Source organism: Misgurnus anguillicaudatus, chromosome 20, assembly GCF_027580225.2.
Source record: "Misgurnus anguillicaudatus chromosome 20, ASM2758022v2, whole genome shotgun sequence".
NCBI lineage: Eukaryota > Metazoa > Chordata > Actinopteri > Cypriniformes > Cobitidae > Misgurnus > Misgurnus anguillicaudatus.
Genome location: NC_073356.2, coordinates 5,715,869 through 5,766,845, shown reverse-complemented (window position 1 = coordinate 5,766,845; position 50,977 = coordinate 5,715,869). Strand labels below are relative to the sequence as shown.

The window sequence follows — 50,977 nt, the reverse complement described above, 5'->3', positions numbered from 1 at the left end:
AACCTGGGACTTGACTTGCTAAATCAAACAATTGTTTCGAAATTATATTATCTTTACACAAGGGTTTCCTGAATGTCCTGACTATGGAGGCCACTGAGAACCTGCTTACTGCACTGCAGATTGAACATGTAGTCCTGCTTCCCTTATATTCATTTTATAAACCAGAACATTGTTGCTCTAATTTCATTTGAAATTATCGTTCTTCTTTCTTTTTTTCTGCTTCGTATTGTGGAAATCACACAATGCCATTTGTATTTGACCTGGCTTTATATCCTGATTACTGATTAGGTTCAACACATTACTGATTGGACACATGTCTGCTAACTTTTGAATGGTTGTGTGTTAGTTGTGTTTAACTTTTGGGGCCTGTGTTGTGCCATTCTGGGTTGAAGTGCACGACACTGCTAAATGTGTTTTGGGAATGAGAATGTGTTTACAGTTTTACAAAAATAGGTATTTCAGATTTGTACATTGTGTCTTAAACACGCGAGGAGTGTATAAAATTTAGCAAACTGTAATTCAATCAATAAAGCCGTTTTTACATTTTTGTTTAGAAATTGGGGTTTAGTGTAATCAATTCAGAAAAACTCTCAGTTGTCAAAAGCATAAATAATTGCAACAGTAATTTCGCTCTTTGTTAACTTGATGGATTACTCCTTTAACATTTAAAAAGCATTATTTCTAATTAAAAAATATAAGTTCAGAAAACGCTAGTCAGGAAACGGCAACCTTTTTTTTCAAATAACCTTTTACAGTGTTTTATAATTCTGTCATGCTCTTAGGTGTGCAATCTGCTTGTTAATGAATTTACGGACCCGAAGGGTTCAAATAGTGATAATTTAAGAACATTTTATGGCATAACCCTGATTGTGTCATTTCTGAACATGTGTTTGTACATTTCTCTTTTGCTTCTGTCTTGTACAATAACAGTACTTTTTTCATGTAACTAACTTTACCAACAAACCTTTTGGCAAAACAATTACAAACGTATTTATTTTAAAATAAAGATGTGTGAAGGTATTTGGACATTTAATTTTTTTAATATCTTGTCTATTTCATGTATATAAATCGCTGTATTAACCCTTTATAAGACCCCATATTCCTGTATACGTTAAAGTTCTGCAGGGGTAAAAATGACCCCAGAGATTAAAAGAGTGATTATAAACAATATATACATTTTTAATGATACAAATAATATAATCTATACATTAATGCTGTGTTTTGGGAGATATGAAGTACTTTTGTACCTGTTTACCACTAAATTCCTCAACTACACCATTAGCTTGCCTGTAAAATATTAAATTTTTGTGAACAATTCACATAAATTATGATCTAAATCTGATTTAAATTGTTTTTAGATATTGATCTAGATGTTGTGTTGAATTCAGCTATCAGGGGTCTCATTTATAAAACTGTGCATAGGATCCTTACTAAAAGTAAGAAAAAGAATTATGTATGTTTTGACAAATAGGTTATTTGTTATCTTTGATTTATATTGATCAGTGTTTGCTTGTCTTCATCTGCCTGCTGCTTGTTTGTCATAATAAGCAGTTGGCCTGTATATTTGTGTTATTATTTATTAGGCCCACTTTGTGAAGCGACCTTGGGTTCTTGAAAGGCGCTATAAAAAATAAACATATTATTATTATTGAAAGTCTACGTACCCACAAAAGTGACAAAAATGGCATACACCAAAAATATTAATACTTGTAAAACAAAGCAATGTTCCCTTTATAAGTCCCAGATCACCTGCAAGTGTGCGTACATGAATCATCCTCAGATCCCACCCTGCAAGTCCATTTTGCCATTAAGTATGTTTTTTATAGATCACAACCTTTGCGTGGAAACTGGCGTATGCACGTTTCGAGCCCCATTTTGTGCGTACGCACACTTTATAAATGAGACCCCAGGGGTCTCATTTATAAAACTGTGCATGGGATCCTTACTAAAAGTCTATGTAAGCACAAAAGCAAAAAATGGCATACGGAAAAAAATATTAATACTTATAAAACAAAGCATTGTTCCCTTTATAAATCACAGATCACCGGCAAGTGTGCGTACATGAATCATCTTCAGATCCCACCCTGCAAGCCCATTCTCCCATTAAGTTTGTTTTTTTATAAATCACAACCTTTGCATAGGAACTGGCACGCTTTATAAATGAGACTCTAGGTCAAGGATGGGCAACTTCGGTCCTGGAGGTCCATTGTCCTGCAGAGTTTAGCTCCAACCATAATTAAACACACCTGAAGCAGCCAATTAAGGTCTTACTAGGCATACTAGAAACTTTTTTGGCAGGTGTGCTGAGGCAAGTTGGAGCTAAACTCTGCAGGACACCGGCCCTCCAGGACCAAAGTTGCCCATCCCTGCTCTACGTGTTTAGAAAAAAACAAAAGAATTACAGGTCAGGAAATAAATCATTTCGACCAGCAGATGCCCATAGACACCTATTCATTTCACTGGATGTGGCCAAATGCTCATATCACTACTTTAGTGATACTTTTTGTGAATTTCTGTATATATAACCATTAGAAATGACATTAAAAATAAATATTATTTCTAATAGTAGAATTTTTTATGCATTTTGAAATGTCTGTTTTTACAAAATGGCACAGAAATTTGACTGAATGTAAGTGTGTGTCTGCGCGCGTGCATGTGTGTGTACGTTTTATTGTGACTTTGTGTGTGTGGTGGCCTGTGTGTGTGCATGCGTGTATGTGTGCACGCACCTGTTTGAGCCCATCAATTTACATCTTTGTTTTGCATCTGTTGCTGTTTTTTGACAAATTCTGTAAAAATGCTCTCTGTGGCAGTAATACCTTTGTGTGTTTGTGTATGTCTGTTTGTGTGATTGAGCATGTCTTTTCTATATTGCATTTGTGCTCTAGTACCAGGCCTACTTTTCTGTGTTGAAATTTTTTGATTTATTCTGGATGCATTGAGTTTTTTGACAAATAAAAAGAATTTTTTTTTTTTTTGCATTTCCCATTCATTTTTAATTGGGGTCATTTTTACCCCAAATGGACTATTTAAGTAAAATTTTTGCGCCTCTTTAGAATTACCGAATTTTAACAGATAATCTGGAAAAGTCACAAAATCGTATTCCACTGAGATGAAGGGAACCATGTTTTTAAACTAAAGAAAAGTGGCTTGGGGTAAGATTGACCCCAAAGGTCTTATTAAGGTAACCACAAATAAAATCTGAAATGTTACATTTTTGTAACAAATCATTTTTTATATCCATTACTCAAAACTTAAATATTTCAGATTTAATAAATAAGCACCATTTTCTACTACTAAACGTATTCTGACAGATTAAAAAATTGGATGTGGTATTTCTGGGAACAAAGTTCCCTCTAGCAAAGTAATTTTGAAGAACAGCATTTCTCTTCACAGTTCTTTTGCTCATCAAATGAAACCTAGGCTATACAGGGCCATGCTGTGGTTTAAATATAACCTTACCTAGACATGGTAAGCAAGTGATTTTTCTACCACACTAGTCTAAAGTTGCTAAACAAATGTTTCAGAGACCACAAGTAATTTACATTTCATGTTTATTTCCAAGTCGTCTCAAAAAGGTAAATCACCTCTAGTTTAAGATCATTAAAAGGTGCTGAAGCACAGTGGCCTAAACATCTAAAAGCTGCTCAAGACAGATACATTTCAATGATAAAAAAACTGTAAATGTATCATAACAATAATACCAACAATAATAATAACAATAAGAAAAAGAGTAAAACAGCTACACAGTAGAAAGAATTGAACATCACAATAAAAAAAATAATAATAAAATGGAGAGGAAATGTACAAAAGTTCTGCTGGGCAGAGGACAGGTAACTTCAACAAGCATGTTTCTGGGGCCTTATTTATAAAATGCTGCGTAGAAACAGTCTTAAATTACGATCATTTCTCAAAAGCGTGTACGTGTGATTCATAGAACGAACGCACCGAAGACGCGTGTACGCCTCACTTTCAGATGTAAAACTTTTAATCGCAAATGATCTTGAAATTGTGCGCAGCTTGCCGAATTAATGTCATTGACATATAAAAGAGCACCCGTCAATGTTTAAATCCTTTTCCAGGAGCAATAATATCTTGTATTTTCAAAAACCTGCAGCAATCAGACAAACAATCAGGCCTTGACGTTGCGCTAAGCACTTTTCCACGCCAAAGACCGTTTTACAAATCGTTGCTGTGGGTTTTTGCTCTACGATTAAATCTGTCCGTACGCAGGCTTTATAAATGAGGCCCCTGGACTGAGTGTGCGAAGGTGTTTTCTAGTCAAACATGTCATCGTCTTCGTCATTATCAGATTCATCAAAGTATTTAACCTCCTTCTTAGCTCGACCAGACCGATCTCTGCTCGAGTCTAATCGGGAGAAGCTGTTCGTGCCTGCATCGACATCTTCATCGTCAGATGCTTTCTTCATTTTCTAGAAGACAGTAACAAACAACATAAGCGTAACTATTACGTAACATAAACAAGGTCTGATGATTCATTATTAGAGGATGTACCACTTACCCTGCTTGTGGTAGGTTTTCCTGTCTTCTTCACTGGATTAAAAGTATCCTCTTCTGAGCTGGACTGTTTCCTCTTCCTGCCACGTCCTTTGCTGGCTGCCTTTGGGGTTGCTGGTGCTTTTTTAGCAGTTGCTTCTGAGTCTGAGTCCCAGGTGGCTGGATTGGGCCTTTTGGCTTTTGCTGAAGTTTTCTTTTGTTTAGGTGCTGCATCTGTAGGTTTCTTAGCTGATGGTACGAAAAATACGTATTAATGAGCAAATTGAACATGGCAGACTTTATATAGATACCAAGAGCATCCGTTCAAGTTAAACTTGATTCACTGATTGTAAGTTGTGTGAGTCGAATGCCCCAAGTGGACGTGCAGGGATGTACCTTTCTTAGGTGATGGTTTCTCAAATGCAGAACTGCTGGAATATGATGAGAAGACTGGAGCCCGGTCATCGTCGCTGTCTGACTTCACTTCTGATCAACAAATGAACTCATTATAAACAACATATACTAACCATACCTGAATAGCATGTTCTTAGAAATGTTGTAAACCAGGTGTTTCCAACCCTGCTCCTAGTGAGCTACCGTCCTGCAGACGTCAGCTCCAACACACCTGTCTGTAATTATCAAGCAACCCTGAACACCTTGATTAGCTGCTTCAGCTGTGTTTGATTGGGGCTGTAACTAAAATATGCAGGACGGTAGCTCATGAGGAGCAGGGTTGGAGACCCCTGTTGTAAACATACACACACGCACCGTCACCGCTGCTCTTGTCAGCATAGGCAGTTTTAGATGAGAACACACTCTTTGTTGGTTTCTTCACTGGTGAAGCAGTCCTAAAAAGCAGATTATTCGAGATTATTATTTGCAGTGGTGTTTCTTAATACTTAATAAATGCATTAAAGAGAATTTGAAGGTAATGTGTTTAAAGCAGTACTCCAGCGAATAATGAAAATTACCCCATGATTGACTTACCTTCAAGCCATCCGAGATACATATGAGCATCCTCTTTCAAATGAACACAATCAAAGTCATAATAAAACATGTCCTTGCTCTTCCAAGCCCTACAACGCTAATAAACAGGAATCAGGGAACAACATCAGACTCCAAAGCCCAAACAGTGCATCCAATCTTCATAAACGTAATCTGCATGGCTCCAGGGGGTTAATAAAGAACTTCTGAGGGTGATCAGTGCCATTTTGTTAGAAAAATATCCATATTTAAAACTTTACAAATGGAAATAACTAGCTTCCAGTAACGACACCATCTCCTCTGCATTCATGAGAGATTTTTAGCGTAGTGAGCCATACACTGCAAAGTCTTTTTTAGTACAAATTCTTAAAGGGGCAGATGAAACCAAAATTGAGTTGTTTGGAAAGAACACACAACGCTATGTGTGGAGAACAAAAGGCACAACACACCAACATCAAAACCTCTTCCCAACTGTGAAATATGGTGGAGGGGCCATCATGGTTTGGGGCTGCTTTGCTGCCTCAGGCCCTTGACGGATTACTGTCATCGATGGAAAAATGAATTCCAAAGTTTATCAAGACATTTTGCAGGAAAACTTAAGACCATCTGTCCCCCAACTGAAGCTTAACAGAGGATGGACGATGCAACAGTACAACAACCCAAAGCATAGAAGTAAATCAACAACAGAATGGCTTCAACAGAAGAAAATACGCCTTCTGGAGTGACCCAGTCAGAGTCCTGACCTCAACCCGATTGAGATGCTGTGACATGACCTCAAGAGAGCGATTCACACCAGACATCCCAAGAATATTGCTGAACTGAAACACTTTTGTGAAGAGGAATGGTCCAAAATTTCTCCTGACTGTTGTGCAGGTCTGATCTGCAACTATAGGAAACGTTTGGTTGAGGTTATTGCTGCCAAAGGAGGGTCAACCAGTTATTAAACCCAAAGGTTCACATACTTTTTCCACCCTGCACTATGAATGTTTACATTTTGTGTTCAATAAAAACATGAAAACGTATAATGTTTGTGCGGTATTAGTTTAAGCAGACTGTGTTTCTCTATTGTTGTGACTTAGATGAAGATCAGAACACATTTTATGACCAATTTATGAAGAAATCCAAGAAAGCCCAAAGGGTTTACATACTTTTTCTTTCAACTGTATGTGCAAAAATGTGCTGTTTTGGGGTGTGTCCTTTAAAATGCAAATGAGCTGATAAAATTCAAACACTGATCACAATAATGGTGGTTTGTTGCAATTAAAACTCAATAGTGCTTTTCTCTGCACTAAATGGCAGTGCTGTGATTGGATAGTGCAGATTAAGGGGCAGTATTATTATAATAAGAGCTTCTTATGACATCATAAGAAGAGCCAAATTTCAACTACCTATTTTTTCATGTGCTTGAAGAGAATGGTTTACCAAAACTAAGTTACTGGGTTGATCTTTTTTTTACATTTTCTAGGTTGATAGAAGCACTGGGGACCCAATCATAGCACTCAAACATGGAAAAAGTCAAATTTTCATGCCATGGCCCCTTTAAATCAAGATGTATTTTCTTGATGAGCAAAATTACCTAAGAAAATAAGTCAAGTTTTTAGAATTTGTGCTTAAAACAAGCCAAAAATCTGCCAATAGGGTAACGAGGTAATTTTGTATTTCATTTTTCGTGAATTAAGTATTTTTCAATGGGGTTTTGCTTGTTTTATGCATAAATTCACTTAAATTTGATTTTTTTGTCTCTACAAACTAGACACCTATTTCTTAGGTAATTATGCTCATCAAGAAAATGCATCTTGATTTAAGAATCTTTAGATATTTGTACTAAAAACAAGAAAAAAATACCCAGTAAGAAAGTCATTTTTGCTGTGTACAGTCTTGTTTTCTGTAAAAATATCTAAAAATTCCTAAATTAAGATGCTTTTTCTTGATGAGCAAAATGACCCAAGAAAATAAGTCTAGTTTTTAGACCAAAAATATCAAATCTTGAACATTTTTCTTAAACACTAAATTCAAGAAAAATTCAAAACAAATTTGCTTACCTCATTGGCAGATTTTTTTGCTTGTTTTATGCACAAAATCACTTAAATGTGACATTTATTAATCTGTTTCATGCAAAAATTCACTTAAATTAGATTTTTTTTTGTGTGTGTCTACAAACTAGACACCTATTTCTTAGGTAATTTTGCTTATCAAGAAAATGCATCCCGATTTAAGAATCTTTAGATATTTGTAGTAAAAACAAGACAAAAATACTCAGTAAGAAAGTCATTTTTGCAGTGTAGGTACGCTGTGTAGTGATGTAGTGGTGTAGTGACAAACGCAAAGGGCACAAAGCAAAACAATGCAAGTCACAAGTTAAAACAGGATTTCGATATGACACAAGAGGATATTGAGTTATCTCTATCTGTACCTCAAACGACTCACAATGCATGGTTCTTGTGAGAGTCTGCTCTTACCGCATTGTACACTATGCTACATTCTGGTGAATGCGTATTGGATGCTAGTTATTATAGTTTATGTAGCCGTGTTGATTACGTCTACGAAGGATGAATGCACTTTTTTGGGCTTTATAGTCAACTTGTTCCCTGGTTTCTGTTTACCACCGTTATAAAACGTGGACATAAGGACTTTTTTAATATAACTTTGTTTGTTTTTTATCTGAAAGAAGATGGGCATATATATCTCGGTTGGCTTGATGTTGAGTAAATCATGGGGGAATAGTCTTTAAATATTTGATATATGCATATATACGTCAAAAAAACAAATAAAGATGCACATACGGAGTTAATGTTGTTTTTGGAGGGAATATATCATCATCATCATCATCATCACCATCATCTTCATCAACATTATTGTTTTGCTCTGTGGGAGTTGGTCTGTATGATTGAACCGGAGAGCTTGGAGCATCATTTTCTTGTTCCTCATCATCATCTGCATCTTCCTCCTCAGAGAAGTCAAATGTGTACTTGGCCTTCACCGCTGAAAGATTTCAACACAACACACACGATTTCAGGATATTTCATGATTACATAATTTTTAGGACATATTTATAGATAAACTCCCACACACCTGATGCTCTCCTGGATGTGGTATCTCTGGGAATGACAGGTTCATTTACATCCAGCTCAATGTCAGATTTTTCTTCATCACTTTCATTATCGTCTGACCATGGGTTCCTCTTTTTCACTTTCTTAGCTGGACCTTTAACACCAGCAGGCTTTCTTTGTCTTGGAGCACCTGAAAAGACCAACAGAACACCTATAGCTGCTTTTGGACTGCTTAATCCCAGTACTTATTTATAGGAACGAGTACTTGAGCGGTTACCCAAGAACGGGCTGAACAGAAATCATACAGACAATAATGTGCCCCCAATATCTTTATAATACACAATTACCTGCACACTGTTGTCACGACAGAAAGACAATATACACAGTACTGGATTATAGCTGAAAGAGGAGAAATTGATGCAAAATAAAGACTAAACTTACCAGCTGTTTGTAAAATGTGAATGAGTGTCTGTTCTGATTTTGACGCAATGCTCATGCATCTGTGTACGCGTACAAGTCAAATAAACTATGCTTTGCAAAGCTGTGCATTAGACCGTGAACATACGTTTGCATACACATGCGGTCCCGATACTAAAATCGTTCACCAAAAAGTGGGTAGCTTCATAAATAAGTACTATGAAAAGGTTCCCGCTGTGCGAATGGGGCTTCTGTCACGGACAGGTTGACATTTGTGTGATATATAATAATGTAATGTTAATGCTAAAGAGTTTCACAGTAAACTGATGTTTTTGATGTGACTGTTCCTACCAGGTTCCTTGTTCTCTCTCTTCACACGCGGGGCTTTGGGTTTTGCTACTGGGTTGGGCAGGCCAGATGGTGAAATTAGGGAATTTTCTGTGGTTCCTCCGTTTGAGCCAAGCGCGCTGTCCTCATCAAACTCCAACTTCACAGCTGGATCCACTTCAGCCTGACACAAACACACAAACATTAACAGATATAAAGACATTACATTCACCGTCTCTAAAAGTCCTCGAATAATTCACACAAGGATGAAGTTAAACCCACAAACAAACACACTAACACTTACCCCCTTCTTTTTCTTGGTGAGTTTCTTGGAAGCGTCAGCTTTCATGGCCTGTGTGACCTGTGGCTCTATCCTGCGGCCGTACGGAGAGGGTTGAGTTTCCTCCAAATGCATTTTCTTTACTTTGGGTTTGCCCACCTTCCCCTTCACTAGCTTCACAGCATTTCCAGAGTTCGCGCTCTCCCTCTCCTGCTCCTCCAGACGCTGAAAAACAAAGATGGATATCTCTCACATGTGTCATTATCTTAAAACCCTCTCTTCCGTGTTTTTTAGGAAACTCACGTCCAGCTCCTCTATGAAGACGGCAAGATCTTCTCTCCAAAGATCCTCTGAATTCTTTCTCTGAAGTTCATTCAATTCTCCTTTCTGTATGACACATTAAAAAGCACACACTCACAGTTAATACTGTATCCTGCTGTAATCGTCAATCGTCTTTAGTGGCTTGGACTATAACTATATATTTATTGAAAATGAATGTGAATAACGCAAAAAGTGACAACTATATTGATGTACCTTAAGGTCTCTCTGTCTGAGAAGCTCATCCACCTTCTCCTTGGTCAAACACCACAGTGGCATGTTCAAAATGTAGTTAAAATTAGGCCCGGAGGATGATCCAGAGTCCACTGAGCTGTCACTGTCATTACCGCCACCATCCTCATCCTCCAATGACTGAGATCATTTGCCCGACCAATCAGAAAGAGATGAACAGTAAGCGAGTGGTACAACTTTGAACAACCAAAATCTTTTTTACCATTAAAAGTCTACAAATGGTTAATTAATAGTCTGCTACCCAACCTTTTTTCAAGTGTAACGTGTGTGTTTGTAATAAATGAAAAAGATTAAGTATGTAAGTACAGCCCTGATCTAAAATATGAGGTAAATATGAACAAAGAAGGCTGTCAACAAATTTGTGTTGCTCCTCCAGGGATGCATTACGACTAATCGCAATTTATCTATAGTTCAAGTTCAAGTTCAGTTTATTTGTTAAGCGCTTTAAAAAAGATTGAGACCTACCAAAGTCCTTATAGGCATACAGTAAAGACATAATAGTAAGACATAGAACTTAAAACTAGGGATGCACCGATAGGATTTTTTGGGACCGATACCGATTTAAACAGACAACTTCTGGGCGATACCAATATACACTTGTATACAATACTATACAGTTGGTCTATTAGCTAGTTTATTTCTGTATCAAATTATTTTTACTGAACATGGATTGGATCTAATTAACATTCAACTGACCAACATAATAAGAGAGGCACAAATTAAGCTAAAACAAATATAATGTATAGGGCACGCCAGAACCTAAAATCATTTTAATTGAACAACAGACATGTGAATCATTGCCTTTATGCGGTAAATTAAAGCAACACTAAAGAGTTTTTGCTTTTTGCTCCCCCTACAGGTTAGAAGCGTTATTGTCCTTTACCACTGTTGTAAATACTGCAGCATAGCTGGCTCTGATTGGATTGTAGGTCTGCCGTAAAGAAAGTTTTTGTAGTTTTCAATCGAACTACAGGACCGCGACCTGACGGTTGGAAACTTCTTTAGTGCGGTTTTGGCCAATAGAGGGCTGCAAAGCGAATGTGAAAGTGACGTTCACCCTGTTTCGAGTGGATGAACGACTGAAACTTTTTGGGAAACGTTATTTTATGGTAAAAAAAAACTCTTTAGTGTTGCTTTAATAAACAATCGGTATAGGCCTTTCTCGTGCCATTGCCGATGGTTTCAAATTCATAAAAAATCGGCCGATAAATATCGGTGGCCGATACATCGGTGAATCACTACTTAAAACACATGACAACTCAAATTAAAAGGCAAGATATCCATGCCTAGTAAAATAATACAATAATAAAACATAGAAATATAAAAAACAGAATAATATAGCAGAATAAAAGTTTTTGTTTACATCATATATGTGTGTGAACTGTGTATAATAATTATGCATATATAAATATGCACACATGCATGTATAATTTAAAGATTTTTTTATATATATTAAGTATTTATATATAATATAAATTATGCATAAATATACAAATGTATATACACATGTAAACATTTCTTAAATATATACATGCATGCATGTGTGTGCATTTATCTATACAAAGTTATTATACACAGTTCACACACACATATATGATGTAAACACAAACTTTAATTCTGCATTCCTACCTCCTATTGATCTTTCGTTCAAAAATCTAATGTAAACAAATGAAAATCCCAAGTTGCAGGGAGTCTTTTACCACAATTACCTTCTCCTGGGCTTTATTCCATGCCGCGACAGGGTCCGATTCATATCCCTTCTGCACAAGCATTCGGATCAAATCTCTCTTTGACTTGTTCTCTGTAAAAATAATGTAAACCATTAAAACATACAGAAAGACAAACATTGTAATGTTTGAAAATGGCTTCACTAGTTTAAGTCAGGGTTCCCACACCTTAGATAACTTCGAATTTAAGGACCTTTTAAGGACTTTCCAGGTCCAATACCCTCAAATTCAAGGACCAAATGTGGGGACACATTTCAAGTGAGAGCAAGGTTACATCGTGTTACTTTATAAGATACATTGTTACAGTTCCCTTTCGAGGGAACTCGCGCTGCGTCACTGCAGTAACACTTTGGGGACGCCTCCAAGGGTAAGTGCGTCTGAATGTGTATATCAAATTCAACCAATGGTGAGGCTTAACGACAAAGACAGGGTGACACAGGAGCTAGGAAGTATATCGCTATTTGAAATATTACCAAAGACGGCGTTACAGGGACGCAGGAAGTCTGGCAAGGGAGACCCAGCGTCTCGTTCCCTTCTCAGGGAACAATAGTTACATACGTAACTAGAGATCGACCGATATATCTGTTTTCCGATATTTTCCCCAATATTTGAGCATTTTCCGATGATCGGATATCGGGTTTGTGATATCGGATTGACCGATAAACGAGAGAATTGAGAATTGCGCGCTGGACGCATCTGAGGAGAAGAGCTCACAGCAGCAGCAGCGTGCACAGCAGATATGACGGCGGAGTGACGCGACTTCATTAAAAGGACTTTGAGTATACTTACTTTGCATCTGAGGCATTTAAAACACATCTTCTTTGTGCATTAATGTATGTTATGTTAAATAAGTTGATATATTAAAAGCAATGTGTGCAGTTTGTCCAAGAATAGAGACGAACTCACAAAAAACACGTGCTGTTCACTTACCGGGGTTGAAGGCTGAAGCTTTTAACAAGATTTACCCTAAGTTATATTAAAATTTACCAGATAAACATTATTTTGCTAAAATATCTATATAAATGTCTGTGGATATTAATTAATTATTTATTACCTCCGCAAGCGGTCACAGTTTGATACAGTTAATGCGTGATACAGTAAATGCATAGATAACAGCGCTGTCAACAGCCATTTCATAAGCTATAACAACAAAATATTAATTATTCTGACATCAAATAACATTACCAGTTAAGAAATTCAGTGATATATAAGCCGTTTTGTTTGTTACTTTCCTGAATGTAGTATTTCAGTCAGTGATATTATTTGTAAAACCTCTTTGCCAACTACTTGTTGGACTGCTGAAGGCTACATGTTGCTGGTCAAAACAACCATATTATTCCAAAAAAGGCACTTAATCCACCTGTTTTACTCTATAAACTATGTATAACAAGCAGCCAACTCCGCTATAGTTTTCTCTCTTTCCCGCTGCCAACCGCTGCCGAACTTTGGATCAGTCCATTTCTGACGAAATGATAGGGGTGTTTGGAATGGTCCATGTATTGGGAATATAGTTTCTACATTATTCATTAAATTAATATTATTCTTCACTCTTTCAGACCCCTCTATTTATTACTTTGTATGCAAAGAGGGAGTAATTGTGATGATGATTATTATTATAAAGGTTTGTTCAGTTCAGTAGTGTAGTAGTAATTATTATGTCAAAAACAGAAGTATAACAGTAAATAAAAATCGGTTTAGCATATCGGTTATCGGGCACATAAGCATCCAAATATTTGTTATTGGCATCGGTTTAAAAAAATGAGTATCGGTCGATCTCTATACGTAACCCGAGACGTTTTCATGTGTCAAACACAACTATGCAAAAAAGCATTTTTGTATAAATCAACATCCGCATACAGAATATATAAGCATTTAAAGCAAACAGTTTAGCACGTGTGCTTAAAAAGTCTAGAATTTTTTAGGGATGCATTGGTTGACCGGCCAGAGATCAGAACCGGCCATTTTTTGCGCAATCGGCAACCGGCCGGTTTTTGTATTTTTTCGGCCGATTTTTCCAAAAGTGCACCCGCGTGAAAAGACTACATTTTTATCATTCGCAAACATGTCTTTTGTATAAAAGCATTTCGAAAATCTGTGCGCAGGACATTAAGATTGCAAGCTGCAATGTCTGTAAACAGGGTTCTTGCAGGTTTCAGCAAGTTAAATTTAAGACCTTTTTAAGACCTTTTAAGACAATTATGAGTAAAATTTAAGACCTACACGACACATTACTAGAAGCATTCAAATTATCTCAGAAATTCTTAAAACGTTCTATTTTTATTGATTCAGTTATAGAAAAATATAAAATGAACGCAGTTTTAAAACAGATAATCAAAATACATGGAAATACATTATGCTTAACTCTATTAGACCGCGATTGTTGGCGCCGACAAATTTTACCCATAGCCCTTTAGGAAGAGACTTCTGACAATGGAAGCCCAAAAATGGCTCATAGTGAGCCATTGAAATACATTGAGTTAGAGGCAAAGAGCTGTGATTTTTCTTAATTAATAGTCAAGAAATGCATTGATTTACAATATTTATACATCACACTAATATGTGTAAGTAGTATTTTTATAAAATTCTATCAACAATGTTTTTTGACAAATAAAATTCACTTATATTAGATCAGTTAGTATGGTCAGCTGCTGGTTTGTGCCTAGTTTTACACTGCCTCATACAACTAAGCTTTAAAATGCATCACACTCTGTAGTACGTAAGCTTATAGGGGAGGTTTCCCAGACATGGATAAGAGCTTTCCAAACTTGAAAACAATTGCACTGACATATCTTAAAATACATCAAAATGCACACAAGTAATGGTTTTAGTAAGGCATGTTTATTAAAACTAGTTATATGTCATAATTAAACTAAGGCCTAGTCCTGTTTTAAGCTAATCCCTGCCCGGGAAACCACCCCATAATGTTTAATGTACAGCTGGCTGTGTGATGTGTATATATCTTGTGCCTGTTTATAAATATACAAAGAACAAAAGATCACTTTCAATTATTATTAATCCCTAAAAGCATTAATATATGCATTTTATTAATACAAGTTATTAATAAATTAATGTATTGCATTTAATTGAATACAGAATCACAGAGCCAAAAAAACACTTCACCCATACGTTTTATGCATAAATATGCACTATATACTGCCATCAGGTTTAATAGCCTCTCTAATTACACAATAACGGATGAATCTGCATTAAGAAAATGAAATTTACCATTAAAAGGCTGTTTGATGTGTTGCTAACGTTATCCACTAAGACCGTTTCTCAATCCGAAGGCTGTAGCCTCCGAAGGGTCGCATTTCTTATTTCAGAAACGGTCTTATTTCAGAATATAACTTTGAAATTAACTTTAAAATATTGATTATTATTCTTAGTTTATCGTTAATTGTTGTAATATGCTTATGACTTGCGAATGTAATGCTCAGTTAACTTAAATAAACCAGGCGATGCCGTATGCAGCAGCCTGCCTATGCGAAAGCGCTCTGATCTACCGCTGTTCATTTAACCGTAACTCCTGAAGCATTTGCGCAATAAAAAAGTTTGAATTGTTCCTAAAAGAAAACAATTGCACTTTTTTGAAATATATGGTTTATTACGGTACTTTCTTGCTTTCCGTCTGTCAATCGCTGATGTTTGTGGAGAGCTGAAGGGAAAGCGTGTTAGGTTCAAGTGCATCGCAGCAAAGAGCAATATTAAGGTCTAAAATATAAAACTGTGTAACACTAAAGTTGACACGCTGTTGGTGACTCGTGACTCGACGGCCCGACTGTTTAAGTTGATTTTCAATAAAGCAGCATTGATTTTTGTTCGCTTCTGTGTCCTCTATGTTTCAGAACCTGGCAAATGCTCAGGTAAGCCACGGGCTTATAAATTACCCCGAAAAAGATTTTTGACTATACAGAACTAAGTTTAAGGATTGTTTCTCGCCAAACCCACAGTAAACAGTCAGATCACAACACCTGAAATATAGCTTATGGCACGATTTGCGTGGATTATGACAAAGGGCGGAACGTTTCTTTTTAGAGACCCACCATCATACACTTTCTGCCTCCGCCACTGAATTAAGTTAGTTCTTCAGCGTTTTAAATTACTATTTTATTTTCTGCGGACAACGCTTTTTGGGAATGAAAATAGGTAAGAAATTTAAGACTTGGGTAAATTAAATTTAAGACCTGGGATAAAAATCTGGGTGTTTTTAAGACTTTTTAAGGCCTTAAATTTAACATTCTGAATTTTAGACTTTTTAAGACTTTTTAAGACCCCGCGGGAACCCTGTGTAAAGGACAAGTTAATCGCGGAGATTAACAACAGTACATTCGCAGGGCTCTCAAGTCTCACGCATTCACTGTGTGATACACGCATTTCAGTCAGTTTACACACTCACACCTTGTATTTCTAAGAGACTGATAACTTTTCCTGCTATATACAATTAATGGACGAGGCGCAGGGAAGTTATCTGTCGAGTTTAGCTGTCTCGAGTTTTTCTCACGCTCCTCTGATGTCAATCACGTGGATGTGCGGCGCGTGCACGCACAGAGTGAAAGCTAGAAGAGCAAGATCCGATAAATGCTGTAAATAACGCAGGTTTCTTGAATATAGCGAAATACGTGTTAAATTATGCTTGATTTATTAAAAAACTCTCCAACTGCTTTGCGATCAGAAGCTTTAGCTTACCTGAAACTAACGTAGAGGCTTACTGAAATTAATGAAAGGAGCAGAGATGTATTTCATTATTATTGCCATGTAGTACTGAGCATTTAACCTTATCTCTCTCTTAAACACAGCTAAAAATACACGCTGATGGCAAGTGCTCCAATCCTACTGTAAATAATACAGATTTCATTTTAATTTTGATACATTTGTATTTTTTAATATGTAGAGCAATTTATTTAATTTGGATACATTTGTTTGTCTTTTATCAGACTTACCAATTGTTATAATTTATATTTGTGCTGGTCAGTTATGAATAAAGGTTACATTGAACTGCTAGCAAAAACTTGAGAATTTGGTGGGGCAGAGGGGCTCCACCCCTAACAGATGTTATCTCACTCCAAACTTTTAAATAAAACCTGAGAGCCCTGTATTCACCACAACAAACTTGGTAAGACATTTAAGTTCATCACCTGATAGAACACAATAAGTATCAAAAGTCTGTTGATAATGCAAAACAAGCAAGACCTTCAACCATCCATGTCATGGTCTCATTTAACCACTTATGTCTGTATTGAATGTAGCCTACTGCAGTTTCTGCTGTTAATTTTAGATGGTTACAGTTATTGTTTTCAATATCCAAACCAAGTTTAGCCTGTTAAATACCAAATAAGCATATTGTTTATGTATACTTTCATTCTTTCTTGTTTGTTGCTTGATAAGAAAAATAATTGGAAATCGGATCGCAATTGGCCAATTTGCTTGTTAAGAAAATCGGTATAAAAACCGGCCATGAAAAATCAAGATCGTGCATCCCTAGAATTTTTATAATATTATCCTACACTACACAGGAAATAATATGGATTTTTTTTTTCAGAAAACTTCTTGCATAAAATAGATTTAAGCACTTTCAATGACCTGTATCTATGTATGTATATTTTCAAAAACTTCCCAGGGCCTTCCCCATTTTCACAAACTTTCAAGGATTTTAAGGACCCGTGGGAACCCTGTTAAGTGCATAAATACTATTTTAATACTTATAAATACTTATCAACAACCAGAAACACAAGAAAGGGACACAGATTATTTCAGGAAGAGCCTTTAAAAAAAGCATCTTAAAAAAAAAAAAATCTTACCGATTGAAATTTTCCCTTCAATCTTTTCCAGCACAAATCGAGCCTGGTTAGAGAGTTTGGCTGATTCAGCACCCAGACTTCCTATCAGCCAGTCTTTCCTTAGCTTATAATAGTGCAGGCGTAGTTCAAAAAACTCCTTCAAGATGTCCTGCACGGAGTCATAGCGCTTCAGACAGCCCATGTGATCAAACAGCACCTGCAGACACACAGACAAAAATTGGACTTAAATCTATGCTATAAAAGTACTTAAATGTCTTAAATTCGGATTTTAAAATGTGGAACACAAATCTGTAATTTATATCACAGATTGCAGGACTAAGCAGTGCCTTATTTAATGACAGGCTATCTCTTTCAGACCAACTATGATGGAGAGTGTCAATAAAAATTTATTAAACGAGAACACAACACATACCATGGAGTTGCATGTGAGAGAAGACTGCAGTTTGAAGACCTTGTGAAGACCGGCTGCCTCGGCCTGTGCCAACTTCTCCTCTGTCATACGCACCACAAACTTTACTGTGCTGTCGGTGTGATACTCTTTATAGTCAGAGATCAAAGGAGGTGTTTTGTCTGTTCCTTGAAGCATGGGCTCTAGAACAGACTCCTTATATGCCTGACAGAGACGAAAAAACATCATCAGTACAACAATAGAGCAGTAACAAAACCTTATAGTGAAGAAAGGTCCTGACTATAGAATCTCCATAGATTACCTGAGTCCAGGTACGAACAGGAAGTTCGGTAATCTCAATTGTGTTTTTGTCCAGGACGGACACTTCCCCACTGACCAAATACTGGTTTTGTCCCAGTTCATGAATAATGCCTTTAAAGTTCTTGTAGCTAGGCAGCTGAGGAAAAGACAGAGATGCACAGAATAAGTAAGGCCGTAACGAATTGTTAGACACATTACATTTCATAATAAGTTTTAATGTATGTAATTAATGTATGTAATTCTCTTTACAGACATACAATATTAGGCTTGTTCAAAAAAGTATAAATGTGTCAAAGACTTTACAATGGGCAGGGGTTCCTGGTGGTTAAGCATACGGTTGATGTTGTTGACAATCTCTCGTGGGTCATAGTTGGGGATCTTGCAGGCCCAGCCAGTCCCGATGCCCTCGGCTCCGTTCACCAGCACCATAGGTATTATGGGAATGTACCACTCTGGCTCCACCTTTTGGTTGTCATCATACAAGAACTTCAGCAGACTGGAGTCCACAGCGGGAAACAGCAGTTTGGCCAGTGGACTAAGAGAAGATTAAAACAAATAAAGATGTTGTGAAGCCCTTAGAACTATAATATATCTTTAGAAAAGGATGCACTAGTATACTTGCTTTCATCACTAATGACAACAAAGCAACCAAGTCTTACCTGAGCATAGTGAAAATGTAACGTGGGCTGGCAGCATCTTTACCACCATTGATACGGGTACCAAACTGACCAAGCGGCTGAAGAATATTGATGTTGTTGCTGCCCACAAAGTTCTGGGCTAGATTCACGATGGTCATCATCAGAGCTTGCTGCAGATAACATAACATCTCTTTAAAAACAATTCTGTAATTTTCCCAATTTTAGTAACAATATCATGTGTTTTTCCGAAAGAAACATATATTTTGCTTGAAAACATCAAAGCTCAAAATAAAATTTTTTTGCTCTGTGTAAACTTTTTACTGCCACCAAACCAAAAGATAAATACTTTACTATTACATCACTGCAAACTAAAAGTTTATAAGGCTTAATAAGAGCTATAATACTTACGCCCTCCTGCTATTTAAACAAAAACGTCACAAAAGCCACATCTGGAGGTCATAAATGCTTAAAAATGACTTGTGCTTTTCACTGTGTTAAAATTCCATAAGTTTATAGTGTTTATCATTGTGTCTTTGGCTAAATTCAATGTATCCCAGTGTATTGTCTAAATCTGTAAAGCTTTATGAAAAATATCAGGAGATTGCAAAAAGTATTAACAGGGGTGCTGCAGGGTTTTATCCTGGGTCCTTTCGTCTTCATCATCTAAACAACATATTTCTTTACCTTCTGCCATGTTTGAATTTCTACTCAGACTAATTAATCTGTCATGTTGCATCATGTTTTTATCAGTTATGGACCCAATACGATATCTCCGCACAATTACATTTTTTGCACTATTGTAATATTGTAAACAAATGTAATGAAATGGTTGCTACAAACTTCGCCATGATGGTATGCAGACATCTCAGCCACGGATCCGGCCAGCTGGGCCACCTTAACTTCCCTCTTGTCATTTCTCTTCATACAAGTGAACAAGACCTTCCTCTGACCTGGCTTCAGACCTGCACAAGATCAAGAATAAAAGACACTTTACATAAACTACACACATTAGGGATGTGCATCGATGCATTGCGTTCCCATTAAAAAGACCTGTCTAAAATCGATTCTAAATCGTAAGGCTCTGATTCAGTGTTTCATGCACAGCTTGTGCGTGTACTACGGCTCCGTGTTCAGTAGGAAGTCCTTATCAATCTAAAATCACTTCGAGTTTGAGTTTAACGTGCATTTGAAAAAGTAACACTCGTCAAACACAATCATTCAAAATATTCTCTATTATCATGAAAATACCAGAACAGTGATATAAATATGCCTCTAGATATTTCCTGGAATAGTGTTTGTAATGATACTTCTTCTGTGGCACTAATATAGTTTCTGCACGAAAGCGGCCTCTGGCTTTTGAATGTGGCGACATTTCACTGTAATTCATTCAAATTCATTCATTGAGAAAACGCGCATTTCCCTGATTAATTGTCACAACCCGTTAACTTACTATCCTTTGAGTTTAAGGCTAATTCACACTGATCCGACAAACACCAGAATTCTAGTTTAGTTTGTCAGTGTTCTTCTGTGTTTGCTGGGGTTTGCTTTGTCGGATGAGTGTGAATTAGCCGTTAAACATTATCAGGACTGCATTAGCTTTAGCTTTGGTTTTCGAGTAGTTTTGTTCATGTTCGTTTTTAGAGAAGTTTGTTGCTGCAACTTCAGAGCAAAAGGATGTAGATGCAGAACTGAAGATACACACCATCAACAAGTGAAGGAATGGATCTCTCGTTGTCTGAGTTTGAGAAAAGAATCAGTTCTTTGTTGATGAAGTCATTGTAGGAAAGGTGTTGTGTCATGGTGCCATACAGGTATTGCTGTGAAAAAAATGACCAATGTGAATAAAAGATTTAAAATACCCATAAAAGAAGTTAGTACATTTGTAAATTACAAATCTACCCAAGTATATTGTTCACAATGTATACAGAGAATTATTGTTTGGGAAGTTAATGTCAAAATTCTGATTAACATTTTCTATTATGCATTGAAAAGGACCTTTCATCCAAAGCAACATATAGTAAATTCAACGTGCATTTTATCAGTGTGTCCAGAATACATTTTCTTTGTGTTTGTGTACCTCTGGCAGTCCGTGCATTCTCCTCTGCCGTCTGTCCTCCATGAAATTAGTCAGCCACTCTTTCCTGTCATCTGTCTTCTTCTTGCTGAACGCCTGAGCACAGGCCACACATTAGTTTAACCAGCTGTCTAATCATTTCAATAAAAGCTTTAGCTTTGATTAAGTCTTTTATTTGTAATGTAAAGAACATTCTGTGAAAATATAAGCTTGATATCTTTATTATTGACTGTGTAAGGTCATGCCACAGACTAAAAATCAATCTCCCATCTACATAATATGATTATAAGACTTTAGACTGAATTGCATAGACAAAGTCATCTTAATAAATTAAATGTTGTATATAAAAACAAAATACAATGTGTGTCAATTTAAGCCTACTGCTGTACGGAAACAGAGAGGAAGCTTAAAACTAACCAGCGTAATGGCAGCATCATCTTCAGTGCCATTGTACTTGAACATAATTCGATGCCTCTCCATGTCGGCAAAATACTCCTTTGCTTCTTTGCTTGTGCTGGTACCCAAACCTTAAATATATTATACAAACATACAGTTGTAGATGCCAGTTATAAGACACAGTATCTTTCAAATCAGGAAGCCAAACAACACAAACCTTTGTAGTACTTTATGTGCCACGTTTTATAATTTTCAGTATGTTTCTTCCATTCTTCGAACTCTGGGATGCTGTAAAACGCCACCTGTTGCTTGTTCTTATTGGCCTGCAAAGGGAGTGATATGTAAATAACATTGTAACAAATGTGACTGATGACATGTAGCTTACCAGATGTGACAAAATATAATGTATCTGGACTCAAATACCTTTGTTATTATTGGTTAACTGCATTGGTTTATATTAGCTTTCGCATTAAGCAATGTTGAACATTACTGTAATATGTTATCTAGTGATTGTTGTGATTTTTTTTAAGTTTTAATAATTCACATTCCCTTCCACCTTAGCAGACAGCAAACCGTAAGAAAGTCTAGGCTGTATCTTAGGCTGATGCCTCTGTGGTGACATGTAATGTTTGCTTAAATAAAGGGCAAAAATGCTGAAAAAGCAGAACGGCAATACGTTTGCCAAACGAGTATTCTTCGCCTGTAAACAAAACATCTGGATGGCTTGTGTGTTAAATGTGTTAATTAAGAGTGTTGTACCTTAACAATGGGTGTGATGAACTCCTCCAGGAAGGTGTGCTTGAGCAAAGACGGCCAGTTGTGATGGAAGAAGTTAATGAGTAGACCCTTGATGTGAGAGCCATCTTGATCCTGAGTACGAATAATGAAATTATGTTCAATAAAATAAACAACATCTCTGCATCCTGACTAAATAAATAACATATAATAAATAGATGAATCAGATTATGGTACCTGATCGGTCATGATCATAATTTTTCCGTAGCGTAAACTCTTCAGAGACTCTGGATCTTCATAGCTCTTCTTGTACTGAAGACCTACAATCTTAATGATGTTGTTGATTTCTGCATTCTCCATGATCTAGGATCAAAACATGGATCAAAATATCTTCTTTAAACAGCAATATAAGTGAATCTCATTTTCGTTTTTTCTAAGAATAAATGTATTCTGAAGTCTTCATTATTCTTCATAATGTGAACAAACAATTATTGCAGTGCAATAATTTTTACATTTACCCACACAATATTTAAAGGCATTACAACAAATATTATCATGATGTATAAAAATATAATTTTATTCATTACAGTAAGGAAAATAGACATTTATGCATTACAATTATGATAATTTGGGCATTATGTCATGAAAACGTCACACCAGAAGATTTTTAATGGTCTTACAATAATTTCTTTCGATTTTGATCTCACCTGTTTGTGTGTGGCCTCCCTCACATTGAGAATCTTTCCCCTGAGAGGAAACACTCCATATCGATCTCGCCCAATCACTCCTAAACCAGATACAGCCAGAGACTTGGCCGAATCTCCTTCAGTCAGGATTAGGGTACAATCAGAAGAGTGCTTACCACCTACATAACACAGAGCAAGAGTTATGGCACTGCTAAATCGAGCATTTGAAAAAGTACAAGTCAAACATGAGCCATTTTCAACAAGGCATGTGGGAACATTAAAAACCCCAAAATACTGCTATAAAGATCTCATGATAACATGTAAGACGTGGAACAGCTGATGAGAGCAGAAGTGTCATGGACTTACCAGCATCATTGGCGTCATCCAGTTTAGGGATTCCTTTAATCTTGCTGTGTTTGACAGAGGAACATTTCTTGTTTAGCTGTGTCTGAGCCTTAAACTTTACCCAGTTCAGTATGCTCTCCACAATCCCACAGTTTGTGGCCTGTAAAATTTACCAAAACCAGTGTTTTTATTTTAAAAACCAAAAGCATTTGATAGCCATGATGGATTGGGATACTTTTCTGTTTTATTTAATAACTGCGAAATAGCGGTTACATTAGAGTATGTATGAGAGATTTCAACATGCTTACAGCTCTGACGAATTTCTCAGAGAGAACACATTTGGAGCCAAAGCTTTTGGTCTGAAGGGTCATGTTTTCCTTGGTCTGGGAATCAAAAGTTGGGTTTTCGATCAGGGCGTTCACAAATACCCACACATGGTTTTTAACCTGAAAATGAAAAAGACAAGTTGCAAGTTTAAATACAAACCGTATTTAAAAAAGTATTATATACACCTTAGATCTCTAAATTCGAGGGATGAGAATAAGGATTTTTTTCAACAAATATTGACTTGATGTGTAAACAGATATTATATTAGAGAGGCAATTGCAGGGGATTCCTGAGTTGATGAAAAACAATTAATTATAAATAACTGTAAAAAAAAAATGTACCAGTAAAAGAAATTTACTAGATGAAGGTCTAATAAATAAGGAATAATTGACAACGGGCCATTGAAATATAAGAAAATAATGCACACCCAAGGTGGTAATGCGACACGACGCGAAGAGAATGTGCATTATTTTCAAATAATTCAAAGGACTGGAGTCAATTATTCCTTTTATACCATGGTTACCACAAACATCACTCTGGTGCCTACTTTTAAGACAAAGTTAGGTGTGTGGTTATCGAAAATTATTACACGGCTCTCTGGAATGCTTGATTCTGATTGGTCAGTTGAGACATTTGCAGGTTCGTTCTTTTCAAATAATAACCGCTCCAAAGTAATAACGCATAGCCGGTACTACTTGTATGTTTGAAATCCCTCCGCGCCAACAAAGATTACTGTTTGGCGCCATCTTGTGACAAACACTGGACAACCGCAATTAAGAATGGACAATTTTGACATTAATTTTTAACATGTAAGGAAAAAACAAAACAGTTAATAGAAGAACGAACAACGACAAGACACAGAGAGCTTACTGAGACTGAACTTGACAAAATAGAGCATGACAGCTACGAAGCCAACACACAAAAAAAATACAGAATGGGCATTAAAACTTCTCAAAGACTGGCTAAAAGAGAAAAAAATGGACACAGACAAATATGAAGTAGTGGATCTTAATAAGGTATTACGATCATTTTATGCATCTGTGCAAAGTTTCGCGGAAGGATAAAAATGTTAATTTAAAACAAATATGCCAATAAAATGGCAAAATTCATATTCATGTCCAGTTTTTTTTCTTATGTGGCAAGTAGCCGTGTAATAAGCGGGATAATGTAGAGGCAGCCTGTAGTTATCGCGAAATAAGCCCCTTCAGTGTGATACAAGACCCTCCGCTTCGCGTCGTGTCCTGATCACACTGTCGGGGCTTATTTCACGATAACTACCGGCTGCCTCTACATTATCCCTTACATAATGCATACCCATGGAACATTTCTCAACCAATCAACAGACCCGTGGTATAAGTAAGGAATAATTGACGACGGGCCATTGAATTATAAGAAAACAATAACAATAACCATGTAAAATACTATTGACAAAAAACTTTCCAAACAAAAAGTTAAACTTGCAAATGTGCAATTAAATTATTAAAATATTTACTTAAAATCTAAGAGGGTAGTAAAGGGGTCAAGGGTTCGCTGACAAAAACGTTTGTATTAGAGGAATGTGGTGATAAGTCAAAGCTCACCTGGAATGGTTTCACTGAGACTCCAGCTTTGTTCTTCTTCTTGACGACTTCAATCAGTTTTGCCACTATTTGGTCCACAACATAGTCAACATGTCTTCCACCCTGAGATAGCAACAAAAATAATATAAATATTTGAATGACAGATAATGCAACACTTAGTATGAACACTAAGTTCCGCCTTCCAAAAAATCATCAATTGAAACTTACAAAAACTTACAATTGACTGGAGAAGGGGCTCTATACTAAGATTTAATCTAAGATATAGTGACGTTTCAGAGCCCCTAAGTGTCATGTTTTTAAAACTGCGTGGTGACAAATCTAGTGACGTTTTGGAAAAACTTTAGCTACTGTCAGCAGTACTGCCCCGCAAATGCAAGGTCTTAATGTCCTACTGTAGGAAAACCTATCAATGCATCGACTCAAAAAGAATTTTGCATAAATGAGTACAAAACAGCATTTTTAAATAGCAGCCAATTATCTGTATATTGTTTGCTTCTTTCGGTCAAAATTACATTTGACTGTTTTATCATATGAACATCAACATAACTTGTCAGTAAATATACTAGTTATTATTAATATAACGTTCGTGAATGAATCGTTCTTTTTGAACAAATCTTTTAGGTGAACGAATTGTTCTCTTTCACGCAATCCATTGACTCATACTTCTCGTTCACTGAAATCTCCCTCCCTTTTTGTACAATGAGACGCAGGCTTCTTTCTGCCTTTAAACGGTGACAAAAGCACAAGCCAATGGCGTTTAAATAGACCATTTTGCCAAATGTAAACAACACTGGTCCAGAAGCACTTCCTGTTTCAGTTTTTAGCGCTACGTAAACGTTGGGCTAAAAACAACCAACAGAACATATATAGCTGAATCAAAAGGTTAAACAAACATCTTTAAGATAAAGGTGAAATACAGAAAACAGTTACAAACTGAAACAGGAAGTGTTTCTAGACCAGTGTTGTTTACACCTTGCAAATGGTCTATATGAGCTGTGACATGTGCTGAAATGTGGGCTCAATGTGCAGCCTTCACTGAACAAGTCGCTGTTTTGAGTCTAAATGAGAGATCACATTTTGAATCACAATGAGAGATCACAATTTAATAACTGGTATCTAGTTAGTAAATGAAATAAGTGAATTTCTCATTTCGTCTACTGAATGAGATGAATGAAAGGAAGTCACGTACAGAAAGCAGGTGCAATGCAAACAATCTAATAAAAATGAATAATTTGGTTTAATTTTAGTTTGTTTAAATTAAAGTTTTAGTTTTAATTCAAGTTGATTTGTATTAACCTTAATAAAAATTATTTCAATATCAAGGTAATTACTATGGTTTTACTACAGATATATTGGCACCAATGTTTACTGCATAAATATTATGAATCTGACTTTAAAAAAACTACAAACCAATAAAATAATCACTTTTTGTAAAGTAGCACCCAAAAACTGGACAAAAATAAAACAATACTAAATATTCTTCATTTATTTCTATGCAACAATCAATGTTAACAACTTTTTTTATCAGTAGCAGCCGATGACTTATTTTTCTTTTTGCCGTTTAGCGCGATCTTGTGATTTTGTTTCATATACATTACACTCTGTCTCTGGACAGGGTTCCCACACCTAGGTTAACTTCAAATTCAAGAACTTTTCAAGGACTTTCCAGGTCCAATACACTCAAATTCAAGGACTTGATGTGGGGACACACTTCAAGTGAGAGCAAGGTTACATTATGTTACCTTTCAAGATACATTGTTACAGTTCCCTTTCGAGGGAACTCACGCTGCGTCACTGCGGTGACACTTTGGGGACGCCTCCAGGGGTAAGTGAGTCTGAATGTGCATATCAAATTTAACCAATGGTGAAGCTTAACGACAAAGAAAGTACAGGAGCCAGGAAGTACATTGCTATTTAAAATATTGCCAAAGACGTTGCTGTAAAATATTGCTGTTACAGAAACACAGAAAGTATGGCAAGAGAGAGGCAGTGTCTCGTTCCCTTCTCAGGGAACAACAATTACATACGTAACCCAAGACGTTTTTATGTGTCAAACACAACTATGGAAAAAGGCATTTGGGTATGAATCAATAATGCTTAAAAGGCTAGAAATTTTATTATATTATCCTACACTACACAGGGAATAATATGGATTTTTTCCCCTAGAAAACTTATTGCATAAAATAGATTCAAGCTCTTTCAATGATTTGTATCTATTGTTTCAATAACTTCCCAGGGCCTTGAATTTTTCCCCCGTTTCAAAAACTTGCAAGGATTTCAAGGACACGTGGGAACCCTGTCTGGAGAGTATGAGGCCTTTTGTGGCTTATTGAAACAGAATAAATAAAAGTGCATTTCAGAAACCTTGGTGGTGGCAATGCTGTTGACAAAGCTGATCTGCTGAAATCCCTTCTCGCTCATGGTGAGACAAACTTCCCAGCGCTCATTCACAGTTTCATTCACCACCTTCAGAGCGACCCCTGTCTCGTCCAGTTTATCCTTCACATACAGGTCCACGTAACTCCGGAACCCATTTACCTGCAGTGACAAACAAACAGATGATCTGTGTTTACAAGTCAATATAAAAACACAACATTAGAAGTCGATAAAAAAATTTTGGTGACTTGAACAGAATTGCAGATGACTTACGGGTAGTTTCTTTCCATTGAGCATGACTTTAACACCCCTGCAGGAGCCGGCAACATCATACGCCCTGCGGGTTAGCAGAGCCAAGATGTCCTTGTCCAGTTTCTCCATTTTAAATTTGGCCAGGTCAGGTTGGAATGTAACACATGTGAAATCTTCACCGTCAAAAAACTTAATCTTTGCATCATTAGTCTTTGCCATGTTCTCTTGCCATGTCTGTGAGAGAAAGACATGTGTTCAAAGTAAAGTCTCCTAACAGATCTTTCATGTTCCTAATTGCTGTTCAGCAAAATGCCTGTACCTGTTTGAAGCTGCGTTTGTACTCTTTGCAGGCCGTCTCCACTGTAAACTTTGTGCTGAATATGTTGCAGAGTTTAGCACCATATCCATTTCTCCCACCTGGAGGTATAAGGTTAAAGAGTAAAGTCTGGGTGTGCAGTATGTATATACTCTCAAAATAACAAAACAGAAATGCTGTGTGTCAATTTATACATGCATAGCAAGACCTCTGAGTTCAGCAAGACAGTGGTGATTTTTGCAGCTAAAAGTTTTAAAACTAGCCTGAAGGAGGAAAAATGTGTTATTGCCTTCTTACTCTATATAGCCCAGTGGCGCATTCCAAGAGCTGTGGCACTAATCACCATTTAACAGATTTGGCTAAGGCTTGGGCAATAAAACGATCACAATAAAACTCCAAAATGATTGCAATAAAATGTATGTTGATAACAATGAAAAACTGGACATTTTTACTTGATATAGATAAAATAAAACAGCATATCACACAGTAGAAATATTCAAAGTAATCAGTCAGCTGTGGTATATTTAACTATAGACCGGTTCATCGGGCGCACGTGCGGTGATGCGATAAGCGTCTGGTCCGAACTTTACTTCCGGTTTCTGTTTGTTTAATGGTCTGACTAGCTGCTGAAACTGAACTCTTAAACAAATACCTTGTCGAAAATTACAAATGTTTTCGGTTCCTATGTAATCTACGTGTTGTTTATTTTGCTTGTTATATGAATAAACTACTTTAAAAGGACTTTGTTGTTATTTATTCTTCGCGGAGTTTACAGGAAGTTACGTGATGACCACGAAAGCCGCTTGTTTTTGTTGTTACTGCTGAAACCATCAATAGGGTGGTATATATACTAGGGCTGCACGATTCGGAGAAAAAAATCTAATTGCGATTTTTCTGATCAAAATTGCGATTCGCGATTTAAAGTGCGATTCATTAGTATATAATAAAAGAGGTACATCCAGGTTTGTTGTGGTGGTTTTAAAAGCACCAAAGAAAGATGCTGTGCTACTGTTTATTTAAAACCTCTTAAACATTGTACCAAGTTGTCTGCAGGACTTTGCTATTCTGCAGACAAACTTTTTTTTAATCTAAGAACATTAAAAAAATACAATTTAAATTTTTTTTTTTTTGAAAGTTTTATTTAAAATAACATATAGGCCAATGTATTTTGGCTGTCACTACAACAATGCATCTGACAAGCAAATGTTTAGTTTTTCTTTTAATCATAAGACTATACTCATCTTGTTTTACTTTAAGGCATCTGTAATAAATGTAAATATATTAGTTATTAGAATCTATGATTTAACATAAGCAAAAAATACAAATAAAACACTGCACAGTCCTCACTGTAGGATTTTAAATGTGGAGCTGCAGAAGCTTGTTCAGTTAAGAGTAAGGAGTGATTTTAATTTTTGGTGTGTAATAAACATTTCTGACACAGAAAGCACCGGGTTACTGTCACTTTAAGACACAAGACAGCTTTAAAACTGCTCTGCTTCAATATACTGATAAACATCCAGCTGTTTATGTTCACTTAGGGCGCACTCACACTATCCAAACCAAACCGCGTTCGGGCGCGTTTGACCCCCAAAGCCTGGTTTGTTTGACAAGCGTGATCGCTCTGTTCCGCGCCCGGGCGCGGATTGGTTAATCGCGCCACGGCCGGGTTGCAGAGGTGGGCCGGAGCGCGGTTCACTTGGGCTCAGGCGCGGAAGGCTGTGGTGTGAGCGCATTCGCGCCTGAGCGCGATTCAAAAGGTAAAGACGTCAGCTGTGCGATCACTCACCTTCATCTGCCGCCGTAAAAACCTTTTGATGCGCGCAGCGGGGTTACGTGAATGTCCGAGCTGCACACGTGACAGATCAACTAAGCAATATGATGACATGTGAGAGGGCTGTCTGTAATCGCGCACCAAACGACTCCGGGTAAAAAACACAGGCTTATCATTACGGTGGGTTCCAGTGTTAAGGGAGAGCTTTACTTCCTACTTTTTTCAAAACAAACGCATCTTAATGACGAAAGCGCGCCCGGACTCGGATCGATAAAAAGTACAGTGTGAGTGCGTGCACCATGGGGGAGAAGGGAGGGGTGACAATCGCGCTGGGGCATGGTTTGGTTTGGTTTGGATAATGTGAGTGCGCCCTTAGACAAGAAAGAAAACTTAAGTTTAGTGATCACGCGTGTGCTGACTGGTCTCTGTGTGCGCGCTTCATGAACCCTCATGCCTGTAAATATTCAAAGCGGTGCAGATGTGTGCGCGTGCAAGAAAGTATAATGTACCTGTTTCGTCTGCTGTGTTCCGGGCTTTAATGAAACCTGCTTATAGTCTGATGAGGCGCTTGTCATTGTTTGCGATGCATGACAAGAAACGGACGTATATACACCTTTCTTTAAGTCCAACATTACACAAAAGGGAAATGTTTTCGCGCATTTCTTTCCTTTCATTTGCCGGTTAATGAGTTATAATGCGTTTTTAAAATGACTGAATCCAAAATCTGCCAACTTCATGACATTCCGCGTTGTGCAGTTAATTCCATTTGTATGCATTTCGCGATTCTGTCCGTGTTTTCCGCATCGCGGAAATCATATGGCCGTACACTTTGTTGAGGAGTTGAACGGCTGCTCGCGCTCATGTTTTCCAAATGGTGTGATGACGTGTAGTCAGCACCTCAGTGTTCATGCACTCTATTGGTCTAAACTGCATGAAGCGAACTGTCAAAAACTGCGTACTAGATGATTGTTATATTTAATAGTTTTGAATCGAAATAATCGCATTTCTTGCGATTCGAAAATCGCATCCATTCACATCGCGATTTCGGTTTAAAAAACGATTAATCGTGCAGCCCTAATATATATCGTTACTGTGAAATTGTGAAAACAGGTAAAAACAGGTTTTTAGTCATACCGCCCACCCTTAGCTCCCACTAAATGAGAACAAGTACACTAGGGCTCCAAAACTTTGTGCTTGGACCCCTAAAAATACAAATGATATCTATAACCAACATGATCTCACAAAGTTCTGTGGGATAGTCACAGAATTTTTTGCTCATTTTTCCGTGGCATTCTCACGGATTTCCGCATATTTCTTTTCCGTGGCATTCTCACGGATTGGTTACTCAACTACTTTTTCCTATTTTCAAACCATTGTCGCTTCGGTTTAGGGTTAAGGGCTATTTATAGTCGTGCGTAGGTCCTACGGCGTAGCCGCGACCGCGTAGGTTCCGCATCGGTTTTCATTTATACTTTTGCGTCGTCGTCCAGTAACCACGCGTGTAACCACAGTAGCAGCAGCAGAAGTCACAGAAGAAGAAGCTAAACAAGTTAACCCACAAACGAAAAAGAAACAGCAACTTGTTGTGTATAATTTGAGAAGACCAGCAATGATGAAAGTAAATAAACAGCGACTTTTGATGCAGTTTGAGTTAAATCACTACTCAACTTGGCTAATCTTTGTTTTCACCGTCACAAACGGAAATACCTATGACGCAGTTTTTTTTACCTGACGGGAGGGGTTCTGGTGGACCAATCACAGCACTTGCGGTCCGCGTAGATCTGACGCGCTGTTAAAAATTTTGTGAGGTGCGCGTCAGGCTACTTAGAGCTACGCACAGGCTACGGACCTACGCACGACTATAAATTGCCCTTTAGATTTGGTGTTTGCGTTAGTTTGTCACTGTAAGTATTGGTTTATAAAAAAAATTCTGATGTATTCTTTTATATTTTCTAAACTTTAATCAATTGTCGCCTGGAGTTGGGGTTAGAGTTGGGTTTGAGTAGGGATGTAATTTTATGTAAATCTAACCCTAAACCGAAGCGACAATGGTAAGAAAATAGGACAAAACGGTTGAGTAACCAAACCGTGAGAATGCCACGGAAAAGAAAGTCCGTGGCAGGGCCACGGAAATATGCGGAGATCCGTGAGAATGCCACGGAAAATTGAGCAAAAAATTCTGTAACTAGAAAAATTCACGGAAATTCGTGAGATCAGGTTGCTATAACAATTTGCCCAATGTCAGTGATGGGCAGTAACGCGTTAGAAGTATTGCGATACTGTAATCAGATAACTTTTTTACGAGTAAAGTAAGGGATTACAATTGGAAAAAAGTAATTACATTACTGTTACTTCCCTGTAAGCAGGCTGCGTTACTGCGTTATTTAACCTTGATTTTGTCTCGTGTTGTGAGTCGAGTGACAATGACGTATGAACGCCGCGCCGTCAGTCAGTGTAGTGTTGAACATGAAGAGACAACAAAGCGCAGAAGAGAACAATCCTGCAGCGTTTAATGCTCGGAAGTACCGACATTACTTTGAGTTTAACTCAGTTAATGGTGACAAAAACATCAGCGTCCACTGTACACTCTGCGTAGGAATAAAACTTTTATCTACAGCAAAAAATTTAACCTCAAATCTGAGCAAACACTTAGCAAGCCAGTGCAGGAATGTGAAACTTACTGGAAAAAAAAACCCTGAACCCCCGCTGACATGAGCACTGCAGCTCCATCTCATATACAGTGTTATGACGTAAATAGTCTTCAGATTGTAGATTATATTCTATTACAAGACGTTCCTGTGAAATCTGATGAAAACAACAGACTATATATCTATATTTCATGGATTATACGCATTTGTGGACAAAAATGGTCATTGGATGTATTCTATTAGACTGTTTTCATAAGTTATTCACACTTCTGTAACAGACTGGATTCGACTCGTGATCGTTATATCAACACAAAGGTAAGAAGTCCCGTTTATATTTTGCATGTTATCTGGACTTCTGTCACAAAATACTACATTTATGATGCTAGAGCATCTGTATCTCAAAACAGAGACCATACACTGATGCTAAACCCGTAGACCTTTTAAACAATGTATAGTAATTAGGGGTGGCACGGTTCACAAAACCCTCGGCTCGGTTTGTATCACGGTTTTATGGTCACGGTTCTCGGTTCAGTACGGTTCTTGTTGTTATTTTTTCTTTTAATTTTAACACTCCAGAAATGTATTATCTTGTTAATGTATTAATTATCCATAATTTAGGATACAGTATTAAGAAAGTTATATCATGTAATCATGCACAAACTGAATTTGACTTTAAGCACATTATTGGGACCATCCCTGAGGAAAGCCAGGTGAGATTTTGATACTGCAAGAGGGAAGACATTGATGATTTCAACATGCTTTTCGTTTATTTGGCAAAAAGAGAATGTGTATTGCCATCTACATTAACTTTATGTGCATTTTTAGCACACAAAGATAACTTGCATTTATCAAAATGCCAACTTCAGTGTAGCTCTTAGATTTATCACTGAGAGGTTGCTTAAATACTGAAGAGAGTATATGTGGACGAGAGAGAAACATAACTTTAACACCTGTAATATTTAAATCCGTCTCTTTTGTCCACTTTTGACTACTTCTGTCCTGATTACTTTGAGGGGCAATTTATGAAATAAGATCGCGCAACTTTCACACGCTAGCAAAATGAAACTACGCGGAAATCAGTCACTTTAGTTTTATCAATGAAAGGCTAAAAATAGCGCTGAATACAAAACAACGTAAAAAGTGTTCAGTACCTCAGATTAGATAAATGGTCGGAGAGAAGGCGGTCTCCTGTGGCTGTTCGAACACATTCAACCCATAGACTCCAGTTCTATCTATTGTTTTATTTCCGCTGTCATCATAGGTAACATGAAGAAAAAATGTTTCCACACACCAAACTTATACGACGCTGGCGCATCCTCCAACTCCGGGCAGTCTTCCTTTTATCTCCCACTTGCCATTTCTACACGTAACATAACCTGCAGTACTACACTGTCACCTCTTCTTTCGCGCGAAAGAGGGAAACACACTATCTGAGGTCACATACAGGGCATGAGGCTACATTGCGCATGCCATGAACCGTTGAACCGTGTGACGCACGCGCGCTCCGAACCAAGACAAGCGAACCGAACGGTTCAGATTTTTTTCAAGAACCGTGCCACCACTAATAGTAATGTTAATATTATTAATGTTTGTAAACAGTAGGCTATATAGATGTTGTTAGCAGCGTTAAAAAAACAACGTCATCACGCCCATGAATTAGTGCGTGTCGAGAGGTTAAAATTTTTTTCATTTGATTCAATTTTAGATAATGGAATATACAGAAAGAAAAGAATTAGGCTAAAAGGTCTGTTGTTCTATAGCATATTCAGGTCGTGCATCATGTTTTTGAAAATAAGTAATCAGTAAAGTAACTGGATTACTTTCTTGGAGAAGTAATCAGTATAAGTAACGAATTACTTTTTTCCAAGTAACTTGACCAACACTGCCCAATGTATATGATGCCTTTCCGAGATTTGCAGAAAATATACACTTGTTTTACATACCTGTGACTTTCTTTTCATTGTCATCATAGTTGCTGGAGGTGAGAAGGTGTCCAAAGATCAGTGCAGGCACAAACATCTTCTCATCTTTGTGTTCCACCACAGGAATTCCCTTCCCGTTATTCCACACAGATATGGTGTTGGAATCTCTGTTTAAATGAGGAAAACTTTAAGTCTATCACGACCCAGACAGACATGCATAAAAATCCAGCCCATTACTAGACATAAAAATTTCGTTCTATTCATTGTGATTTAGATCTTCTGTAATGAAAATGAGGTGAAGCTGCACATGATCATGAGATTCGAATAAACTCTCCATGCTGTTACAGGAATCAGTAATGTTATTGACTGCAACACTGTTAACTGTTAATACTAATGTTTATCTAGCACATAAGATCATGTTGACTGTTGTAAGAGGATGTTTACACCTGGTATTAAAATACGTTTGGTCAATCGAATCACAAGTGGACGACACTTAGGGCTGTGCCGGTTTCAGAATTGGTGATGACGGTTGTGACGTGAGTCAAATGTGACGGTTCGTCACATAACCGTCTGGGGGGGGGGGGTTTGCTTGTTTAAATGCTCGTGGATTGACGCGAAAGTGTCATTTTACCATAAAATCATGAATGTGATGCCAAGTGTGTTTTAAACAGTAATGACTTTGAGAAATTTAACAGAAAGCAATTAAATATTTAAAAAACACTCTCTGTCCAGCATATATGAATCCTCTATCTATCATTACCTTAATAATCTTCAGAGAAACAGATTTGTGCCACGGGCTTTTAATGTCTATAATTGTGTCTATATCTGTCATTACGCGGACCAGAACAGCACGAAAACAATGTGGATTAAAAAGCGTCTTGAAGAGGTTTTGCTCATAAATGCATGTAAAATAAAGTAATGTGAACTTGAGATTGTTACCGTTATTATTAAACTGCGCCATATGCGCTGCAAACGCAGCCGCTGTAAAAGCACAATGGCCACGCGCGGCAAACGCTCTCCGCATACGCGCTGCTCCGTGCTCATGCTTGCGATGTGAAACCAGCATTTGAATAAACTAGACAGTGATTAGCTACTTGCTCTACGTTTATTTACAATTAACAGCAAGACAACTAGCAGTGAATGTGCTTTCAGGAGAGTTAGTAGATGGGAGGATTTGAACTTGAAAAGCGGGGCGGAGCTTTTCCGCGGTTAAAACATCTTATGGTCGTTCATGTTTATTTGATTCTATAAATTAAATAGAAGGAAGAGATGATTTGAAAGGTGAGACTTTGTTTAATATGTTTAATCTCAAAAGTAACCAAAAAGTGCCCTGGGTAGGGTTGCACCAGTCGTTCGAAAGTTCTTACTTAAACTGGGACGTAAAGTCCAAACTAGAGGCTTAGTAACTACTAGCTAGTTTATAACTAACTCTTTACTTAATTCGGTTGCACCGTTTGTTCTTAAGGCAGAACGTAGCTAGTAGGTCGTAAGCTCTCCGTAAAGTATTGCGTTGTCGCATAGAATGACGTCTATTTTTTTTTATCCAATCACAAGCCTTATAATGGGTAAACAGGAAATAGTCTGAACAGTACGTATATTCAAACTCATTCTTGTCTCGCCTAAACTGAAAGTTAAAAGCAAACTTTATCTAACTCAAAACATTACACTTTTAATTGAAAATATCTATCCCACACATGGAGGAGAAAATAAACAGGAAGAAATTTTAAATCTTATTTTAATTGATGGATACACAGAAAATTAAACAGCTCTTGAAAACTCGTTGACGAGCTTGCGGCTCTTCATAATTAATACGAGCTCATCGATGTAATATAATCTGTCTGACATCTTATTCCAAGCATTATTCATGGACAGGGGCTTCCGTAAATATTTAGTTACAACGTATTGTTACGTTTAAACTAAGTTTAATGGTGCAACGCAAAAACATTTAGTAGTGCGTAAGTTGTAACTTAGTGCCCATTTACGTCGTAACTAGGCTACGTTGTAACTTACGCACAGCTGGTGCAACCGGCCCCTGGTCTCTCCTGTATGTCAGCGCGTTGTCAGTGTCTGCTCCGCTCTGTATTTTTCATTGCGTGACATGATAACATGGTGGGGCGTGTAACACAGACTGTTGACAATTGTTTTTAATTCGTATTTAAACATTCTTTATGATATATATTTTTTAATATTTTAATAACACGGTTTTGTCGGTTTTAGAGTTCTAATGACGGTGTTCAACTATAACCGTCGGTCTCACGGTTATATAACAACCGTCACACCCCTAACGACACTAAATGCATGTGGTTGAATATGTCTGAGCAGCTACAAAGGCTGCCTGCTCTCCGTCTATTGAACTAATGTAATGTACCGAGCACAATGTTTTTACATCGTAGCTTACTTTTACCACAAACCCAGTGATCTTTAGGCTTTCATTGATAAATCTGCTGCTCTCTCGACCTCTTTTATTTTTGTTTTATTTTGAAAGCGTGTTAAAGTTGCGTGAAGCTTATATCATCAATTGCTTAGAAATATTAGGACAAGTACATATACTTGTACAAAACGTTGTGCAGCATGTTTACTAACAGCATAAGCAGCAGACTCTGACATGATATTGGTGCGTGTCTATTTAAACCCGTAATTTCTCCCACTTGTGTTTAAACAAAAGCAGAGGGACTTGCCCAAAGACCACCCCGTCAAATCAAGACAGAAGCAGTCGAAAGTTGACAAAAGAGATGGATTTAAACACTAGTTGTAAATGTGAATGTGTCTCTCTTGTCCACTTGTCATCCGATCAACCAAACGCATCTTAATACCAGGTATAAACAACTCCTAATTAAGCAGATAAGAATGAAGATGTTATGGAAGCACTCACGGGTCAAGGTTAATTTTGATGGTGGTCATGTTCTTGTCTCTTTGTTTGTTATCAGCTGCATTGACTGTTGAAAAAGAAAATGAATTGTTACAGCATGAAAGATTTTGAAAATTAGCATTCAGACCTCTTAGCTTACTGAAAAAAATATAGCAAAGCTTTAAATGCTTGTGTTTCTACAAGGTTTGTGAAAGAAACCCCAAATTTTGTTAGGGTAGCAGTTTAGTCTTTTATCTGTGTGTAAAATTTCATAACTTAGACATACTGTAAGTTTCTTCTTAGGAAATGGCCAGTAATAAACTATGAATAATAAAACCAGAAACATTGTTTTAATAAAGTAAATTGTAAAACGTATAAAGGTTAGATTTTAGTTGCTCAATTTTCATGTTGACTAAGTTTGGTAAAAAAAACTTCTGTGAAGTGAAATAAACTACTCATTCTCACAAAATTATGTACCTATAGTCACAGAAATTTTTTTTTTCGTGATACTGTTACAAATTTCCGCATTTTTTCGTGATCGTATCACGAATTTCTGTTTATGTGTCATTGTCACGTATTGGTTACTCAACTGTATTTTCGTATTTTCAAACCATTTTTGCTTCAGTTTAGGCTTAGATTTGGTGTTTGCATTAAGATGTCTTTTGAAGCATTGGTTTATACAATTTTTTCTAATTATTTATATTTTCTAAATTTTAAAACATTGTCGCCTGGCGTTTGGGTTGAAGTTGGTCTTGGGTAAGGATGTCATTTTATGTAAATCTAACTAGTGATAGACCGATATATCGCCCGGCCGATATACCGGGGCAATTTTGCGAGTTTTATACGTGGCTGCTGTGTTCGCCGTTTTTTTCCGGCATTATTTAAAGACAGAGTGCTGGAAGCCGTAAGCAACAGCAGGTCGATCATGTGACTAAAAACAACCAACCTTTCCATGACAACATAAAAAGCTCGGCCTAACAGCTGATCATAGCTGGACAGCAGGTTTTTATTTCTCATCTCTATATATATTTGTAGTAGTAAAGTGCTAGAAATCAAGATCCTTTGCTGATAGTTCCTCATCATTGTGGAGAGTGCAGTTCATGGTTCCATAGCACCCTCACCTGCTTTTACTATTTGTTAAATATAGTTTTATTTAAGTTCAATAAATGTTACTTTTTAAAATTGAGACTTGTAACATTTGGCATCATCATGTCATTTTTATGATGTAAATTGAGTGAGCAAAAGCAGTATCTGCTCCAAATATCGGCTCAAGAAAATCGGCAGGCTGTATCGGTCATCGGCCGAGGAAACAGAAATCGATATCGGCAATAAAAAAAAATCCATATCGGTCGATCCCTAAATCTAACCCTAAACCGAAGCGAAAATGGTAAGAAATTAGGACAAAATAGTTGAGTAACCAATACGTGACAATGACACATAAACAGAAATTCGTGATACGGTCATGAAAAAACGTGGAAATTCAAAGAATCAAAAATTACGTGACTAGGTACGTAATTTCGTGTGACTGGGCTGGAAATAAAACATTTGCCAGACAAAGTATGAAGCACATGTTAGAGAGTGAAAGAGAAGAAATAATCTTACCAAGAATCTCATCAAAGATTTTATACAGTCCAGGGACGTAAGTTATTTCCCTCAAGTTCATTCCGATGTCCTCATCAAAAACCCACATTTGCTGAAGAACACACATAAACATTTAGTATTATTTACAGAAGCTATGTCACTTGAGACAATTGAATAAAACTAAAACAAAACAATGAAACAAATACATCAGCAAAACAAGTACTACAGACAAATAACTCATTTATATCCTGCATTGATTTTCATGACAGGTTGGTCTATATCACAGAAACGATCTCTAAAAAAACATTAGTGTCATAATGTGTGTGTGCCATCTTACCTGAGTGACAGGTTCCACAGAACCGATGTAAGTGTCTGGACGGAGGAGGATGTGTTCAAGTTGAGTCTTCTTCTGATAGATCCTCTCCACTGACATCTTCTTTGAACTTTCTTTCTTCACCGCCTCACTCTTTCCGGAATCTCCTCGGCCATTCACCTCCTCTTTCTTCGAACCATTGTTCTTGTCAAAAAGGGTCTGTTGTTAGATACATTTATGCAACTTTGTTAAACTTATACACAACTATCAAACCACTCACAAGTCTGCTGATGTGGTATTCTGTGTTTATATTTAATATTCAGATTATTCTTTGGAATCACACGACAGAAAATGTTAAATGGTGAATTAATGATTTATTCATAGTTGGTAAAGTATTTAAAATGAATTTACTAAACTTTACAACTATTTTAAGTACAAAAATAATGTGCAATTAAAAAAACTTCAGAAAATACTCTTATGTAAAGCATACGCATTTCTCACAATGCAATAAACAGAATGTTAAACTTTATGCTTCAATGTTTGAATAAATAACACAACATAGCTAATACAAAAATTGACGTTTGTGTTCTTTTAAGTTGGCCAAAGATGTCAATCTAGGACTCTTCACATGTTTTCTATTTCTGTGAATTGCCATTTCTCACTTTAAAATATAACTTCATTTAACATTACCTAATAGGTAACATGTTATGTTAGTTAGCAATAGGCCTATATATTTTTAGTATTTATTACACCTTTTAAATATTATTTAATACCTATACAACTGCTGCTTATTATTACTTGTTCATGTTTTCCACTGTGCTTAAGCGGTAAATATTTGAAAATAATATGCACTAACAATAATAGATGCTTTATAAGCATTTATATTTTTCATTGTTAGTTCATTTTAATTATTTAGTTAGATTTGTACATGTTAATTGTGCATTTTATTTGACAACACAGTATGCTGTTAACATCTGCACATTTGTCTGTAATGATTAGTATTTCATCTGCACAGCTCTGGGATCAGTAGTAACATCAACAAACCCCCCTATTTCTCAGCAGCATTTTCTCCTTTGTTGTGGCTTAAGTAATTTTTGAAGGTTTAACTAGTTGTACGTTTCAGTGTTGAATAAAATAAACCCACGGCCTCTCTGTATAAACATCCCAATAGTTTAAGTTTGACTCAACAAAGATGAAAAAGTAAGTTAACAATTTAGGAGTCATTCACAATTGAGTGAATCAATAGAAAATAACTTTCTTCACGCCGTGCTTCACAAATCATACACAAAGAGGGTGAGTAAATTTGCTTTATTTAAAATAGATAAATAAAGAGTTATATAATGGGATGTAACGTTATTCTTTCCTAAAGCAGAGTAAATGAATGAATGCAGACGCAGTCTATGAGCTCATGTCTGGATGAATCTCACTGTTAAAACGCTACAGCGCAGTGTGTGTACTAACAATCACACTCGTAATGCTTATGTGTGTGTAATAACGCATGAATTATCACATTAAAATTCAAGTTATGACTTACCACCCAGGTTAAACCCCCGCTTCCCGCTGCACCGTTAGACATTTTCTATTGTTTAAGTCTGCCCAGAAAAACAATCAGAAATCGTCCATATGTGATCTGCAAATCCCTCAAACACCCGCCACCATCCGGCCTGCTGCGGTTCCTTTGTCCTTTGTTTATTTACTGCTGTAATAAAGCCGAGCTTCTGACACCGACTCTCATGCAAGCAATGTGCGGCTTTAGTCTCAGTGATTGTCGGCTATTGTTAAAATCGATCACCGCCGCCCGTTCAAGGCCTAGAATCTTTCACTAGCTCTTAAATATTAAATAATGTTAAAATGGCTTAATTAAATTCTAATAAAGGAAAAAAATAAGTTAATACGTTATACAAACAAATAAACTTAATTTCGTCGTGTGCGAAGTACAATTAATGCCACATAAAAAAGGAATTTAATTCAATAACGCACAGCCGCGGCGTCAGTCCGGCTGCACTATCTGCACGGAGACACGCCCCCACAGCTCCACCCGACCAATAAGAATATAAGGCACCGGCGTGTCAACCAATAATAATGTGATCGACGTCGTGCGACGTCATGCCCTTTAAATTTTTGAAGAAAATAAATATTTGTGTCAAAAAAAGAAACATTTGTGACAAAATATTCATGTCTACGTGCACTCTTTCTTAACTTTCCTTACTTTACGATCTGTTGCGAACCAAGAGCACATGCAATACATGGTCATATGGTAAATCTTTGTGGAAAAAATATCATTGTAGTAACGTTATATGAAAATATAATAAGATCGAACACATTCTAAATTACAATGTTGGTGTTGGTTGGAGTTTATTGCAAGATACCATCCTCGGTGTTTAAAAATAAATAATACACAATGTTAAATTACCAGAATGAAACTGAAAGCTTTTTGATTCTAAATAGCACTAAAAGTGGTACAATGTAATTAGGGGAACCATTTTTAGTGCTAAACCGCACCTGTGTAAAACCTGTGTAGCACCTGTGTAGAACCATATGTTGTATGTTAACCCATAAGTGGTGCTATAGTCATGCCTTACAGCTTTAGCACCATTATGTTCTACAGAGGTGCTATAGGTGATATGTAGTGCTAAAATGGTTCCCCTATGATTACAACCTTTTAGAACTATTTAACATCAATGTTTTAGAGTGTACAGGTATTCATTTATATAATATTTCAGTAACAATTTACAATAAGGTATTTGTTAACGACTAGTAAATATAATCCATTACTAACATGTTATTTTTATGGCATTTATTAAACTTTTTTTCATTTACTAATATATTATTAAAATCAAACATTTAAACTGTTTACCTTACCTTAGTTAATGTACCATCAACTAACATGAATATTAAAGGGATACTTCACCGATTTAGCATTCAGCTTTGTATCTGTAGAAACCCGGCAGTATTACTGAATGACCATGTTTCCCTCCCTCATTTCCCCCTGAGAGGAGAGATATCTGCATTTTGGTTCTGCAAAAAAGTCCTCCGATGATGTAATATGACGATTTTTGCATCATCGGAGGACTTTTTTGCAGAACCAAAATGCAGATATCTCTCCTCTCAGGGGGAAATGATGGAGGGAAACATGGTCATTCAGTAATACTGCCGGGTTTCTACAGATACAAAGCTGAATGCTAAATCGGTGAAGTATCCCTTTAATAACTATCTTATTGACATTACCTACAACAAGATTTAATAAATACTGAAAAACTATATTGTTCATTGTTTGGTTATGTTATTTAATGCATCTACTAATTTTAACTAATACAACTGTAGAGTTTTACCAATATTTGATATTTCTTACATTCTGTAGCAAACTGACTTTTGTCTTATTTTATTATTCTTCTCTCTATGCTTATATCTGGATATGCACATGTCATTCAAAAATAACGCAAAATCTAAAAAATTCTTGCCGCATGAATTTTTTTAGTTAATAATACAGTGAACTTGTTCCAAAATAGGACTGAATCATTGGCTGATTCAGTGTTAAAATGATTATACCATATCTGTTCTAATAGTTAATTACACTTAACTTTTAAAAGTAAGCGATTTCCTAACAATAGCCCAGCAAACACAGAAAACAGTCTCAACGACAACGAAGAACAAATGCTGAGTTTTCTGTAGCTCCAATTTAGTAGAAGTTGATGAAACTTAGCATGCTTCTTCAGCTATTCCTGGTGTCATGTGAAAAGTGAAAGTAAAGTTAAGTGAAAGGTTATATTTTCACTGAATGTTCTTTTACATTAGGCCTTTTCACACTGCACCTAATCCTGAGTTATCTTCATTCTAAACCCCACTTTTAAAGATTCAATTTGTAAAATCCACCGCTAGAGGGCGCACAATCAAAACAATAACAATGGTGTAGATTAATGATGCTCTGAAGCAGTGTGGAATGATGGGATTTGTTGACTTTAACTCAACCACTGATGGTCATCAATCAGACAAGAACGAGAAATCATGTGAACCGGTGAGGTAATTAAGTTTGCGTTTGATGACACCGTTTTATTTCATATGTAAGGTTTCATGTAATGTTCAAAACGAAAGTCATAGATGTTACGGTATTACTTAGGGTGGCCATTCATGCCAGTTTCGCCGGACACGTCCCGGCCAGGATATCGGGTGCGAAATAGTAATAGTAATCAGCTGGACAAAGTATATAACACTGGCCTAGTGGTTTTTTGAATATTTAACTGCAAATATCTTACAAATTGTTAAGGGTCATTTGTAATTTACAGGCAGGGTTATCCCTGAAATTAGCCTGTTGGCTAAATGTCTGATGTTTATCATACAATTTTCTGGAAACCCTGTGGGAATGTCGAAGTCATCTTTGATTGGTTGAAAGATGCGAGTGTCGCGATTAGTTTCGGCCCATGGAAAACAAAGCTCTGACATTCCATTGAGGAAGATAATCAGTCGTTGTAACGTCCATACCGCCACGCCGCCAGAGGGAGCCCTCGCCGGAGTACTAACTTGGCGCCGCCCTCTGCTTCTCTGACTGTTTCCTGTTTGTCCCTATTTAAGTTTCAAGCTAGCTTAGGGCTAGCGCGAAGTATTGCCAGCTTACCCCTGCATACCGAGCGTTTACTGTGTATTATTCTGACTGCCTGTTGTTGTGACCATCTGCCTGTTTATCTGTTTCTCTGCCTTTGGATCTACCCTTTGTTTTGTTTGCCTGGTTTGGACTGCCTATCTGTGTTTGATCTGCCTGCCTGTACATTGATTACTCTTCTGCCTAACGTCTTGGATTTGTTTGCCAGATTGGTTTGTTTTAATAAACACCGCAAAATGGATCCCTGTATTCCTGAGCAATCCTTACAGAATACTTCGCCCACCATCGATCCAGCGGATGTCGCCAATCTGAGGGCTGCGTATGAACATCAAAGCAGCCTCCTGCAGGGTTATCAAGAGCAGCTCACGCGTCTTCAGTCCGTCAATGAACATCTCACCTGTTACCTTCAAGCCTGGCCATCCACATCTGAAAAACGAGTGTGTGTATCGGAACCGGAGAAGTTTGACGGTACTGCTGAACACGTGAGGGGTTTCCTTCGTCAACTGGATATTTATTTCCAGGATCATGTGAGTGAAAATCTATCTGATGTTGCTATGTGCTCTAAACTGTTTTCATTGCTGACTGGCAAAGCGGTCGAGTGGGCAGCCGCTGTTTGGGACACGGATCAGCGTATTCGCACTTCTTACCCTTACTTCAGTCAACAACTGCGAGAAGTATTTGAATATCCAGCTGGGGGAAGAAGTGCTTCGTCGCAGATCATTCACTTGGCTCAGAATCATCGTCCTGTCGCTGAATACGCCATTGAGTTTCGCACACTTGCTGCACAAAGCGGTTGGAATGAAAAATCGCTTAAGGACGTTTTTCAAAACAGTCTGGATAAGGAACTCCAAGCAGAGCTGGCATGTAAAGGTGAGAACCTGAAATTTTCTGATTTTGTAACTCTGGCAGTCCATATTGATAACCTAATGAGAAATGTACCATCTAAATTGAAGCCGAAAACCTCAGCTAGGCCCGGGAATACATCCTGTATTGCAAGGCATACTCATGCTGAATCTAACGATACAGTAGAATCTATGCAGATGGGATTCGCACCTCTCACTATGGAGGAACGGCAGCGCAGACGTACATTCAATTTATGTTTCTATTGTGGAAAACCAGGCCATCGCATTGATCACTGTCCAGCTAAGAAGCCTCGTTACACCAGCACGGTAAACCACTTACTTAACCTCCCTTCTTGTTATGATATGTGTTCACAACCCGTAACCATCACCCACAATAAGGAAACCATGTCATTCACGGCATTAATTGACTCAGGCTCTGCTTTAAACTTTATTCATGAAGATGTGATTTCCAAATTTCTCATTCCTGTAATACCATGTCAACCCCCATTGAGCATTTCTGCAGTGAATAACGTTCCCATTGGCAAGGGCATTTCTCACCAGACTGTTCCTCTCACCCTACAAGTGGGCTCTCTGCACCTCGAGACAATCACCTTGTATGTTATCTCTTCACCTCGCTATGACGTCATATTGGGACATCCATGGCTTGTGGCACATAACCCTGAAATCAACTGGAGGACTGGAGAGATTTTACAATGGTCATCACGATGTCTGAAAAACTGCATTGAACCCTTGAAGCCTAAACCCTGTCTGTCTACTCACATTGAAAGCCCGATTGGTAAGAGTGTACAAATTCCTGATGTTTATTCTGAATTTTCCGAAGTATTTAGCAAGGCTAAAGCGACAGAGTTACCACCCCATAGACCCTGGGACTGTGCGATTGAGTTGTTACCCAATGCTATGCCTCCTAAGTGTAAGATTTATCCCCTTTCACAACCTGAGACCCGTGCTATGGAGGATTACATATCAGAAGCACTCCAAAATGGCTTTATCAGAACATCCACATCCCCTGCTGCAGCTGGCTTCTTCTTCGTGGAAAAGAAGGATGGTGGCCTGAGACCCTGCATTGATTATAGAGGTTTGAACAATATTACTGTCAAATTTCCATATCCTTTACCTCTTGTACCCTCAGCGCTAGAACAACTCCGAGAAGCAAAAATTTACACCAAACTGGACCTACGCAGTGCCTACAATCTGGTCCGTATCCGTGAAGGTGATGAGTGGAAGACTGCATTCCACACCACTAGAGGGCACTATGAATACCTCGTGATGCCATATGGTCTATCTAACTCTCCCGCCGTCTTCCAATCATTCATTAATGAAGTTTTCCGTGATCTCCTGAACCAATGTGTCATTGTCTACATTGACGATATTCTGATTTATTCCAATAGTATGGAGGACCATATCTGTCACGTCAAGGAAGTCCTGTCTCGCCTTCTCCACAATAAACTGTATGTGAAAGCCGAGAAATGTGAATTCCATGTCTCTACTACAAACTTCCTGGGCTACAACATCAGTTCACAGGGTGTAGAGATGGACACCAAAAAAGTCAAGGCAGTCACAGAATGGCCACACCCCCATACTGTTAAAGACCTACAACGATTCCTGGGATTCGCAAACTTCTATCGCCGTTTCATCCGTAACTACAGTATGGTAGCAGCTCCCTTGACAACGCTCCTTAAAGGCAAACCCAAGAAACTCCCATGGAACCTGCAAGCTGAACATGCCTTTCTGAAGTTAAAGAACTGTTTTACCTCTGCCCCGATCCTGAAGCATCCTGACCCTGAGAAACAATTTATTGTGGAAGTAGACGCATCAGACACAGGTATTGGAGCTGTTTTATCCCAACGCCATGGTCCTGCTAACAAAGTGTATCCCTGTGCCTACCTTTCTAGAAAACTCACCCCAGCCGAAAGGAACTATGATGTAGGAAACAAAGAGCTACTAGCCATCAAGGCAGCCCTGGAGGAATGGAGGCATTGGCTAGAGGGTGCTAAGCATCATTTCGTCATTCTGACCGACCACAAAAATCTTGAGTATGTCAAGGGAGCCCAGAGATTAAATGCACGCCAGGCAAGATGGGCCCTGTTCTTCACTCGCTTCAACTTCTCAATCACTTATAGACCCAGACACAAAAATGGAAAAGCTGATGCCCTGTCCCGTTATCACGATCCCACACCATCTGACCGCTCACCTGTTCCCATCATACCCCCCACTCACATCATTGCTCCCATAGCATGGGATATTATGCAAGAAATCACCCAAGAGCACCAGAACGATCCTGTCCCACCTGAATGCCCTCCTGATAAGACCTACATTCCCCTTACTCTACGGCCCCGAATCATGCAATGGGTTCATACCTCACTCAGTTCAGGTCACCCAGGTATCACCCGCACCACTGCACTAGTCAAGACCTCATTTTGGTGGCCCACACTGAACCATGATGTTGCTCAATTTGTAAAATCTTGTAGAGTATGTGCCCAGTCCAAGACACCCAAAGAATTACCCTCCGGTCTCCTGAAACCCTTGCCCATACCACAACGCCCCTGGTCCCATCTCAGTATTGACTTTGTCACCGATTTGCCCCGCTCCGACAATTTCACCGCCATCCTGGTAATCATCGATCGCTTCTCCAAATCCTGCCGTCTAGTACCCCTCAAGGGTTTACCCACAGCCATGGAAACCGCTGAAGCTATGTTTCACCATGTGTTCAGAAACTTTGGAATACCCGAAGATATTGTCTCAGACCGTGGAACCCAGTTCACCTCCCAGGTTTGGAAAGCATTTTGCAATAATTTGGATATTAATGTAAGCTTAACATCTGGTTATCATCCCCAGTCAAATGGCCAAGTAGAAAGACTAAATCAGGAGATTGGGCGCTACTTGAGATCCTACTGTACCCGTGAACAACACCGCTGGTCTGAATTCCTGCCATGGGCCGAGTACGCACAGAACTCATTGAGACATTCTTCCACCAATCTCACCCCCTTCCAGTGCGTACTCGGCTATCAACCCCCCATGTTCCCTTGGTCAGGAGAGCCTTCAGATGTTCCTGCGGTTGATGATTGGATGAGGAGGAGTGGAGAAGTCTGGGAAAGCGCTCATGTAAGGCTCCAGAGGGCAATCCGCAACCAGGAGTTCCACGCCAACCGTCACAGACGTCCTCATCCCCCATACCAGCCTGGTCAGAGGGTCTGGCTCTCCACCCGGGATTTGAAACTCCAGCTCCCGTCTAAGAAACTAAGTCCGAGGTACGTAGGACCTTTCAGAATAATTAGACAAATCAATGATGTTACATACCAGTTAGAGCTGCCTGTTAATTATCGTATTTCTCCCTCTTTTCATGTTTCCCTGCTGAAACCTTACCATGCGGAGTACGACCCCAACGCCGAACCTCCTGAGCCACCTCCTCCTCTCGACGTTGCTGGGGAACCGGCATACGCCGTGAGAGAGTTGTTGGACTCGAGGCGGCGCGGGGGTCGTCTCCAGTATCTGGTCGATTGGGAGGGCTATGGCCCTGAGGAAAGGTCCTGGGTAGCCTCGGACGACATTCTGGACCCAAATCTCATCGAGGAGTTTCATTGAGCCAGACCTGACCGTCCTGCACCACGCCCCAGAGGGAGGCCCCGTAGAGCGCCAGGAGGCGCTCCTAGAGAGGGGGATTCTGTAACGTCCATACCGCCACGCCGCCAGAGGGAGCCCTCGCCGGAGTACTAACTTGGCGCCGCCCTCTGCTTCTCTGACTGTTTCCTGTTTGTCCCTATTTAAGTTTCAAGCTAGCTTAGGGCTAGCGCGAAGTATTGCCAGCTTACCCCTGCATACCGAGCGTTTACTGTGTATTATTCTGACTGCCTGTTGTTGTGACCATCTGCCTGTTTATCTGTTTCTCTGCCTTTGGATCTACCCTTTGTTTTGTTTGCCTGGTTTGGACTGCCTATCTGTGTTTGATCTGCCTGCCTGTACATTGATTACTCTTCTGCCTAACGTCTTGGATTTGTTTGCCAGATTGGTTTGTTTTAATAAACACCGCAAAATGGATCCCTGTATTCCTGAGCAATCCTTACAGTCGTGTTCACGTGGATAATAATGACCAGTTATCATGATCAGCTAAACATTGGATTCTCAAAAATATGCAAAGTTTGCAGGCATAGACTCTCTACAAGACATCCAAGAGTTTTGCTTGAGGCAGTTAGTGGATTCAAAAAGTTTGGTTCTCCTGAATTGCTTGTATGTGTTAAGAAGTGGAGAGATATGCTTGAAACAGATGTTTACCGGGAGTGTCTCATGAGGGTCATTCTATGAAAATGGTGGCTTTCCTGTCCCAGCCCCAGCCACCAGGAAAAATACTTAAAATTGTCAGATAATGACACAAAAAATATGTTTTTTTTTGTTTTAATTGAGTTTTTTTATTATAAAAAAAAACTCAATGTAAGACAGCTATATTGCAAACCATTTTTATATATATTGTAGAACACGGTCAGTACCATGAAATTGGCTTGTCCCTCGGGTCAGGAGTCGTGGTTTAGTGACATATTTATTCTTCCACTTTAAATGTCATAATACAAAGGGAAGTAGTACAGTTATTTAGTGGACTACTTAAAAAACTAAAATATCAACTAAATATTATAAAAAAGGAAATACCTGTCCTTCAATTTCATGTCACTGGTGTTACAATTTATAAAAACCATCACTTTGAAAAAAAATCAACATCCTTGCCAACTTCTTCCTAGGTCAAACATTCATTGTAGGCATGGCTGTTTTGAAAAGCACATAGTGAGTGTGCACTCTCTCCTCATCTTTTAGCAATTTGATAAATAATTTGATAATTTCATGCGAGGACTTAAGATGTGTCACTGGTGTTCTACAATTTATAGTAAGGGGAAAGGAAATTTTATTAATAGCATTTTTCAAATTGCATGATTAAGTGATTTATTTACAATTTAAAAAGTGTGGTTTGAGCTACTGTGGCCGCAATCTTAGATATGCCATTGTGTCTGCAGATTTGTCACTGGTGTTATCGTCACTGGTGTTACTGTTGCTGCTGGTAACACCAGTGACATGACGATAACACCAGTGACAATCAATAACACCAGAACTTTTTATCAACATAAGGTTTAATAAAAGCCTCAAAAATTATACTAATGAAGACTTGTTAGCATTTCATTACTGTTTTAATATTGTAAACACATAATATTGCTTTCCTTTTGTCATTGGTTTCACTTTGCGTCACTGGTGTTACATTGCGTCACTGGTGTTACCGCATGGCATATTGGTTTTCTGGCATCAGAGTTTCCCAGTTTCATAGAATATGGTTTTTGTATCTACCTAACTGTTGCTGCATTCATTAATAAGCATTTTAAGGATATCATCATTCAATTTTGATCACTCAACCTCAATTATTTCTACAGTTACAACAAAAAACACAATGGTAGAAATAGAAAAAGGTCACACAATAGAACTTTACGCATGCCTGTTTAAAGTAAATTATTACTAATCAAGACAATTTCTTAATATTACATTAACTTTTTCTGACTTTTATTATGTATGCAAATTAAATGGTCAAATTACATTCTGGGAAGCCTGAATTGTCATCTAACTTGCCCTTTGGCCTACTAATCATCCCTCATACTAATTGGCTATATCACTCTGTCTCCTCTCCACTAATAAGCTGGTGTGTGGTGGGCGTTCTGGCGCAATATGGCTGCCGTCGCATCATCCAGGTGGATGCTGCACATTGGTGGTGGTTGAGGAGATTCCCCCATTCATATGTAAAGTGCTTTGAGCACTGAGAAAAGCGCTATATAAATGTAACAAATTATTATAATTATTATTATCTAAAATATAGGTAACACCAGTGCCAAAAAAGCAGCACAAGCATTTTTTAATGTAATGTAGTAAAAATATAAAAATACATTAAGCTGTCATTTAAGTTGATTTATAATGTTAAGAGGTTAACTATTATCTGACTATAAGTTTTGGTATAAAAAAGGAATTAAAATTTTAAAAAGTTGTTAGTTCAAAAAAGCCACCATTTTCATAGAATGACCTATTAGTGTGGCTGTTGATGAAGATTACTGAAGATAAATAAACTATGTGGACTGTGTTTGTGGAAACAACTTCTTTGATGACTTTGTCTTAAAAATCTTAATTCGGTGAGTGAAACTTTGAAGCAGGCCAATGTTCATAGTGTAGCATTAGTAATCATTTTAGGCGTGGTCATTTTTATGGAGTTTGTAGAAATTGTTAAACAATTTAGTCAGTTCATCTAGAGATTGTAGAAGTAGAAGCTTGGCCCTTCCTCTAAATATCTGTAAGAATTGTTAAAGAACAAGTTAGTCCATTTATCCAGAAAC

The 50,977-nt window shown here is 37.8% G+C and overlaps 1 protein-coding gene across 2 annotated transcripts; it reads right to left on the bottom strand.

Moving 5' to 3' along the window:
* Positions 1-3,537: 3,537 nt before the first annotated feature.
* top2b (DNA topoisomerase II beta) lies at positions 3,538-41,202 on the bottom strand. Of its 2 annotated transcripts, none has more exons than XM_055219778.2 (35): positions 40,702-41,202; positions 39,192-39,386; positions 38,876-38,966; positions 37,298-37,361; positions 34,447-34,592; positions 28,088-28,185; positions 27,790-28,002; positions 27,505-27,678; positions 25,141-25,242; positions 23,542-23,679; positions 23,255-23,393; positions 22,910-23,067; positions 22,440-22,565; positions 22,227-22,337; positions 21,685-21,790; positions 21,489-21,598; positions 21,075-21,167; positions 20,700-20,814; positions 19,838-19,959; positions 19,019-19,167; positions 18,663-18,894; positions 18,361-18,495; positions 18,063-18,263; positions 17,651-17,846; positions 11,835-11,926; positions 10,090-10,245; positions 9,859-9,942; positions 9,580-9,780; positions 9,300-9,459; positions 8,554-8,721; positions 8,265-8,463; positions 5,266-5,345; positions 4,894-4,983; positions 4,523-4,746; positions 3,538-4,433 (listed from the first exon to the last, which is right to left on the bottom strand). In XM_055219778.2, the coding sequence occupies exons 1-35, from the start codon at positions 40,741-40,743 to the stop codon at positions 4,278-4,280; spliced, it is 4,866 nt and encodes a 1,621-aa protein (XP_055075753.1). In that variant the 5' UTR covers positions 40,744-41,202; the 3' UTR covers positions 3,538-4,277. The 2 variants fall into 2 exon arrangements, with proteins under 2 accessions (XP_055075753.1, XP_055075754.1); XM_055219779.2 differs by having other exon boundaries at positions 39,192-39,371.
* Positions 41,203-50,977: the final 9,775 nt, after the last annotated feature.

Coding starts and splice junctions, on each gene's coding strand:
- top2b (XM_055219778.2), bottom strand. CDS start 40,743: ATGTCTAACGGTGCAGCGGGAAGCGGGGGTTTAACCTGGGTG. Junction 28,186..34,446: donor CAATGAAAAGAAAGTCACAG/GTATGTAAAACA, acceptor TTATACCTCCAG/GTGGGAGAAATGGATATGGT. Junction 18,264..18,360: donor CTGTTCGTACCTGGACTCAG/GTAATCTATGGA, acceptor CGTCTCTGTCAG/GCATATAAGGAGTCTGTTCT.